The sequence below is a fragment of the Coturnix japonica genome, chromosome 3 (assembly GCF_001577835.2).
Source record: "Coturnix japonica isolate 7356 chromosome 3, Coturnix japonica 2.1, whole genome shotgun sequence".
Taxonomy (NCBI): domain Eukaryota; kingdom Metazoa; phylum Chordata; class Aves; order Galliformes; family Phasianidae; genus Coturnix; species Coturnix japonica.
Genome location: NC_029518.1, coordinates 55,811,970 through 55,884,058, shown reverse-complemented (window position 1 = coordinate 55,884,058; position 72,089 = coordinate 55,811,970). Strand labels below are relative to the sequence as shown.

Below are 72,089 nucleotides of genomic sequence, written 5' to 3'. Positions count from 1 at the left end.
TTGCTATAGCTTGAGTTATCACTGCACGGAACCCTCCCTGTGCCCTGGTTTCAGCTCAGACAGCATTAACAGTGCACTGATAATTGGTTGTTGCTGAACAATGAGTATGTACCCCAGGCTTGGCTGGGCTGCAGTTCTGTCTGGGGTGGGCTACTTGCAGCCTGCGAGTGCAGGCCAAAGGTTAGACATGTTGGGTCTAGAGTCTTATGTTTTTGTTGAGTGAATGTGTTGTTTGATCTTTTGGACTAGCTTTGTCTGTCTTTGGTATGAGTACTAGAAAGTAGAAAAAGGCTGAATCAAGCCAAGGTGTTTTTTCCTAGCTTTACCACTGGATAAGTCAGCAGTCCTCTGGTCTGCAGGTGGATTTGAATAGCAACTTTTATATTTCAGTTAGTATACTTCTGACCAGATTAATACAACTTCATGCAAGCCCTTATATAATGTGAGACATTACACTTGTGAGAAAAAGACCCATGAAGAAATAATCAAAAACTCAGTTACTGTAGAACAACAATTTTTTGCTGGCTCAAACAACCCTTCCATGGTTTCATGATCTCAGAGAATTCAAGTTCACTGTTGCTAACAGTAAATTTACCCTTATTTCTACATTAAATATTTTCTCAATAAAGGAGAATAAAAAACCTAGTGAGCAGTTTGAGTGTTACATTGCTTTCCCATAAATGTCTGTGGAACAATGACACATTATAAATATCACCTGATCTTTACACTTCATAGATGTAGAAAGTGAAAATCTTTATAACAGAAAAAAAAAAAATACAGTCACAGAAGCTGCCACTCTGCATTTTGAGTTTGCATAATGATGTAGGAAGCAGAAAGGGAAAAAAAATCAGAAAATATGCACTAGAAAAAACATATCAAGGGTTTACAAATAACAAGGGATTTGCAGGTAATTTTCTTGTCAAATTTTTGTACAGCTTTCTATTTAATATTTTGTAACATAGAGTTTCCCGGTGTTCAAGGATTAAAATGTGAGATACAAAACTTGGGGCAGGCCACTACAAATCAAACACATTAAAGTGGTTTTAAACCTTAAAGACTTTCTGCTGCATATATATTAAAATAAAGTGCAGTCAGTTTACATTAAGGTAACCCTGAAAAGCTTATTTTGTAGGAATAATATAACTGAAGTCATTTTCTGTTGCTTCACCTATGCTGTGTATTAAGCCTCTTTGAATGACAGTATTCTTAACTATAATTTCCTTTTCTTTTTTTTGCCTACATCTTTCAATGACCCTTTTCATGGGAACTCAGAGTCATTGTTTCCAGCTGGGATTGTTTAATGGAAAAGACTGGGATCACATAGAGCTATGGTAGAAATCAGGGCTTGCTATCTCTTTACCTTTCCCAGACTTTCAGCATGGAAATTTAGCTGATGGCCCAAACAAATTACAGCCATGATGCTTTTGGGAACTTATCCCAAAGATACTCCTACAGACTCTGGAGAGTGCACATGCAATGGGAGCATTAAAGATACGTTTTAGAGTGCAAATAGCAGGAGGTCAAATGGAGGCAGCCATCCACAAAGCAAGCAAACAACAGAATCAGCCTCTTCACAAAATCTACAGGACTTCAGCTGCAGAGAATATTGCACTTAACAAATTCAGTGGAACATCACACAAATGGCAGAGGAATGTGGAAATTTCAAGAAAGGAGTTTTGTTTTGTGGACTACTTTTTCTTTCACAATCTCCTTTTATAATTTTGTCCAGAAGGACATTCATTTATAATTTTATGCTTTTGTCCAGATGAAAGTTGTGAGGTAGAAGAAGATGAAAGGAGAAATCTATGTTACCCTGGAAGGTAACATATCCTCAGTTATCCTGTGCTTCTTTGTACTTCCTATGAGACCAGACAATCCTTCTTTATCAAAAAAGTGAGCAAGTAAAACAAAACTGAACATCTCAAAGGCTGTGAGAACTTCTTTACAATGTTTTTATGAGTTCAGTGTATTGAAGTACTCTTATTTTAGCATTCATCACAACAGATGTTATTATTAGACAATACTTATGTACATCCTTTTTTTGAAAGTTTAGCCATAATATTTAACTGTAACTATTTCCTGTAGTAATGAATTCCACAGATGAAGTCTACACCGTGCATTAGAGGCACATTTCCTTCACTTCTGTCTAAATATATCAGTCAGTAACGTAATTGACTTGTCCTAATCTTATGTCATTTCAGCTTCATGATACTCAAAAACATATAGATTTTGATGTCAACAAGCCCATCTTCACTCATCTCATTGAATTTTTTGTGGGCTTGGTGTTGTGTTTTTTTCTAGGGGAAGGGGGTGGGGGGGTTAACTGAAAAGAAATGCTTAGATGTATGAGAGGAAACAAATCAAAGTGGAATTACGAAATTCCAGGAAGTATATTTGGCAAGTGTTGCATATCTTTTGACAAAACAGGCCACATAGGAATGTAAACAACTGAGACAGAGAATAATTATTTGCTAATAAAAAAAAGTCTATGAACAAGTTCTTGTGATTCAAAAGTAAAAAACAACTTTTTTTTTTGGTCAGAATAAATAGATCCTTTTCAGCTGAATGAATTCAGGTTTAAAGATCCTGCACTTACACAGAAGAGTCACATCTGAGTTTCCTTTTGACAAGCTTTCATTGAGGAATAGATGTTCCTATTTTATTTTTTTTTTAATTGCTACATGATTACTTGTAAACATCTGGGTGACATGCCTTGTGTTCCTTTACCAGGGAAAAATTGGAAGCAATACATTGAATTAAATATCAACTGAAGTCTATTTCTACTGTGAATTTTGAGATTCCTGATGTTTTCTGATTTCCAAAGATACTCAACATCACCTCTGCATATCCTACTGCAAAACACATGTAAATGTAGGTTTTTAAAAGAGAAGAAAGGAAGTAAAGAAGGTTGTTTTAAATGTTTTTAAATGCTGTGAAACAGCAAAACTATGTAATATTTCAGTAATGAAAAGCAACACCAAATTTTCTCTTCAAATGCGGCCAAGAACATCCAGGACTAACAGTCATGGGACAAGAAGAAAAGCAAATGAGGGAGTTTTGTAGTTGAACATGCTGCTGGGATCAGGGAATCCGAATGCTCTGGATCATTTTTGGGCTCTATCCAGTGTCTGTCTGAACTACCTTAACAATGCAAAGAGCGAGGACCAGAGCCTACAGCTATTTATATTGATTTTATCTGTAGCATAACAAGTAGTAGCAGCAGCAGTACCACCACTTCTACTTTATTTTTGACCCTGCTTCTGTAAGAAGACGTATGCAAATGCTGAACCCACTCCAGTCTCAGATCTTCACCAGATTTTTGAATATTGTTTTCCTCTTCCTCCCTATTCCTTTGATTTCTGTCTTCTCCTATCATTCACCACCTCCTCTTCTCCTCTTGGTGATCTGGCTGTCAATTTGACCATTTCTCTATTTTCCTTTGATGTGATATCAAACATAAACTTCTTTTCTTTTCAAACCCCTTAATGTGTCTGTGTTGCTCTTTCTGCTTCATATACATTTGGGTTACTTGACTGGAGCTTACAGTTTCTCAACTCTGTGAAGAGGATATTCACATAAAAATATGGCAAGGTTTTTCCAGTTCTAGCCTAAACTTTCTTTTATATACAGAGTAATTGCATTTTTTTACATAAACAAGGGCTGCTCTGAAAGAAATGCCTCCTATTTTATTGTATTGGCCCACAAGACCAGAGGCAGATATTAGTGGTATGACAATACAGGTTGAACCTTCTCAACAATATTGTTATACTTTATTACCGTGTGACAGATGGCAGCAGAGGGGCTGTCTGACAAGATGGCATCTGTCATGGAAATGTGTATGAGGTAAAGGTATGAAATTTAATTCCTCCATATCGAAAAAATTGCACCCGTTGACACTGATATGTACCAAACAGTGAATCTGAGCACAGTGAGGTGATGGGTGGTGCGTTTCCAGAACAGTAACATCTGCAGTGATTCACCTCCACTAGTGTGGATTTTTACAAGCATGTTATGCAGGCTTTATATTTCTGTGGAAATAAGTAGGAAGCATTACTTTCAGAGCAACCTATATACATTGTAGATATGTAATCCTCATCTGTAAACAATTAAATAAGAATAAAATACGTATTCATTTATTTGCAGTAACTAATAATAAACATTTGTTTTTTGTGTCACAAATATTATCAAAATGAGGAAATGTTAGTTCTGGTGAAAGAACATATTTCTAAAAAACTCAAAAATATTTGTCCATTTGTCCATTCTGTCATCGTTTTTCACTTGTCAGTGGTTTAGAATCTGCTCTGCAGACATGCTTTTCCTAGAATTCCATACACTCGGGGAAGTCTTCATCTCACCTGGACATTGGTTTCAAGGTAAAGACAAGTATATGCTACTTGCACAGTTTGTTACACTTTTAAATCTCTTTCTGTTGATGTTCCTTTAATCCAAGAATCCTTAGCTACAGAACCTTAAGGCACTCTCTAGTCTCCAAAGAAACTATATGATAAAGCCCCTTACTCTGTTTAGATTAGTATGACTCACAGTTTTGGAAAAAAAAAAAAAAAAGAAAAAAGAAACAATTTGGGATTGCACAGTGGCCATATTAAAATGGTGAACAGGAATAACTGCTATTTCTGTAGTGCTGCTACTTTAAAACATTTTTATCCCTCATTTGTGGTAAGCTTCAAAAACTTGCAAAATAAATTTCCTATAAAGGACACGTGGAAATACAAAATCCCTCTTCAGGGATTTTTGTTGCTCTTTGTTGATTTTCTCTTGGCTCTTTTCCACTGAGGTTTTAAAACAGTTTTTGGACCTTGTATGCCCATATAAAGTGTCCGAATATTGGACTTAGAAGAATAATGGTTCAGTGGCAGATTCTGTCATAGTATTATCCCTCTAATTTCCCTAACAAGTTCAGCTTCACTAAAATAACAACAATCTATTTTTTCTAATTTGGCACAAGCCACTTCATGACTATAAACCAGTTACTGTACTGCTGTTCAAACTGAAATTGGATTAAAGAAGTGGTGTGGAGACATCAAAATAAATTAGAACAAATAAGAATTCCAGTAAAATAGCAGAACAAGAATGTTATGTCTTGCCTTAAGTGGATTAGTGGAAGATAAAAATATTATCATTAAAAAAAAGCTGATGCCGTGTGGAAAAGTTTGAAAAGCATTCTGTTTAGAAGCAGTTCTTCACAAACAACTCTTTTCCCCCACTCATTAGTGCGATCAGCACTTTTATGTATAGAGTTGTGGGGGGCCAAATACACAAATTCCAGTTATGGGTTCATTGAAGATGACAGTTTAAGTCTGTTTTTAAGCTATGCTAGGGTATCACTCCCAGCTGGACTGGATGTGACAGTGAACTATTTTCCTTCCAGTACTGGTCTTTCAGTGCTGTCTGTATGAATCATAAACTTAAATGTTTTCTTGGTTGTTGTGGCCCTAGAAGACAAAATGCATTTTTTAATATTCTTCTGAATTGGTTATATCTACTTTCTACTACCTCCATAGCACTAGTAATCACTTAAAGAATCAGTAAGGTTGGAAAAGACTTCTAAGATCACCCAGTTCAAACCCACCCTGTCTACTAACCATGTCCATCAATGATACATCTCCACAGTTCTTGAACACCTCCAGTGACACTCCTCCTGTGCAACCACTCTTACTGAGAATAAATTTTTCCTAATAGTCCTAATTAATAAAACAAATGCATATGAATGTATTATTTAACAGACAGCATTTTTGTGAAATGCCTATATGAAATGCCCAATGAAATTAACTGCAGATGTTGAGCCGAAGTGCACAATGTCCAGTACTGAGTACAAAACATACTTAACAAAATAAAGAAACCCAAGTGCATACTGTACTCCTGGGACAGTCACCTAATTTATACAATTGACAGTACAGCCACTCTGAATACAATAACATGTTAGGAAAATGTGGATACTTAATGACAAATGGGAACATACTGTAGGCAACTTGTATGTCAAGGGAATATAAAATTCACAGTGTACTGAAAACAGCACTGGGCTCAGTGTTTATAACAGAGATAAATTAGCACAGTATTCAAAGTTACCTGCTGTTCAGCTTTGATTTTTTATTTCTTGTTCTGTTCATTTCTCAGTATTTTCATTAAAACTGTAACCGTAATTGTAATATTCATTGTCAAAGAACTTTATACATCTTTTTTTTTTATTAAAGCCAAAACAATTAATTGTACACCCAATGTAAGAAAGATGATTATAAAATCATTCTACCAACAACAGCAACAAAAATAAACTGACTAGAACTGAGCTCAAAAACAAATAAGCTACTATCCACAAATATGAAGACCTTGTTAATATATGTAGTGTATGAAAATGAAGATATGAGTTAGCTGCATGAAAGCATTTGTATTAAAAACAGTAATTGGAAAATAGACAATTCAAAAACATGAATTCCATCTCCCACAAGCTCCATGGTAAAATTACAGGGAGGAGGCAGTGCAGAGAATCATAGTATCATAGTATCATAGTCTCGTGCGGGTTGGAAGGGACCTTAGAGATCATCGAGTCCAACCCCCCGGGATTCGAGCCTCCTGTGTAGCAGAGCGGCACTTCTACCACTTGCACCACAGGGGGGATTCGAACCCAGGGCCTCCGGTGTTGCAACGCGGCATTACTACCACTTGCGCCACCGGGGCACACTATGAATGAAGGAATGAGAAAAATAAATATATCACAATATTATGAAAATCAGACAGTTTTCAAATAATTATGTTCTAAAGACTGTGATAGCGTATGTAAGTCTCAGAAAAAAACGTACGTCTGTAGTATTATGAACATGACATCCTCAGTCACCAAAGTTTTTGCTCACAGACTAGTTCAGTCCCGCGTGGACAATACTGAAAATAAATCTCATATTTTTATCTGCAGAAGCAGACTAAAACAGGGAGAAGTTATGTGTGTTTTCTTCCTAACAGCCTTCAGCCCATCTCCACACAGCCACAGAGGAACCATATCTGTGGATCAACAAGTAGTCTTTGTACTCACTCAGCCTATGATTTTTCTACTGAGAAAGCCAACATAAATGCATTTCCAAGAGTCTCTAACCTTGGAAGGGACTTTTTGAAATAACAAGCCATTTCCCAGAGTTGCAGTGTAAGTTAGAAGGGAGGTAGAACACCCTTGGAGAGTCAGAGCTGTGAAAAATGTGCTGGAGTAGTACTTTGGCAATTTTTCCATACTGATGTGGCCAAATTAACTCACTGTTTACTGTGCTTTCTTTCAATACAGTGGCACTGTGCTTAATTTCAAACTGTTTCTTCTACTCTTACACATGCCTAGGAATTTCTTGAAGCACTGATGCACTGAAACAAGGAGTTCTACTGTTTATAATCTTGCAGGAATGCATTAAGCTTCTATAATGCGTCCCACTTGCAGCTTTGTTTCCAGTTTTTTTTCCTTTCACCTTACTTGTATGTCTCCCCAGCTGAGTGCACCCTTCATCCCTTGCCAGTGTCTCTGTGTTAAGAGAGTGTGCTCCCATGATCACTTGTTAGCACAGTGACCAAAAGCTAACCACTATCAAAAGCTTCACTTCAGCTTTGTACCTCAGCCCCTTCTACCTCTTCAGAACACAGAACACAGAATTTTTCATTTATAACCTGAAATGGTATCCCCATTTCCACAAAGTGAAATTTCAACAGAGAACATTGCGTATGCATTCAGTCTGCAGATGAGTGACTGAAAAAAAACAACGGACATCTTGAATATTCTGGCTTACACTAAAAAAAAAGACATAATGGAGATAGATTGATTAATTAGAGGTGAACTTCCATTTGTCATATATAGATATACAAGGTAATGTACATATAGATATGGTGGGTTATTTTCTTGCTTATTTTGGGAAAAGCCCCATTGTGCCAGATTTAGGAAGCCACGAGGAGCCAGGCTTACCCCTCCTTTCTCATCCCCTCTCTGCCTCCTCTTGATTTCATTTTGATTCATTACTGAAGTGTCAGGGTTAATAAATCTTCTCTTCAGTTCACATAGTTGTCCTGTTGTCGAGTATCCAGGAAGTAGCACAAAGTGTGATTTTGCCAAGTCACGGTATCCTCACATCGTGTGAGTGGAAGAGTTTCCTGGGGAGAAGGATAAGCAAAACTGCATTTCTAGATCTCCCAAACTTTAAGCTTAGCAACAGCTTTGTCCTAGAGAAAGTTATTCAGGTTTAGCTTTCCTAATGAATAATGCAGAGGGACTCGAAGTACCAGAACAATTTTCTTGCCATTTATGGATGCTAAGTTACCCAAAACAAAAAGTAAGATGCTAGTTTTGTAAACAGCTATTCTTCGGTAAACATTTGGAATACCTTCTTTTTCCCTCCATAGGAAATCTTCACTGTGGCTGTAAAAGTAAAGCAACTTTAGCAGAGAATTCTGTGGCAAACTTCTTCATAGAAAGACAGAAACATTTTGAGATGCAGTTTGAATTGGGAAATAGAAGAAGATCCTTGGATTTGACCTCCAGAGCAGTATTTTTCTAGCATCCACAATAATTTCATTCTCTACTTACAGCAATTTTGCTGATCAAGTGGAGACAATGCAGGGGAGGTTTTCAAATCACCGTATAAAGTTTGTTGGAATTAGCGAGACTGTTGTTATAAGGCCTTTCTTTAAACAGGTTGGGATTTTATTTTTGGAAGAAACTTCCCAAGGAGGTGTGTCTTGAAACTGAAATGCTTTCCTTACTGTTGTTGCTTTTGGTCTACATGGAAATTGGGCACAGACCAGCCAGCTTGGCAGTAGGAACATGCAGATAGAAATGGTGTGTCTCTGAGAAAAGACATGGTCACGCTTGCCTGAGGGAAACAAGGTCATTTCAAGATCATCTCAGAAAGAGATGACATCATGTAGGCCATGTTTTCTTGACCCAGGCCTCTATTTAGCTGAAGAGTATTTCTGATCATGGAGTAAAGCACACTGCAGGGGTGTCCCACAGCTTAGCATTCCCTGTTCCTAATCCTGAATCAAAAAGCTTACTTTAAGCAGCCCTCACACTAAAATTTCATGCACCACTTGCACAGTGTTGGCAGAGATGTACTAGATTTTAGCGAACAGCTGCCAGCATTCTAGTCTAGAAACATTCTGAGCCATGAGCTAACAGAATCACACTGTTGCCTGATTAGATAACTGCAGTTTCTTTTTTAACCTGGTTTTGACTATGCCATCAAATTACAGGAATGTGCTGATGGGACATTCAGTACACTGAAGTCGTATCCCGTGATACTCTTTAAGGAGAGCAGGTGAGATGCTAGATTAGCAGCACCCCAACATTGCTGTGGTTTATAACAAACCTTCTATCTGGCAAATGGTAGGATATTTAAAATGAATTCAGAATGTACGCTGTCAACAGTTTACAGGATGGTTCGGCCTAGTTCTATGACTGGTGGGGTGGAAGGATTTTGCAAAATCCACACTTCTGGAAAAGGGAAACAGGGGACCCCAGAATAATTCAAAACATCAGCAACAATCTGAGGAGAAATAACAATCTGAGGAGAAACAAACCAATTTACTAAATCTAAATACTAAATGGCATCAGAAGGCAAGATAACACACTCTAATACAATATAATTAGAATTGAAGCTAATTAATCCAATATAATGAAAGAAAGACTGTTCAAAAAGCTGAGGGCCTTACACTAATAATGAAGTGATGCGTGCAGTCAGGATGGGTAGCAGTGAGGAGAGGCGAAGGAGAAGAGAGACATCAGGTGACTTTGCCAGGAGTTCTGTCTCCTCTCTGACAAAAAAGCCTCCTGGGGAACGTAGTTCTTCTCTTCCAGACAGGTACCTGGAACTGGAGCATTAACACTTTAACTCCCAGTGCACTACATGATGTTATGATGCGGAATACCAGTAACCAAAAATCATAAAAACCATGACATTTCACTCCTTATTCTACATCACTACATCATGCTTAATATATGCAAACAAACCATAATTAACAAGGACTAAATACATGTACACCCAAACCTATATATATATATATATATATGTATATATATAGACACGTGGAATTAGTGACTGCACTCCCCCAACATCAAATTCCCTTGTGGTACACATCATGACATGTGCTAAGCTCTTTGAAAGCTATCAGCAATGGGCAACATGGCACATGTGCTTGACTGATCTTCATTGCTTTAAAACTTGTGACTTGAGCAGATAGATTTAATTCTGTTCTCGTGTTTGATTATCTGTGGATGGCTTTCTGTTCTCATGTTTGCTTTTTTTCAAGCTGGTCATTCAAGTCAGATGAGAACAAGACCCAGTAACATTCTCAATAAGTATTTATTAAAAGATTGTCACTTTGATGGTAGGTTCTCTATGCTTGAAGACTCAGTGTTGCAAAACCACCTAAAATAAGGTTCATCTCAAGACTCTGCAGTTTCTCTGGTTTCTCTCAGATGACTGAATTCTGCATGTATGCTCAGAGGAAGATCTGCATATCTTTATAGCCTGAAAATCCTGTCTTGATCTCATTTACATTACAGTTAATATAGAGTTCTTGAAGAAATGGGAATAGGATCTTTTTATTCATCCTGAAGAAAGAATGGAAAGATGTGGGAAGTATTTTCCTAATTATTCTCTTATAATTGGTGAACATAAACTTCCTTAAAGCAATCCAGCAAGAATTTCAAATTTCAATAATTCTGTTCTGGAGATACCTCAAAAGAAATTATCATGTTTAAATTATGTTGAATAACCTTTCCCATTAGTACAGACTCCAAAAATTGCATTAAAAAAAACCAAACTAACTAGTACTGAAAAATTCTGATTTGTTTTATACTTAGATTGCTTCTTTAAAGTAGAATACTGTTACAGTAACTATCTGATGTCTGCCATTGGAAAACTTCTACATACATAATTGCAACTGTCTTAGGAAAGAAAGTTCAGCATAGTTATTTGCATTTGTTGTAAATTTAGTTTAAATTTCTGATTTTACATTTTGTTTTGCTGTGATGATTTTGTTGTCATTGTGGTTATTGTAAATTGATAGTTTGTGTTTAAAAACCCTGGGTATATGCTTCTTCGAGTACTGAGACCATAAACTTCAAGATATAATAAATACCTGGGTGTATGATATGTAGTCTGGCAGTAGACAAGGTGGTAAAGCCATTGTTGTGCTTGGTGATTACTGAATCAAAAATTTACAGGGATTTTCTCTGGTTATGGCTGTGACTAATATCTAAACAAAAACTATCTGAGTAACTCAGCTTTAAAGACTGACCTATTGATACTGCAAACACTTCCTTTTCAGGCTGAAAGCATATGCACTGTGATGAGTACATATATATGTATATATATGTGTATGTGTGTGACAGAACAAACATTAATCAGAATTATTTAATATTAAAAAAGGGAAAAATGATGCCTTTAATGTGCTTCCTGGACAACTGTATCATAGAATCATAGATTCATAGAATGGCTTGGCTTGAAAAGGAACACAAAGATCTTGCAATTTCAAACCCCTGCTATGTGCAGGGTCACCAGCCACAAGACCAGGCTGCACAGAGACACATCCAGCCTGGCCCTGAATGCCTCCAGGAATGGGGCATATACAGTTTCCTTGGCCAGCCTGTTCCAGTGCTTCACCACCCTCTATGTGAAAAACTTCCTCCTAATATCTAACCTAAACCTCCCCTGTTTCAGTTTGAAACCATTCCCCCTTTTCCTATCACTATCCACCCCTGTAAATGCCCGTTCCCATTCCTGTTTACATGCTCCCTTTCCGTACTGGAAGCCACAATGAGGCCTCCCCATAGTCTTCTCCAAGCTAACCAAGCCCAGTTCCCTCAACCTTTCTTCATACCAGTTCCAGCCTTCTGATCATCTTAGTGGTCCTCCTCTGGACCCTCCCTAAGAGCTCCATGTCCTTCCTGTACTGGGGGCTCCAGGCCTGGATGCAGTGCTCCAGATGGGGCCTCACAAGAGATGAGTAGAGGGGTACAATCAGGTCCCTCTCCCAGCTGGCCACCCCTTTTTTAATGTAACCCAGAACACAGTTGGCCTTCTGGGCTACAAGTGCACACTGCTTGCTCATGTCCAGCTTCTTGTCTACCAGGAATTGGCTTCTTCAGTAATCAGATAAGATTATTATTATTGTCCCCAAATTATAACAATATACTCTTCATGATTTGAGGCAAGCTCATTTGAGACAGGATGATCTGTATCTTTCTGCAGAAAAGGTAGTAGTTCTCTCAGATGAAAAGATTGTTCTCATTTGGTTAAGTTATCCAAATAGAAAGATATAACCATGTACCAGAATCAAACAGTGTGTTAATAGAGACACAAGAAATGAAATCATACTTAAGTGTGTAGAGTAACTTGTCCTCCACAGCAGGGATGCTGGGAAACGTATTAAGCTTTCCTAGCTATTGAACTGCTGCAGTACTAGGAGTTATGTTGGAAGGCCTGGAAAGGGAAAAATTATTCTCCCTTAGAGTAGTCAAAATCAAAATGTCTGATAAACATTTATTGGTTCATACAGGGAGACTTGGAAAATGTGCTTACATGTGTAACAAATTAAACTTCAGTCAAATTTAGTTACCTCAGCTTTTCGAGTACTGTGTTCATCACTGGCGAGCTAAATGTAGGAGAAATTATATGACAGAAGTTTTTGTAGGGGGGTTTTGTTGGAGGCTTGGACTCTGCAACTCTTCAAGTGTACTCTGATCCAGTGCATTTGTTTGAAACACTGTTTATAGAAGAAGTATCTGGAAAATTCAGATAACCTGCATAATTCTGTTGCACTCCTTTTCTTCTGTTTGCAAAGTTGGCATTTATTTAGAATGGTCAGGTTACTCTAGTTTTAGTATTTACTTTCCCATGTTCATATTCTGTTGACTGTATTTTTTGTATTTTGCTTGCAACTTACGTTTCCAGGCTATGCTTATAATTAGCACAATTTTGAGAACAATCAAATAGATTTATACTGGAGCAAAAGGATGCGAGTTGGCTTCATAAAATGTAAATGTAGTGCTATTCCTTCATATTAGGATGAAGGTGATGTGCAAGACAAATCAAACTTCAGCCTGCACCATTCCACTAATCTCAGTGGAAAAGGCAGCTCTGGACAGTAAATAAGAAAGGGAAATCCTATTTGATTGACTATAGCAGTCAAAGAAAATCTCCCCAACAGAGAATATCATTCTTCTAGTCCTGAAAGAGTAAATAATTTTCCATATCAAAGATTTTCACTCTTCTAAAACTGCCAGAAGATGTGGCAGTTATTAATACTTAATGTTTTCTAGTTTATGTCACGTAGCACCAAGCACCAATCTTTCAAATTACTTCATGGACAATATTCATCAGATATAATTCCAGGCAAACTCATTACTTTGGCAAATTCTTCTGGCTTATGGTATGTAAGGAAGGTCTTGGATATATATATTTAAAAAGCAAAATCAAATTGCTGTTTTCATACGATTGAAATATATCTATTTTCTGAAGCTTGACCAAGGTACAGTAAAATGCTATCCATGAGAGTATCAAAATACTCAAATAAACAGAGAATTGGATGACTGGAAAAGCAAACAACTAAGTAGGCTTTATGGGCACGACCCTATTTTTTGGATATGAGTTACAGTTAAATAGATTATGGTGTGTAGTAGACTTGATTTGCAGATGTCTCCAGCATTGCTCAGACTTTGCCTTTTGGCTACTTTCCTACTGAGTGAACTTTTACTACAAATGTGCAGTGCTCAGCAGTGATGCTGTTGTTTTTCCATTTTCTCAACTACATGGATGAGGACTACATTTTTCTTGTAACTTCTGAGTGTATCAGCCTAAGCATCAGAGATGTATTATTTTTTCCTCTGATACCTGTAAAACAAGCTTCTCATGACTCATATACCAGGTTGTCATTTCAAGAAGCCTGCCTTTCCATCCTGTTTTTCTTCTCATAATAGGTTTACAGTGAATGAGTTCTGATGTGGACTCAATTTTTCAGAAACCTCAAGCTCTATTTTCCTCCTTTTGGAAATGAAGGCATGGGCATCTTTTGGCCTTTGTGGTTTCTAGAAATTATCTTTAGTTTTAGATGATTTTCTCTCTTTGGCATAAGCTTTATGAATGAAGCTCTTTCTCAGGACCATAAAAATCCAGATAGCCCAATAATATCAAATCAAAAGAAAAAGGAGGGTGGGGCTCAATTGTAGCTCATTGGTTTAGCCTTTCTAAGCAGGTGCATAGGAGGACGGTTGGACTAGATGATCTTGTAGGTCCTTTCCAGCCTTGTGATTCTGTGATTCTATGAACCAGTGATGGGGGTCTCATGAGGAAAGGCCATTCATCAAGCTCAGGAGCTACAGGCAGCGCCCAAACTCTCACTACCTGACAGAAAATGTAGAAAATCCCTTTCCAGGGGCTCCCAGGAGTGCTCAGAGGGGAACACTGAGGGAAGGTAGCCCCTTTTCTTAGCCAAATGCCATTCGTCCTGTGGGGCAAGAGCAGCTGCAGATGGTGCATGCTGCTGGGCTGAGCAAGCACTCATGCTGGTCGTGTCAGAGCTTGACTTGTGCACTTCCCATGGCTGTGCAATGCACTCATATCACAGACTTTCCAGGGAGTTCACACACCCATTAAGAGAAACTCCAGTGGGTTTCCTGCCCAAACTTGGCTTCAACTTTTCCTTGTACATTCTGTTTAGTTGTTTGTTGGCTCTTCTTGTGTAGAAATTATGCTTGTAGAAACTACACTAAAGTATCCGAGTCCCATGGTCATTAGAAGTAGTCACTGCAGGACAGATTTGCAGTTTTTTGTAATCCTATTGTTGAATTACTATTTCTTTAGTTTGGATTTTTTCAGTAGTAGTTTGGATTTTTTCAGTAATAACCTTTACTTTGAAACCTTTGCATGCCAGTGACACATACATAGCTGTAGTGTAACTTATCAAAAACTCCTAATACCCATTCTTATTCCTGTGGCTGTGATAGTTTTATTTTTTTTATTATTATTACATCTCTTTATCTGAACACATGGTTCTACTTAAAGGCTACTGAATTTGTAGACTAATAAAGACTATCAAAGAAAATGATTTTGGACAAAAAGACATTGGAGAGGATCCAGTAGAACATAATTCCAGGGGACAGTTATTTACAGTTAAGGTTCCATCTACCTCTCCCTTCTCATCTCAGACTCCTAGCTGAACCAGCTATACACATTGGGTTTGCTTCAGGCTGCTAGTCATTTATTATTACCACTTAGCCAACAATACTTGAACCATTTCCAAAAATCAGACTACTGGGAGAGAGATGCCTTGTTCCAGTCCTTGATGTTTTCACTGTGTAAACTTGTAACATCATGATTCAAAGCAGAAACTTGAACTAGTATGTGGCATGGTCCCTCTAATTGAGGTGATATAATTCCTGCCTTGGCAAAAATACACCTAACCTTGTTTGACTCATGACGCCATGTACAAAAATAAAACAAAACAAAAGAAACCAGTAATAACTAAAAAAAACACCTGAGCATTCTGTTGTTCAGGGAGGGTTGCTAGCTACCCTCATGCAGGGTGGGAACCATGCACCAGATTCTTGAACTTGCAGTTATTTTCTGCTGGCATCCAGCCTGAATCTAGGAGGAAGATGGCAGATTTAAAGTACTAAGATTGTTCATAATGACATAAAGGAGACGAGGAAAATGAGAATTAGCATACACAGTGGCAGTAAAACCAGAAAAATATATAAGGTAGTATGGAAGACAGGAATAGTAGTGGAGATGTGGAAACTAGCTAGACCATAGTCTGGATGAAGAATGAGTAAGAAAACTAAGACACCAGGAAAAGACGTAGAAGATTAACTTTGTATTAGAAATCTGGGAGGATTTTAAAAAATGATAAGCACTAAAGATTCCACATGAAAATTTGGTTAGTATATTTTAAATCATGCTTCAAAAGAAAAATGCATTAAGTAATGAGAATAAAATAAAACTGTGAGTAATCAGTACAAATAAGCAGATATACAAATGAAATGAGACAAACACTGAAATATTAATGCCCTCAAACCCACAAATCAAAGGACCTAATTAAAGGCATAGAAATCATGCTGTTAATTCTACCACTGACTCAACAGAAACTCAACTTTGAAAATTTTATTGTGTTTTTGTTATTAAGTGTTTGTTTGAAGAAATATGTGTGTGTATACATGTGTATGTAGTAGCTGCATAGAAGAGCTGGGAGTAAAGTTGTAAGACAGTTCATGAAGTCTCTCAGTTTAGGCACAGTTGTCCTCATTGCATGATCCGTATCAAGGCATAGCTTTTGCTTTCTCTGCAGTGAGGCAAAATTACTTATGATTCTCTTAGTAGAATCCTAAAAGCCATGAAAAACTTTACACTAGTATGGCCTGCTGTTGAATCAGAAACAAAATCTGTAGATGAGTTTCATGTCCCACCCTTTTCTTATCTTAATAGGTTTAGAATTTTTATATAAAATTCTAAGTATGATACGAACATCTTTCTTTAAGAAAATTGAATAGTTCTCCTAAACATCCATGGAAAACACTATTTTTCCTTGATTTATTTTATGCTTATTTTGTCCATGGAGTTGGATGAAAAGTAAAACTAATTAAAATAAACGTGTATCTAGAGTATCTTTTGACAGAAACCTGTGTCATTTCCCAATTTGTTCATTTCTCTTCTTTACTTCCCTTACTAAATATGTAAACAAGTGTTTTTGTGATATGAACAAAGCTCAGTTTCCTACAGATTTAAATCTCATGTTCAATCGCCACTTCAAATTAAAATTTTCAATTCTGATATAGAACAGCTTGTGTCTTCTATCTAAAAATTTAGCCCACATTGTAGGTTTTCCTTGAAAATGTTCAAAGAACTTGTAATATTTTGAGAAACTACTCTCTGGTGTAGTTACTTGGTACTGGATTATATGTTTTGAATTTGCTACGGGAAATTAAGCAGATTGACAGAGAGGTCCAAACATAACAAGATGAAACTAAGTTGAAAAAAATATGTCCTCCAGACTAGGCCTGACACCAGCCTATTTATGGTACCACCTTCAGAGAGCTGTGTGTACATACAAGACCCAGTCCAGAATGCTTTAAATTCAGATTGCAGAAGAAGAATCAAAAGTGGTTTCTGGAAGAGAAGTAAAATGACAAAGATAAAGGAGAAAAGCAGGCAACAAGGATGGGCCAGAAAGAAAAGAGAAACGGTAGTAGCAAGGCTGGATCTTGGAGTGGGATAGCTCTCTCTAAACTGGTTGCAGTCTTCTTATTTACACTGCTGTGTGTCCTTTGGGCCCCTCTGTGTTTCTAGAGGCCTCTCCTGAGCTAGCAGCAGTACTCTGCGTTCTGCTGCAATTGAGGGCTGCGGGATTTTGGAGCAGAGAAGCACCCTATGAAACCTCCATCAGTGCTCCGTATGAACACTCAGGAACCTGTCAGGGGTGTCAAGGAGCTGGATTTTACATCACCAGAGCCCTGCCTGATGTTGTTGCTCTTCATTAACAGCCTCCACAAAGGAACATGCTCTGCCAGTGATTAGACACATGCTCTGATAAAGCTGAGAAATAGGCTGTACACATTAAGTGTTTTATCTCATCCCTCAGCCATATCCCATGAAATGCTGAGTACAACACAAATGCATTCAAACAATTCACAGAAACCACATGAAACCACATTCCCTGCAAAATGCTCTGTTCTGACTTGTCTCCTGAGTAATGGACACTGTGCTTTAAGCAGATAATTAGTCAGCAGCTAGGTAGCACGCTGCTGACAAACTAGCTGATTAGGTATTAACAGTAGGCATAACTCAGTTAATCCACTAATTTTTATTTTACACACACTGCATAATACTGTCTTTAATAATCCTACTGTTTATTTCTTGGCAGCTGAAAATAAGTTGACTCCATGAGAATTATCTGTTTTAAGAGCTATGAAACTCAGTCACTGCAGACACACCAGGCATTTTATGCATTATACGAATGATTCACAGAATCACAGAATCACAGGATCACAGAATGGCCCAGGTTGGAAGGGATCTCAAGGATCATGAAGCTCCAACCCCCCTGCCTGGCAGGGCCACCAAACTTCCACATATACTAGATCAGGTTGCCCAGGGCCCCATCGAACCTGGCCTTGAACACCTCCATCCACAACATCCCTGGGCAGCCTGTTCCAGGACCTCACCACTCTCTTAGTAAAGAACTTCCCTCTAACATCTAACCTAAATATTCCCTCTTTCAACTTAAAACCATTTTCCCTAGTCCTACTATTATTGGCCCTTTCAAAGACTTTATTCCCCTCCTGATTATAGGTTCCCTTCAGGTACTGAAAGGCTGCAATGAGGTCACCCCACAGCCTTCTTTTCTCCAGGCTGAACAAGCCCAGCTTCTTCAGCCTGTCTTCACAGGGGAGGTGCTCCAGCCCCCTGATCATCTTCATGGCCCTCCTCTGGACCCTTTCCAACATCTCTCTGTCTTTCTTCTACTGAGGGCTCCATACCTGGACACAGTACTCCAGATGGGGCCTCACAAGAGCAGAGCAGAGAAGGACAATCACCTCCCTAAATCACTGGTCAAATCAAGCTTATGGAACATATTGAGCTTATAAAATAAAACACAAGATGACTTTTTACAAAGTCTGACACTGATAGGAGAGGGGACAATGGTTTTAAATTAAAAGAGGGAAGATTTAGGTGAGACATAAAGAGGAAATTCTTTACTCAGAGTGTGGTGAGGCACTGTAACAGATTGTCCAGAGAAATTGTGGAGGCCCTGTTCCTGGAAGTGGTCAACACCAGGCCCTGGGCATCCCAATCTAGTGGGAGCAACCCTGTCTGCAGAAGTGGGTAGGAACTAGACGATTCTTAAGGCCCTTCCAACTCAAGTGATTCTGTGATTCTTTGATTCTGTGAGGCCATGATCCTGAAGGTAATACCTCCTATTTTATCATGTTGGCCCATGACTTCAGAGGCAGATTGCTAACAGTATCACACTAAGACTTAAGCTTGCCTCCAATATTTAATTCAATTTTGTTGCCATGTGAAAGTGGCAGCAGAGGGGCAGGCTGACAAGATGGTGTGTGACATGGATGTGCATATGAAGCAAAGGTGTGGGATTTAATTCTCCCCTGAGGAAAAAATTGCACCCATTGATATTCGCTGATGCTTGCTTAACATTTGTGGAGACCAAACAGTGGATGTGAGCACTGTGAGGTAGTGGGTGGTACATTTCAGCATAGCAGCAGTGACATGAAACACAAGCCGTGTTCCAGATAGCCAAACACAGCTGTCTGTCTCACCCCTTTCCCTGGTTGCTTTCGCACAGCAAGACAGTCACTACAGCACAGCAAAGCAGAAAAACTTCAGTTGGTTCCTTAAGACATCATTTTCAGCTCCCAAAAATGTTGCTATTTCTAAAATTAACCTAGGATTGCTCCTAGGTTAATTATTGCATAATTTTATGGTTTCCATGTTTTTGCCAGAGGTTACCCTTTCTCTTTACCTTGTCAAATAATTCAAACCCTTGGCATGAGTAGTAGGCTGCATGTTGATAGGCATAGATAAGGTGAGTGGAGGCAGTTGGAAGCAAGTGAACTTACAGAGGAATATCTACAGCCTTACCTGACCCACTTTGCTAGGGGTAGTTCCCATGACTGACTAAAGGACTTATGCCCTGACCTGTTCTCTGGTCTTGCATGACCTCTCCCCTTCTTTTGCTGGATTTGCCTGGGCCATTCTCCACACTGTCAAAACACAAAATGAAGAATTTCTCCATCAGCTCATCAGTGCAAATCAAGGACTATGATATGACACTGAACAGGGAACTGTGTACTCAGCTGAATATCGGCTTCAGTGCACTGGAATCTATGGTGAATATTTTGGAATATCGCAAAGTTTTCGCCAAGTTGAAAGAAAGCCAGTTGCAAAGTTTTCCTACTGAGTCAATGTGAAATTAACTGAGAATTTTCTCTCTCAAATAGTGTCATTGTGCTCTTTATATCAATTGTAATTTCTATGAAAATAAATGGGAAGCATTACATTCAGAGTGACCTACGTATGATTCTATGATCGTTATTCTTTAGTTTCTCCACTGAGGAAAAATAATATGGAGACCATACTAATGGCTTTTTTGAAAATCCTAATGAAGGCTGTAGAAGCTGTAGGAAGCTGCTGAAGTCCAGATCTACAGGGTAGAAGTCTGCACATGAGGTAATTGTTTGGACTCCCTTTGTAGTCAATGAAAAGAAATAGGAAACTCCAGGAGATGATTTATCACACCCTAAAATAGTAATCTTAAATAGAGCAAATGAATCTCATCTTGGAAGTGTCTGTTGTCTGTAATGACTATAAAAGGAATCAAGGAAACCAGCTTTCAAGTAAATGTCAACACTGAAAACATTTGAAGTTCATTAAAATGAGTCCCTGTGAATTTGCTTCCTTCTTGAGAACCCTCACAGCAGGGACCTCAAGACACTGTTATTAGCCTCCAGCCCTTCCCTTTACAATGAGACTTTCAAATGAGAAGAGTCTCTAGCTCCTGCAAAAGAACAACCAGAAGACTGGAGGAAACTTGCAAATAGAGATGGTGACAGAAATATACCTGTACAGTACACTGGAAAATCTCTTTCAATCCCATTTCTATCTGTCTTTTCACTTAAGGCTCTTCTTGCAAACATTTTTTAAAAACAAACTTCAAAATCACTGACATGAAGCACTGTTATGGATCTTTAAAGCTCCATAGTCTGGATAACTGGCAAGGAACAATTACAAGGACAAGTGTATAACATATTTACTGTAGAAATGCCTAGGGGAAACCCTATAGTTCTGTTTTACTAAGTGCAATGCTATCAGCTAGAGACAGTCTATACCACAAAAGCTACAAAGGCAAGACAATTGAAGTATCATGTTTCATTCCTTAAAGATGGAGAATTGAGACACAAAGAGATTAAAGGGTAACTTTCCCAAATTACACAGAAAGTCTGTGGTAGAATCTTGGTTCCCTCAAAGTGTAGTCTATAACCACATGCTTCTGTTGGCTTGCAGTGGTATTGCTAATTCTGGGATATGTTCTTTTCAGACAGGGCTGCACTTACAGATAATATTTGATTTTCTCTTTCTGTAATTTGGCTGAATTTCTTGTAAGAAAAATGGTTTGCAGTGCACTATCAAACCCTATCATTCAGTCAATACTGATCTCTTATGGCCAGGAGGGCATATGATAATGACTTTCTAGAAGTTTCAGAAGAGTCCATTCCTCAGCAAAAGGCTGTAATGATAGCTTGAAAGCTATCAGGTTGATTGTATATATTTTTCACACGAAGCTAGAGGCTTAAGGTTAAATATCAGTAGGAGTAACTAACAGCTGCTGCTAAAATAAGAGTTCAGATTCCAAGAATGGAAAATTTACACTAGGTTTACTTAAAAATTCATGAAGTTTCTGAAATGATGAAAACCAAAAGTCATAAACAATAACTGTTGGTCTCTGAAGAAAAACACATGAGAATCTTTTCAAGAGAGGTGGAAAATTTTATTTCTAATAACATAAAAGAAAACATTTCAGTTGTCAATGAAAATGAGTGAAAGTTCAGGAGTAATTTTTTTGAGAAATGTGTAGTAATTACATGATGAAATGTTACTATACGGTAGTCATCACATGAATCACAGTAAACATCCATGTTCAGTAGTGAGAATTAATATTGCCTTTCAGATGGGAGTTAGATTAACTAGCTCCTTAGTTTTTATGTTTTTTGTTAGTTTGTTTTTAATTATTATTAAAATTTAACAAGGGAATCAGCAATTTTTCTCACATGCATCAATTTCTGAAAGCTATAGAGATTATGGTGGTTACCTGTTATTCATTCTGCAAGGTGAAACTTCCAGTCCTGAAAGCTTTTCATAAACATCAGTTCTTGTATTTGAATTCATCACAAGAACTTGGAAGGAAAGTATTGTTTCAGGACATACTTATGCAGTGGCCATAACACAGCTTTATGCATCTTCCTTTCAGTTCTCATACAATTTTTTTTAGTTTGTTTTTTTGTTTTTTTACTTTTTTAACATATAAAATAAGCAAAGTCTTTGTCACACAAGTAATGAAATATCCAAATTTCTGGATCTAACATTATATATAACAATGTGAAATCTGGAGATTAGATCAAGCAATGAATACCAAAAACAAAGTCAACACAGTTTCATTTCTTTCACCAGAAAAGAAAAATTAAATTGAAAGATAATGATTTAAGACTGCTGAAAGGCAGCAATTGGTTCTTCAGTTCACAGCTCATCTAATTTATTCACAGCTAATCTCTTTTTCTCAGTATGACAAGTTATATCTGAAATAATGTACTTAGCAGAATTCAAGCAAAACATAGACTTCCATTTGAGAATTGAGAACTTCTACAATTAGATAACACACTACAAGAAACAAAGATGGAAACAAAACATAGTATTCTGCAAATAGACCCATATTTCACTCTTTTCTTGAGAGGAGATTTTAGTAGATAATTTCCTAACTGCTTTTGTGAATTCATCAGGAATTAGATAAGGGTAAGCCTTCATAAGATGCACAGAAACAATACTGTTCATATGATCAGGCTCTGAGGTAAGATTTAGATAGGAACATTCTGATCTAGAAGTGATGGTGTATTCAGCCAGACTGCTTTGTTTGGAACAGCTTGTGTTGGAAAACAGCTGTTAAATCCCAGAGAGTCTGGGTGAATACTATCTGGGTGCCAGGGCTCAACAGTGCTTCCCCTGTGTTCAGTGTCAATTCAACTACATCCTCCTTGGGATCCAGTCAGTTTACTGCCTCAAGTAAATGGTTAAAAAAAAAAAAAAAAGTAATAAAATAAAATAAGAAACAAGGAAACAATGTTCTAGTTCCAGGACCACGGGAGGCTTTATATCCCTTAGCTAGCAACTGATCTGCCCTCAACTTACTAGTCCTATTAGGTTCTGTTCTTCTTTTAATTTCCACTTGTTTCTCAATCAGGTAAATACCTCATCTTATCTAGAGTCACTGGAATTATCTATCTTTTGGACTTTGCTGTAGAAGCAGTTAATAATCCTTTCTGTGATTAGTAAGTGCATTACACACTCTGCAAAGGCAGTAAAATTATTTCAAGGAAACTTCATGGAATTTCCATACATGGACATATATCATTTTCTGCTTCTAGTGTCATCAGTTTTTGCTGGTCTGAACTCCCCTTGTGATTAGCCACAGGCACTTCCAGTGTTCTGAGCTCTGGAAGCAAAAAATCAGGTGCTCCCCATACCTGGACACTTTATTCTTATTTTCACAGCAAACCTCTCCAAGGTTTTACACCCTGTTGTTCTGTTGTTTTGTTGTTTTACACCCTGTCCCATGCCAAGCTCTTGGAAGATGGAGTGCTCCACATGTTTTCCCCAATCATTTCTTCTTCCTGGACAGAGACCTTTGCCACACAAAAGCCTGGATCAGTCGCTGTTTCCCTTGTGCTTGTAGACAACTGAAGATGATGTCCTGGAAGGCCAAAGATGTAGGCTTTGTAATTACTGAAACACTGCCCCTTGGAAGGCAGACTACAGCATTGTTTACAGGTTTTTAGACTAGCACTTTCGTGCCCTTCTCCCATGCTCATTTCCTCCATGTTAAGAAGCATTTACAGAGTTACCGCATTGTCTTTTTGCAGATCCTAAAAGCACACTCTACAATTGCAGGCAGAGAAGTATTCCATATTCAACACAGACTCCAGGGAGCTCTGGTCTATTCAGTCCTGAATACAGGATACCACAAAACAACTTGAAATCCTTGGAATATTATTAAAAGTGTCCACACAAGAAAGTCCATCAAAACTATTCTGTCACAATGGATGGAACCAAACAAGAGCAGAGGAAATGCAGTGTCTGAGCTCCCTGTCATAGATATGGAGAGTGTTAGATGAGAATGTGACGGGAAGGACAATTCCCACATCAAAATCCCAAAGCTTGGATACTCCTTGCCATTTGTGGTTCTTAGTGGTTTAATAGAGAATATAGTACATATCCTGAACTTTGACTGATTTTAGCTTTGAGGACATGATTAAGACCCATGAGACAAAACCACCTAACTATCCTAAGAACTTCCCCCTGATCACTGGCATATTAGAAGGAAGTAAAACCTCTTATATTCAAGAAGCCATGTTTTGCATTGAAGAGAGAAGACATTCTTCCTTGTTCCTGCACTTACCTGGCAGATGCCCTGAAGAAGAGTTAGTTGAGTGAATATTGTGTAAACAATGTCAACAAACAGCAACCAAGATTCTTTCAGCCACTCTTGCAGATATTATCATGTTGAACAGCCGCGTCAGTCTACTCTGAGACCCTTCATATCCTGTCATAAAACCTCTTCTATAAATGCCTTATCCTCCATCTTGAAGTGATTTACCCTCATGTTAGAAAGCTATTCTTATATTTCCAACGGATATAAATCTTTCAGATGACTTGTTTCAGGTTGAAATTCTGTTCATTTTTTCTTTATATATTCTTAAATTAATCTGAATTGCAGCTGGAATGTAAGAAGAAAATGGTCATGTAAACCAAATTTTGCTGAGTTTCCAAAAGCCTCCAATCTGATTCAGTTTGAGAAATAGGGAATGTTTCATCCAGATTTTTCCTTTCTAATGAACAGTTGCTCACCTTTTTTGTTTTGGTTTGTTTTACAGAATCACAAAATCACAGAATTATCAAGGTTGGAAAAGACCTAGAAGATCATCTAGTTTTGGTTTGCTTTGTTTTGTTTTGGATTGGTTTGGTTTGGTTTGGCTTCATTTGGTTTGTTGTTTTTTTTGCTCAGCCCAAAGACTGGGAAAGAGAACAAATAAATTCAATAGCTACTTTTTTTTTTTTTTTCTTTTTTTTCTTTACCTTTTTTTATTTTCTCTCTATTATATCATGTCTGCCCTGACATGTTTGCTTCTTTAAGGGAAAGAAGATGAGTCATGTGGATGAAAGACTATAAGACAGGGAGGTGGCTGAGAACAGTAGACAAGGCATCAGATAAAATATAATGCACTTATTTTATTACTCTGAGCAAGTCATTTGGGAAGGGCACTGGATATTGAAGTGGAGCAAGGAATTATCTGAAATAACTCCACATACATTTAATTCATCTTCCCAGTGCCTGACAGCTATGCATAATTCTCAGCATAGGGACCATAGAAAGCCATTCCTATACTCTCTCTCCCCTACAGACTTTTGCCCGCTGAGTGTTGGTTTGATCCCTGGCTGGCATAACCATGCTGACAGAAGCACTCAATGCTCAGACAGTTATACCAGCAAACTGCATGTCTCTTTGTTTTGGGGAAGGGTGTGTTTCTATGGAAGAACAAAGCCAGGCAAACTGCACCCACATTAGGAATGTCTTGCTTGTAAGTCAGTGTATAAGAAAAGAAATCCAAGAATAAACTTGGCCTTAGATACCAGACCCTTGGGGAGAGGTGTGAAGAATCGAAATGGATATCCACCTAAGCCTGTGATAAGGATTGAAATTTCTGCCCGATCTGCAGATGATTAACATTTAATGCTTTATAACATTCTAGTTGTGTAGAATCCTTTAAATGGATTTTTGTATTTTCTTTTAAGCCTCCCACAACCACCATCACCAGAATGGTGGAAAAAACATTATTTTATTGAGAAATCTGCCCCTTCTTTGTTTCAGGAAAAGATAATTGAAGATTGAGGAGGCATCTGTGCATAAAAAATCTTATGCCTTCAAGTGGAAAAACAAAGAGATAAAATTAACTTTACTTGGGAATGCATAATTTCATTTCTGTAAATCTTATCACATTCTTCTTCCTTTGCTTTGTCCAGAAAGAAATGATGCCATTTCTATGTTGTCTTTTTTTTTTTTTTTTTAATTTTTATTTTTTTCAGGTAACTTGTAAAGAAATGTCCTTTCCAAGCTCACTAAAACATTTATCCTATCTTAGACACTACAAACAGATGGAGAAAATTCCAAACAACAAATATGCTTATAAAAATGCAAATAAATATTTGCTTTCATTCAGTTTTATAAAACTTGTATCCCCGTGCAATCTCTCTGTGGTTATAAGACAAAGGATTTTTAATAAGTGCTCTGTAATGACATGCTCCGTGTCTTATGAGGTGGTACGTACATCCAAATCCACCAAATGATTCAAAGACTGATTGTGATGCAACAATAATTATCCCATTGTTTATGGTCAGTAAATGAACTAGATTTACCTCACTGTATGAGATCTGATGCTTTAATGAAAACAGGTTACAAACAGTGCTGTGGGAATATTATTATTTACCCAAGATGGTAGAACAACCCTATGTCTCAGTTCTGTTTACATTCAGGTCATGCTGCTTTGGGATAGACCCCTACCCAAATAAAGTAAGTAGAAAGAAGGAAAAAAAATCTTTATACTTAAATAATTATAGTGTTTACAGAAATAGATCTTTCCATAAAAGGGGGAAAAGACAAATAACACTGTGTTTGTTCTACTTATAAGTGATGTTTCCCGCAAGAACTGAGATACTATGATTATCTTCTTGGTTCTGTTTGCATTACTGGCATTTGTACCGTCTCATGTTCTTTTTTCCCACAGTGACATCTGGCGCAGGGCAAAAGTGTTCTGGAGCACTAAAGTGTCCTAGCTCAAGCAACAGGATGGTTGACAAGAGAAGAAAGTAAGATTATGACAAAAGGATAAATGGGTTTGAAAATATTGTCAAGCATAAAAACTAAGACAGTGAAAAAGTAATAGTACTACACAGTATAGTTGTGCCTGCAAAAAGCTGAATAAACTGAAGTTCATACTGCAGCAAGAAGTCCTTTTGGTAGTATAGACAATTATCATGTTCACTATGTGGATATCAACAAAAGAGTTCCTCCAGCTATAAGGGGTGTCCTCTTGAAGGACACTTTTTGGCACAGTTATTTTATTACAGGATTCCCAACAAGCTCTTCTGAAGCACAGAGAAGCAGAACAGAACAGAAACTCAATTTCTTATAGATGAGTTTTCATAATGAAAGGATATTATGGGTTAGTAGGAAGCAAAGGAAGCAACTTACTGTGTATTAGTATTTACTAATACAGATTTAACATGGATAGAGGAATACCACGAGTATACATATAAATGTGCTGCTCTACCAGAGGTTGCTAAGATTTCTAAAATGCCTGTCAAGAAGCAGTGTTTGTTTGTTTGTTTTGAAAGCATGTACTTTGATTCTTGCCATTAAACCTGATGTAACCTCTCACAAAAAAAGGTATCCATCTACAGTAACAATATCTGCCTCATGACATAAACTTTTCCATACTTGTTTAGTGAAAAAAATAGTCAGGGCATTAACTCGCATAGTATCAGGAGTAAACTCAATTGAGTGGGAATGAACCATTAATAAACAAACCATTTGCCTATTTCTTACCTTATTTTGAAGACAAAAGCTAACAGACAATTTTAAATAAGACCAGCCAGTGTGGTTTTAAAAGACTGAATAGCTACAAGAACTGGAATTTAAACTGACCAAAAATATTTTTAATTTTGATTCACTTTTAATGTTCTATTTATTGTTTTACATTTTCCAGTGCAAAGTGCAAATAGTGCAATACTCAGAAAGAACCAAGTAACTTTTTCTAAATCACCTTAATGTTTACATTTTGAAGTCCCTTGACTGCTGTTGGAAATGCTGCTCACTGCTACTAAAAATCTTTGTCTCTAGAAGGCTTCACTTGGCCCATTTTCTGTTTTTAAGTCTGCTTTCTCTCTCTACTTTCTTTTCCAGTGCTATAGAATTCTCTAGGCCTGCCCAGGGACGTTTTGACATGTTCTCTCCCATGGGCAAGCTGAAATAAGGAACTGTTACTTCCAGTGCTGGTGCTACAGCATCTCTAGAGCAAACTAAAGCAGAAATACCAGGAATCACACTGGAAAACTTGTTTTTCAAAACAAAGCAGCTTAGTTTTAAAAACTCAAGGCATTGATGTATTCTGGTGCTCCTCTGACTCAAAGTCATTTTTATCCACTTACTAAGGTTTAAATTGCACCATTTGATACACATCATGAAGGACTAGTTAAATGGGAAGCTACTCAACACACATTAAGTTTGCAACCTTAATTTTAAAATAGACATATTCTAAAATTAAATCTGTGTCAGTGCAGAAACATGAGATCACTTCCCAGATTTCAGGTTTAATCTTTGGTTTCAGTATAAGTGCATAGATGTGCTATCAAAACAACACCAAGTCACAAAAAAAATACGCCTTTTACTAGAGAAAGAAGTTGAAGATGATAAAATCCAAAGGAAAAGAGTAGAAGCAAGTCCTGCTTTTACCAGAAAGTTTTGATGTTTTTGACAGGGAGTTTGTCTTCTTTGCAGACAAGTAGCTCTTTTTCTTTCAGGAAAACTCTTCCAGGATAATCTTCTACAAAGTCCAAACGCCCACTCCCTCACTATGATATAATGGCCATTGTGCCTTTTTGAAGTAAGTATAAAACAAAAACAAATAAAAAAATGTGTTTTAACTCTGGTACATCCATCAACCTTGCCTTCACTGAGTCTGATGCACAGCCTCCAAGGACTGCAGAAATCAAAGCAGAAAATATTCCACTATATCTTTTGATTTCTTTTATTTTTGGATTAGCATTTCTAAGAAAAATATTTTATCTGTTTGTCATACTTTCAGGTATGTGTTTCAACTGGAAAAATCCTGGCAGTGCCATAAAAAATCTTTGCTCTTCAGCACAGTGAACCAGAAGGCCTTTCTTCCACAGGAAACAAAGGCCTTGGGCAATCTCAAGCTTATGTTCTAGGCTTCTAGAAATCATTTTTGAAGATTTAATGGTTAATAAACAATAAACTTTAAGTTGTTCCAAAATGCTCTTTATCCATGTCATAAATCTGATCTGATAGCAGAGATCGGGAAGAATAGGCCCCAGGGGAAGTCAGCAAGCCCTAGTATCTTGTGCTAAACTACACAAGAGGGAACACGGCCTGTAAAGGGCTTGTTGACTGTTCATATAGGCAAACAGCAGCAACAACAACAAAACCTGCTAATGAGTTAAGTAGCATTTACACCCTGGATTAATTCCAGAGCACTGTGAAACTAACTCTGCCTTCTCTCACCTGCAGAACATGGAGTAGACAAGCCCAGCATTTAGAAGATACATGGAAAAAAATCTTTCATAAACATCCAAAATTTATCATCTGGATTAAAACTTCAATATTAATCCTTATTTTACTTGATTTTCAGAACATACGTAGGTAAAGAGTCAGACCTGCTAGGAGTATGTCTACAGTTGAATATATTCTGAACTGGTTTTCTGTATAGAATTGATGATCTGCTTTAACTCCCTTTATGGATATCCTTACAGTGACCTGGTAACCTTAGTACAAATCAATTTAGGAAGTGACTTAAGTTAAACTCAATGGAGGACTTTTTAATTCTCAGATCAAGTGCCCACATAGGAGTTTAAGTTCACCTTTTTACCATATTTTTAAAAGATTTTAAGCAAGTTTTTCCAAATACACCAATCTGGGCCGTAATTTGCAATATCAACATTTCTAGTAGGTGTTTTAAAAAATGTGTTGCATGCAATGAAAAAAAAAAAAAAAAAAGAAAAAGAAAACACCCATGAAACAGACAATAAAGTCTTCTGTTACACATATCGCTTAGGAAGATTATTAGTCTTTCATTAATCTTTACTTACTCAAAAGAAAGAATGTCACAGCTATGTCACTGCTCCAAATGTTTTTAATTAGTTAGGCCACATTAAGATTAAACCATTATGCAGTCAGAAGCCCTGTCCAAGACTATAGCTTCATAGTTGTTTTCACATGCAAACATAGACACTTATATGTGCAGGCACACACAGAGGTGGAGAGAGTCATTACTTGGGTGTCCCTGAACTTTCTTCACTGCTTTCAGTTTTTCTGTTTGTCCCAGGTCCTGTCAGAATTTTGTCAGTGGACATTTAAATTCATTTCCATGTTTGAAACTCAGACCCAAATCTTTATTTTGGCCAAATCCATCTCCAGCAGAGTTCTGCTTGCTAGGAAGAAATAGATTTTCAGTTTATTAATGTTTTGCAGAATGAAGATGAATCATTTTAAAAGTTTTACATGTTGTTTTGTTTTGTTTTTGTAAATTGAATGACCAGCTTTAAAAATAAACTAATTCTACTAATAAACGACTCTTGATACTTACGAACACTCATGTACACTTATTCACTGAAGAGCTGTTAAAAATTTCTCATGAAATATGGGCATCCACTGGAGAGCACTTACCTGGCAGAATACAAAAAAAAAAAAAAAAAAAAAAAAAAAAAAAAAAAAAAAAAAGAAATTAATCTAAACTCAGGACTAAAAAAAAAAAAAACTACAAAATTTATGTGTCAGTGCTGTGGATAATTTGCTGCCTTCTTAGTTTTCGTCAGGAAAGCAAACATATGGGGCACATTACAAAATTGTATGGGAACATGTGTTACTGCACTGAAACACTAAGATAAGCGACAGAGAAATCCATGATCCATGGGGTTGGAATATTTTGGGCCTCCCGGTGCTTTAGCACTTTTTCTTTTCTAGTGTAACAGAATGTTTTGAGTTAGATGGAAAATGCTGGATGCTTTGGCAGCAGTGTTATGGTGGTTTGATCAAACCCCTAGCTTGATCCTGACTGTACAGGTCTTCTTTGTACCACCAGAAAAGTAAAGAAAAACATATATCACAAGATTGTATTCTGAAAGTTTTATAGCTAAAGTTTATTTGCTTCAGAATAGAGTTATTTGAGGGATTAGGGAAATCTGTTGCTCAGTAGGGAGAATCCACATTTAAAAGAAAATTCTACATAAGTTTGATCATATTTGTAAGCAAATTTTAATATATAGTGGAATGTTGTTAAATATCCACCTACTGCTGTTACTGTTTACATGCGCCTAAAACAAAAGAGGATGAATTCTTATTCATCTGCTCAGTTTTACACTTAAAAGAAACAAAAAGCTGTGCAAACCTTTCTCCCCAACCAGGTGGGGAAGCCAGTGTTTAGATCTGAGTAGTAAAGGTCTTAAACATGAAGAATTTTGGTATGATTCTCCTAATTTAGAAATTCAATTGTTTTTTCAGATGCATAACAAAAAAATAGATTAATATCAAGGACAGTTTTATCAGATATTCTGTATGGAATTTCAACGTGATTTATAAGGTAATGGCCTGCAAAAAGAAGCTCTGAATATCCCAGATAAGATGGGGATGGACAAGTCCTCAGGTCAGTTGCTTCATTTCACCTCTTCCTTTTTATTTTCTTTTTTTTTTATTTTCTTTTATTTTTTTTTTTCTCGAGCTAGTCATGTACTGCATTGTGAGATCTTGTACAGGTAATCTACATATACTTATAAGTGTTTCTTTAGTCAATACCTGATAACAGAGAAAAGTGCACCATTTATCCAACACTGTGAAGACTATTTCGTTATCTCAGACTTTAAAATTGTATTGCTGCTTTCTGAAACAGTCTAGGGCTGAATTAAAACATCTGGTTAGACAGAAACTCAATGTGAACTGTACATTTAGATACCCTTCACTCTAGGATAGGGAAAGTTAGAGGAAATAACCTTGGTCTAATGAAGACATAGGGACAGAAGAAATCTAGGCCTGAAAAATGGGCAGACAAACTCCAAATTTTGAAGCATTTTGTAAACATTGACCTCACACTTCTCTATAGTACTCAATACTGGGAAAAAAAAAAAACCAACAACAACAACAAAAAAAACACTACTCAAAACTGTTTCACAGATCAAAGCCCCATATTCAGCTGTCCTACTGTTCTGATCAACCTGTTTCCCATCTGTTTAGGAAGTTCCCACTTCTTAATATATGTTTCCTGCACTGAGGAACTGGAAGGAAGCAGATGAGAAACGACAGATGTTGATTAGAGAAAAGATTGGAGACTGTAGTGTACAGTGGAAAAAGGAGCTCAAACTACTGTCAGAGACAGTACAGCTGCTGCTACTGTTGTTTAAATCTCCTGAAAACACCAGCATCTTCCATAACTGTTGTTTAGGGCTATCTGCCAATACAAAGAAGGTGAGAATACAGCATGTTCAGCAGTGGAATGGGTTCAGGCTGTTGGGGATCAGAAGCACGGCAGTTGAAGGAGAGAGACCGTGGAGATAACAGAGTTGATGGAAAAACAAAGGCATCTCTGGGGATCAAGTCAAACTACCTAAACATAGCCTTGAACTGTGTCTCTCTCAATCTTCACTACACATGGAGACTAAGAACTGAACTGAAACCCCAACAAAAAGTAGATACATGATGAATACCAATCCTTTGGGTGTGTAGGCCAGAGTAGTATTTAACTGGATGTTTAAATACAAATCATTTAACAGAATGATGCCATTCTGCTAATATTAATAATCCTACAATATTATAGTTATAATGCATTATTTAAAGGAGATCATTCTAGCAGTAAAAGGAGAAAAATGAAAAGAGTTATGATCCTAAAGCAGGAAAAAGACTTCTGTGCCCTTGAGTTTGCGAAGTGGCTTGGCATGATTAAGAAAAAACATTACTGGAACAGTATTCAAGAGCAGATCCAGTTCAGCAGCAGATAGTAGCTTAGCTTAAAGCCACTGGATTAAGACTGGATGGAAATTTAAACATGTATCTTGGTTTGAAATAAGATATGATTTAATAGCTCAGTGGAAACAGACATTGGCTGCTTTAAAGTTCTTTTTTTTACCCTTCTTTTTAAAAGTCTCACATGTCTCAGATAGACTATTATTACAATAACTACAGTGCCGGATGAAATAGCAACCTTTTGCCTAGTCATTACTTTCTTGGCTGTTTAGTTTCATACAGTAGATTATCACAACACAAAGACTACATGGCAGTTGAGTGATCTGCAATGATTTTCAAGTGAAGGGCAATTGTGTAGTGTATCAAAGGTTTCAATATTTCTTTCAAATTGTTATGCATATAAATATCGCCTACAAGTAGCAATTTTAATGCAAAAATTAATCCCCCTTCTTTATCTAAAAAGCTATTCCAAGTAAAAGGAAAGGAAAAAGGACATCTTTGTCAGCTGCCTAAGAAACAACGTTGTGAAATTTAATCCCTTCATGCATTAGGAAGTTTTCCTGAAGAAATACTCAGATCTGACAAAGAAATCAACTTTCCCATGTTCTGCATCTGAGTTAGCTGGAAGAAAAATAGAAAAGGTTGACAAATGATCAGAGAAGCAATTGGTAAAATATTGCTTGTTGCTGAACAGAAGCATTCTGTGCTAGATGGAGAAGGGGAATTGGTTTGTTTCTTCCCAGCTCCTCAGAACAGAAATAAAGTAAACATCTAACAGGTTTGGAAAAGCCAGGCATTTCAAACACTGAGTTGCTTCTATCTTTTCATGCTCTGAGTCACCATAACTGAGCCAGACTGACATTAGTCAAATAAAACTATTTTGGGGCATAGTATAAATGTGCTTCTTAGGACCAGTCCTTCTAATATCTTGGTCAGTTCTAGAGCATTTTACCCATCTACTGTTGAATCTCATTAAGTTCTTGGGACAAAGACTGTCCTCTTCTTACTAACAGCTATAATACCAAGCTGTGCAAGGTCCAGAACATGAATTGTTGATGGTCTAAATATGTATTTAAGTCTCTCTGTGGCTTTCAGAGCACTGTATAAACATAAATGAAGAGCAGTGATATCATTCCCTGTTCTGCATGGTTCATAAATATGGTTGGGAAAACAAAAGCAGCTCAAAGTTAATTATACTAAATAGTGAGAAGGAACAGATAAGAGGAGTCCTGTTCTCTAGCCAAAGTAAAGAAGGTTCAAAGATAGTATCATATGCTTTGTACTCACGTTTTTTAAAGCAATTTCTCTTGTACGTATTGCACGTCAATCACTGGCTACATGCAACATACCTTGAGACATACTTGTCTTGCCTAGATAAAAACTGTTCAGAAGGATTCATCTTACCCAGCTCCTATTACCAACATGCTCCTTATGTTCAGCATCTAAGCTAGTCATCTAGGCTCCTCAGTAATCAACCGAAAGAGATGGGTACCTACAGAGAGTGATTCACTGTAGACAAGGCAATTCATTCTCTGGATATGGTCGTCCCTCTACAGCAATTATTAGTTATCTAGTTCAACTCGCTGCATAACCATTAAATAACTAAAATTAAGTGAGATGAATCTCACACTGTGTTGCTGTCTAGACTAGACTAAATTTCTTTAGGACAGATTTGAGTAACAAATTGCCTCCTTTTTGCTGCGTTTGGCAACACTAGTGCAAACAAACTGAAACCAATCAAAAAGGAGACTGAGAGATAATGATTACAAAAATATATATTGGGACAGATTTTAACACTGACTGCAAATGGCATATAAACTCTTGATACTCTAGTTTAAGCAGCAATCACATCTTCAATTTGCATTGTAACAGATTCAATCTGTCAAATAAACAGTAACTCTAGGTATGTAAAGTAATTACCATTTAACATTTCTATGCTGAGCCAATCAAAACCTAAGAAGGATCAAAACAGAATTAACTCACTGAAGTACATTACACTCATATAAAGTTGGAGTTCCAGGTAAGTTCAATATTTTCCCTGAGTTTATTTCCCACATGAAGCAGGGAACAGCTTACCTTCAGATAGCTGAAGTACTTTCCTATGGTAATAGTCTTTTCACCTCAGCTTCAGCCACCTGCAAGAGAACAACTGAACTGCAATTAATTTGTCTGTAAAACTGAAATTCCTACTGTTTGTTTTGACAAATGACACCATACCTTGTCTTTTCAAGTAGCCTGGATCATGGAGTGATGGAATAGATAGGGGCAAGAATGATTCCCTAAGTGACAAACTAAACAAGGTTTTTCTTCTGAATCAAAAACAAACAAACAAACAAATAAATAAGTAATGCATGAAAAGAATAAGATTTAAAAAAAAAAAAAGAAAGAAAGAAAGAAAAGAAAAGAAAAAAAAAAAAAAGAAGACTTTTTTTGTGAAGATATACCTGTGCGTAACTTTGATACCTCTTTGTAGTGAAGTTTCATAAGCAATTCATAAAGCTTGGGCAGGGTAGGTTACAGATGTTATCATTCAGTGATCAAAAGTCCTTTGGATGTGTTTTATGGAGGATTTCCTGTTTCTACTGTTCAAAATGTGAAAGACCCCAGGCTGACTTCATATCACACTTATAAATAGTGCTGCTATTCAGGTAGGTTCAATACTTTACTGATTTCTCTGTTCTGTAGAATCATGGAATCATACAATCGCTCAGGTTAGAAAAGACCTTGAAGATCTTCAAGTCCAACTGCAGCCTAACCATATTACCCTAACTCTAACAACCATTTACTAAATCGTGTCCCTGAGCACCACATCCAAATGGTTTTTAAACACATTCAGGGATGGTGACTCAACAACCTCCCTGGAGAGCTTATTCCAGTACTTGTCAGTCAAAAAAAGCCCACAGCAGTTAGTTTTAAGCTAAAACTCAACTCACTATTCAAGGAATTTCCAAAAAGAAAATACTGTTCAGCTGCCTGGATAGAAAACTACTCTCTTTATGAAACAGATGAAAGTGACTTTTTGCAAGTCTGGGGATTTTTACACACTGCATCAGTTTAAGATCATACAGCCCCTAGCTGTTTGTTTGCTGCTGGGCCAGAGGTTCTCATCCTACTGACAAGAGAGAAATTAGGAAAAAAATATGAAGTTGCCTCAACTGCTTCAGCCAAAAAATAAATAATTAAATTTAAAGGGTATCATTTAATAGTTCCTGGCGTAAGCATAGGATGGACAGCTGGAGGCAGAAACATTATAAAAAACCTTCATAGCAAGGTTACTCAAGCTGATCTGTGTTTTCCAAGCAAAATAATTTCAGAACTTATTTTTATAAGTTCATTAAGAGCAGCACACGGATGGCAACATACATATTTAGAAGTAATATATGTCACTTACTTATGTCACTATATGTCACTTCCTACAGTCTTTCAATGAAAGATTTGAGTTAGTTTTTCCTTCCCTTTCCTTTGTGTCTTCACCATTTGTGTATGGATCATGTGGCAACCCATCTGAGTGAGAAAAGTAAGACTGGATAGCAGTGGGCAAGCTCAAATACTCTTTAATTGCAGTCCAGCCATTCTTTACATTTCCAGTCTACTCATTTTCACTTACAAGTAAGGTTTTGTTGTTTCATCCAAATTCCACTGAAAAATCAACAGATAAGCAGGGAAAGAGGACATACTGATAGGAAATATGACCTGACTGCAAACAATACACTCATCCCTGGAAATGAGAACAAAAATATTGAGAAAATTTGCACTGGAAACAAGACTGTGATGATGAATGGAGATATATAAATGTGAGGATTTATATCTGCTGAGAATATAGCTCATTTTGACATTTGTACAAATGGAAGTTTATGAGTAGACTCCTAGACTGGCATATGACCTTCTGCCAGCTGCAGACCTGCTGAGTGGGCAAACCTGCAGGTTCTATTCACTTCAAAGACTTTCACAAAAGCTATTCAGATAAACAGTTGCTACACATTCCTCAAGAATACCTAGGGCATTACTCACCAAGATACACCAGGGATGCTGGGCCATTAAGTCACAAGGAAAGCTACCTTCCTCCTCAGGGAGAAATGACTTTAGGATCTGTGCTTTGAGAAGAAAAAATCTTGCAGATGCTCCTCCTTAGGTGATGTAATTCTGCCCTGCCCCACATTTAGGGCTATGTTGTTATTGCAATAACTTATCCTTGATTGTCTTGGGTGAACTTGTCAGCACCAGCCTTTTTTTGCTTCTTGTGTATCTTGCAGATGCTCCCCTCCATCTGCAACATCACGAAAAAATTAGCAACAGGAACATGGATAGACATATGCTTAGAAGCTATTTCTATAGTTCCAGATACTTGCCCCTCATCTCAGCCTTTTGAACCTTCAATATTGAAGCCAGCTACACTGAATTCCTTGAAAAAAATACATATTGGAAAGATATCTGAATGCCAAAACATTCTTTTCCTCAGTCAGTTATTTTTGTTACTAGTGTCAGCATGAGTAGCTTCTGGTACAATCACACTCCTTTTAATTACTGAATCAGCCATATCCTTCCAAATTCATTCTAAATTGTCATCCTCCTTGTCAGAGACAAGAACGATTTCTTGAACACCAGAGCATTGATAATTACTGTTGCCAATGTTTTTCACAGCAGTATATTCGCTCTCTCTAAGAATAAAACTGTTGAAAATAGACTTAAGTCAGGGAGCAAGAATATAGTATTTTTTATATTATCTTCTCCCTAAGGAAAAAACTGTTCTAAGATACAGAAATTGGTGAACACATTTATTTCAGCAGTAGAAGTGTGGTTTTAATAAGATTCCCCCAAATAACTCTAGCAAAGGACTTAAAGAGGTCTCCGTTTTTATGAGTCTAAATTAATTGGCCAGTGTCGTGGCCAGGCTACAAAATTAAAATTAAGACGAAAATTCCACTGATTGCTCCCGTAAGCCTTACGGTCATAGGCAGTAAGGTCTAACAAACAGCACCTGATACTTGTAATATTGCAAGCATCCGCTTCAAACAGTTTTTAATTGGCATTTAAGCTTATTTTAATCACAAGCCAACACTTGGGATAAACAAACCAAAGAGAATGGGAAATTTAAATGCCAAAAACCAAGTAATGACCACAACTAATGTTTTTTCTGCTTGTTTCTGGAAAAAAAAAAACAAAAAACAAAACAAAACAAAACAAAACAAAACAACACATTTTCTAAAATCAGATGTTTTAAATATCTAAACAGCATCATTATTTTTAACTTTCTTTTGAGGTCTAAACATTTTCTAGTACTAGTAGGGAAACAGCTACTTGTTTTTGTTCTTGTTTGGTTTTGTCATGTTTTTTTACTTGCTTGCTTTGTTTCTTCATTATAACAACTATTGTCTTACTGTGTTAGCAAATTAGGGTTTTCTTTGGCTACCTTTGGTATGCTTTTCCTTCTTCTACAATTAATGAAATAATCTCTTTTTATATAATCAACAATATCCCAACACCAGCTGGACCAGACAAGACAATGTAGATGGGCACAAATGCTAGCAAGGTTGATGTTTCGTTCTGGAATATGCATGTGGCATCAGTTCCTTAGTTGGAGACTCACTACTTTGGATAAAATTCCACTGATTTACTGGACAAGACACACACATTTTTTTCATGTCCCTGTAAAACACAGACGTTGGTAATGAGCTATCTTATTGCACAGACAATGGCACAGAAAAAGAAATGCAAAAAAAATGACATTTGCTTGCCCACAGTCTTACCAAATACGTAAATTATAGCTTACTTAATCATAAGAGCCTGGATATATGTGTGGGTATTTCTTCTTTTGTCCCTGTTCTTGATGCTGTGTTTCTTTTTTGTTTTTTGTTTTATTTTTGGGGGCTTTTTTTTTTTTTTCACTTTTCATCTTCTATTAAAACACAACATAGGAAATTAGATTAAAAGAGGGGAAATTAGATTAAACAAAAGGAAATTAAATTAAGCAAAATTGTTACAAGGCCGTGAAAGCTTTGACTGAAACCAGCCTTTGGAAATGAATATCTTCAGACTTCTTTTGACATTGATAGCTCTCAACAGCCACCATGATGTTATGCAAGAGCAATTCAGACTGTGCTAACCAGAGGCCCTCTTGAATTCTGATTTGCCTTTCCATCCTGGATCTGAGTTCCCAGCTCAATGCAAATGAAAGTCTAGAAGGATTTCTTAGTCCTACTGAAGTTGGTTATTCTGATTGTGGCCTCAGAGAAAGTGACTATTTCACCATACTTAACAACATTTTTCTTCTTATCTCAAGTATAACATCAAGAATTTCAAATAGACAAGTAGAGATTCTGATGGCCCTCAGATGATTTAAGTTGGAAGTTGTGAGACAAAAGCCTGCTTTGGACATGTCTTATTTTTTATTTTCTTTCTCTAAGCACCTACTTCTGGCCATTCACTCTCCTAGGTATTTCCAGAAGATCCCTCCTGACATGAGTGTGAAAAGAACATCACAGAATGAATAATGGACACAGAATGGTGACATAAAATTTTCTCCATGGATGCTGCCAACTGCTGGTTTAGAGGAAAGGAAACACAAGAAAGGGAATGCAGGCCTGATGGTCATTAGAGGTCACTTTCTTCCCTTCACTTTACCCCAGCCTTCCCTGGCATACTTTCCCAACTGCTAAAAAACTTTTAAATGCTCTGCAGATGGAAAAGACTACTTACTTGTTTACTGTTTGTAAATGAGACCTTTTAAAAGGATTGGAAAAGACAATAAGAATTTGAAAAGATACCATCTGTTAAAAATCTTAGGACTGAAAGGCATTAATGTCATGAAATCTACTTCCTGCACAATAATATTGGTAGAAATTCGTAGAATGTCACAACAAAATTAGCTTCTTCACATAACTTGGTGAGAGTTGGATTTTTCTGACACATCCAGTTTAACTTAAACTCTCATGTACAAGAATAGCCTTGTAGTTTCTACTGTATGTAGATGTGGTAAAAAAAAAAATGAACTGTTGCAGTCAGAGAAGTAGGAAGTGTTTCTGTAACCATATCTGAAAAAAACAGAGATCTGATGTTGCCAGGAATATTGGGTTTACATCTCAGAATTCATTATATAGGAAGGAAGATATGAGAGAAGGAGGAAGAGAGGGAGGGAAGGAGAGGAGAAAGAATGGAAGGAAGAAAGTAGAAAGAAGGAAAAGTAAGGATGACCAATGAAAGAAAGAAAAGGAGAAATCTAAAAGAAAAAGAAAGAAAACATCAAGGTGTTATTAAAAACAGGCAGCTGTCCTTTTTCAGCTGTTTTTTTTTTTTTTTTTTTTTTTTTTTTAAGGAAACAGTATTTGACAGTTGTTTTCAAGGAAAAGACAGTAAACTTGTAGATTTCATTTAGGCACTTCATTTCAGTCTTATCCTCTTCCTTGAAGTTAGGTGAAGACACCTAACTTGTGCAGCTGAGTACAGTGAGATTTGGAAGCCTTTGACTTTAACTTCTCTCCATCTAACTAAGTTAAAGATTTTGTTAGTGTTGCATATAGTATTTCATAAAATATCTTTAAAACAGGTACGTTTGAACTTCTGTAAGTCAGATGCTCAAAAGCTTCCTGCTGGAAACGTCTTTAAAACTATATAAAAACTGCTGTGCACTTTCTGATCTGATATCCACCTGTTTCACTTTCCCGGAAGACGGGTTGTAGAAGGTTGATGTTCAGTTCTCGTAGTCGAGAGACTTAATATGATCACATAGTCCAATATGTAAAAAAATCATGAAATAGTATTGTTAGTCTCTTGCAACATAATGAATGTGGTAGTAATCAGAAGAATCCTCTAAACCTTACCTTTCAATTAAAGAAAGGGTAAAACAGAAAACAAAACACAAGAAGAAATCTGTTGAATAATACTGTTTTTCTCCAAATGATTTTTCCACATTTGCTGCCAGAGCAAACACATGGTGCATGTTAGTCTGTCGGCCCTACATTAATTCATCAGCTGTAGGAACTGCAGTGGTTCATTTGCCAAAACCTGTTGCAGTAAATCCCTCTGTTTTTAAATTGTAACTCTAAACATCCTTTTAGCCTTGCAAAAGATTTTGAATGCAACTTATATATATTGCACTTCTAAAAGTACATTCCACACACATATATCTTTAAATTTTTCCACTTTTGGTAAAAGTGATATAAGCAGCCCATCACTGGTTGCTTTCAATTCCTCCTCTATCTAGTTACAAAAAGAAGTCACTCTTATCTAAGAAACAGAAGGCTAGAATGTGCTAACTGGTTTGCTTTGCTTCCAACAGGGAGCTGTGCAAGCAGTCCAGGCAACAGCTGTGCCTTAGCATTATTGTTTTCTGGTCTTTCATTGGTTTTTATGGGAAAATAGACACCTTGTCAGGTTCCTAACATGCAAGTGGATTTTTAGTCATTCTTCCAACATACGTCAATTTTTTAAGAGTCTTCAATGACTTATTAAAACAAGTTTACTGCAAGGTGTATTCTTATTAATTAGTGATCTGTTTAATTTGATGGCTTTTTTATAAGCAAGCTTTCACTGTGGAAGAGCACTCCTTTCTGAAAGAATGGTCAGTTGCTGGAATGAGTTGGCCAAGGGGGTGGCTGAGCCAGCAGTGTGCTCTTGCAGCTCGGAAGGCAAATGGTATCCTGGCCTCCATCAGGAGAGGGGTGGCCAGTAGGGATAGGGAGGTGATTGTCCTTCTCTGCTCTGCTCTTGTGAGGCCCCATCTGGAGTGCTGTGTCCACGTATGGAGCCCTTAGTAGAAGAAAGACGGTGAGCTGTTGTAAGGATCCATAGGAGGGCCACAAGGATGATCAGGGGGCTGGAGTACCTCCTCCGTGAAGACAGGCTGAGGGAGCTGGGCTTGTTCAGTCTGGAGAAGAGAAGGCTGCAGGGTGACCTCATTGCAGCCTTTCAGTACCTGAAGGGAACCTATAATCAGGAGGGTTGTAAACTCTTTGAAAGGGCCAATAATAGTAGGACAAAGGGAAATGGTTTTAAGTTGAAAGAGGGAATATTTAGGTTAGATGTTAGGGGGAAGTTCTTTACTAAGAGAGTGGTGAGGTCCTGGAACAGGCTGCCCAGGGATGTTGTGGATGGAGGTGTTCAAGGCCAGGTTGGATGGGGCCCTGGGCAACCTGATCTAGTAAATATGGTTGTTTGGTGGCCCTGCCAGGCAGGGGGTTGGAGCTTCATGATCCTTGAGGTCCCTTCCAACCCGGAACATTCTGTGATTCTGTGATTCTGTGGTGGTTGAGTCACCATCCCTGGAAGTACTGAACAAACAATGATACAGTACTAAGGGACATGGTTTAGTGTGGAAATGTTGATGGTAGGTGGACAGATGGACTTGGAGGTGATATTGGTGGCCTTTTATGTCCTTGGTAATTCTATGATTCAGTGTTGCCCAACTCATATTTTCTGTACTAGGTAATGCTAAGGTGGGAACTCTCACTGTATTGCTCTAAAACACTCTATGGGAAGGTAAGGAGAGACTCACAAGTTTTATGATGATGTGAAAGTTTTCCTCTGTTCTGAAATATTACAAGAATGACTTGTGAAAAACAGTACAAGTAATCACAATTTTCTTCATTAGATTAGTACTTAGAACTGAAAAAATCTTAAATGCACCAAGTTTTTTCCAAACAAGTGTTTCCTTCTCATTTTTAATTTTTTTCTCTCTCTCATTCTCTCTCATTCTCTCTCTTTCTCTGAAGGAAAAGAGACATGCGCCTTGATCTACAGTCATGCTAAATGAACCTTCAGGGTTGAATAATCATTACTGCTTCAAAACCCTTGTACAATAAAGGCAAAAGGAAAGGAAGCGATTGAGGAATCCCATCGACCCCACTGTTTTAGATCATAGCAAATAATATACCTACGAAGAAAACAAGGTAATTTGCAGTGCCCCATAGAAAGATTATTCTCATTCAAGACAGTCAGCCAACACAATTCAGTGTTTCCTTATCCTAACCTTTCCAACTATTTCTTCTTCACTTTAGGAATTTATTTTCAGATAAAAAGATTCAGATAAATATATATGTACACTGATAAACATTTATTACTTTAGTAAAGCTGTTTAAAATGTCATTCAAATATTATTTTATCTCTGTTTATTGCACAAAAATTATTAGCCAAAATTTCTAAATCAGTTCTGCATGTAATTATTCAATTTTCTATTTTTATTTTCTTTTTCCAAAACAACAGATTATGTTAACTCACCATATTTTCCCCTAGAAATTTTTGGTCTCACATTGCTAACTCCATAAGTAAAAGAGCCTTTGTGGTTTAGAAGACTGACAATTTTTCCATAGTCTTCTGAGATAGAGGTAATCTCTCTTGGAACTCAGAAAAGAAGCCTGTATTAGACTATATTTTCCCTGATTTGTTTATCACTATGCCTGTGAATCTAGAATGAGAGAAAGGTGTTAAATACTGTTTCTGTCCAACTAAATCAATAATAACAAATAAACAGTCCTGGTTTCCTTTCATCCCCCAGTTTTAACAGGATTAGGCATGAGATATACACAGTGTTCTCAGACACTGAAAATGTGGTTCAGATGTTTGCTCTGGCAAGAATGAGGTTAGGTGTTTGCATTCATCCACTTATGTATGGCCAGTTGCCATTTATTCATGTATGTTTGCACTATAAATATTGATGCTTGAAAAATGACCAAAATCTTCTGGAGGCTAAAATCAGCTTTTATTCACCTGAGCTGGAACTTGCAACCTTGATTCCTATAAAGCTCAACATGTCTCAGAGAAACTCCCCTGCCTTCATCCAGACAATTATTTATCACAGGTGTTATTTTTCCCTGAAGTACCAGAGGTAATTCTATAATGATATATCATAATTTACAGTAAAAGAATGAGAAGAAAGAAGAACTTGCTTATTTTAATTCATCTGTTTCTACATTAGCTCCTCAATAAGACAGACCGTGCTGGAAGAAAAAAAGAGCTTCCTCCTTACATTTTAGGTTCTCTCTTTAAGTGTCACTATTTGGAAAGAAAAAACTGCCCAATTCCCACACTTCTATCCAATTCATCCTTGTACCTTCTCCCTGCAGCAGAATTTTGTCCGTCTGTTCCTGCAGAATAAGGAATTTTTTCTACATACTTGTCTTCAGTCCTGTTGTGTGGACTTCTCAGCTTTTCAGGTGACTCACAACCAAAAATGAAAACATCCTTTAAGAAATACAATTCTTGCATTTATTTAAATTTTTCTTTCAGTAAAAGATGGAATGAGTAAGAAAATATGAATATAATGAGAAACAAAGTGGTGCAATGTTAGGATATTTCAGTAGACACAGAACAAAAAATGTAGATTGGAAAGATGAGAATGAAACTGGACAAAGGCAATATCTGGAATTCTGGGTAATAAAATGGAGAGAATATTCAGTGCATCTCCAATTTTGGATGACATACACACACAGAGGGTAAAACCCTGGCTATATCTCAGCCAGTGGCATGACTCCCATTAACGTCAGTGGGTCATGATTTCATCTACAATGCATGAAAAGAGTCTGCCAGCTCTTCTGTGCTCCCGGGGAGAGAAGAGAAGCTGCACAACATTGTACCTACTGCCTCTAAGTGACGCTCAGCTCTGACATGTAAGATCTGTCCAACCTTTGAAATTTTTCTCAGGACACTGCATTTGTTTTCAATTCATGTGGAAATCTCTGCTGTTTTCCAGAGTTTCCAAAGCCTGTACTTGTCACAGGCTAACCACAGAAGAAGAGGGTTCCAGCACTTCCTGTGACATTTAGGAGGAGAGTTGGGTCAGCTCTGCATGGTTTTCAAAATCCCAGTCATCACATAAATGTTGTTTGTGGGAAAGAAAAGAAACACTTCAGTGCTGCAAGAACAACCAATTTTTCAGGAAGTTGCTCTGCTCTTTGTACCATGCCTAGACTGAGGGCAAGACAGAAAACTGTTAAATTACTGTCTCCATCACAGGCACTCAGAAACTTCACTAGCTCACAGATGAGAGCAAACCATGCCTCTGCTTCAGAAATGAAGCCAAACATTTCGTTCTGTCTTTAAAAAGAGAAAATCTGATTTCATAGTCCCTGTTTTACACTTTTATGTTTTCCTCCTGGAACTTACACTTCTCTGTGTATTCAGTAAGTTGCATAAGATCATTTTATTCTTTGCAGTTTGTGGTTTCCTTTTACTGTAGACAAATTAAACCTAATTTATTTTCATCTATAAGATGATAACATTTGTTTCAGGGATTGGAGGCTTTTCCTTCAGATCACAAATAGCAATATTAGTGAGCTGATTCTCTTTGGGGTAAGATCTTGTCCTGAGAATCCCTGGGGCTCCCCACTGATTATTGCAGTGCGCAGTGTACAAAACATGCTGCTGTGAGACCACTGGCAACGCAAACCAAAGGTACTTTGGGCTATATTCCACTGAAAAACATAAGGTTGAATGGTTCTGTGGTGCTTTGCATAGGTGAGGCTTTGACTCAAATGCAGCAGTTAATCTCCTTCCTTGAAAGAATGGAAGAAAGAAATTTTAAATATTAAACCACCTCACGTGAGATGAATCCTCCTACAGTTCACAGATTTTCATCATCCTTTAACTATTGTTTCTAGTTCAAAATGTCTCAAAAGCATACTGCAAACACATGTATCTACCAATCAGATATGACTCCTCATGGGACCACACGTTCTGCTCCAGAAGAGGTGTTATAATGCCTTTCAGCTAAATTTAACTGTTTCCTACTTAACAGCTTCAACAGTATCCTCATGACTTTCTGTTTTCAAGGAGTCACCTTTTTCTCCATGTAGCATTTTCAGTACACTATTACTGAAAATTGTGGTGTTTAAAAAATGCTTCAAAAGAGTCGTAGAACTTTTCTACAATGACTCCTGCATATGATTGTGGCAAAGAGTCCAATAATAGTAGCTTTGACATTCCTGTTCTGTGCTATTGGAAGAAGACAGGAGAAGAAAAATAACAAATAGGATTAACCCAGAAGAATATTTGCTTTTACACTGGGTGTGTCCAACCTTTTGCCTTGCCTGGGCCACAGTGTGTAAAGAGCAATTGTCTATACAATATATAATATATTATTACATATATATAAGTAACAAAACTTTTTAATATATATTTTAATTAAAAGATAAGAATGAGGACAACAAAAGTATAAAACTAGTGGATTGGACACAAATGAAAATTTAGATGGTGCTGGATAAAGGAAGTAATGTCTACTCTTTGAGAGGTATTATCTAGGACTGTCCTGCAGCTCTGGATCAAGGCTTCTTACAACTGCATGTTTTCAGATGAGAGCTGAAGGATGCCCACTTTTTCACTAGGAAAGAAGTAGAAACAGATATAATAGGCAGCTGCCAGTAGAGTCCAAAAGAGTCAAGCTTGTTGGTGCCTTTGTTGCCAAATGCAATGGGAAGGATAAATGTGGGAATTACTGGTTTGGATTTTAGTCCTGTGCTTATTTGTTGTATAAGGGAAGTAGAGGTCTCCCCAGCTGGGATCCCACTGGAGTCCTCCACCACCTTAAGGAATGACACTGTGATGGAGCCACAGCTCTACATGCATTCAGAGATAGGACTGCCTGCTCCTTTCCTTCCCTGCCCTATTAACAATAGCTAGCCATCTGCACATGAAAAGAAGCATGAGGACACCTCATGACCAGTGTGAAGGTTGAGGGCTCTTGACATGGGGTGAAAAGGTATGGGGTGAAAAGGTACAAAGGAGGCAATTAAGAACCACAAACTGCATCTGCTGCTGCCAGAGGAGAACTGGGGACTCAGTCTGGTGTCATCCACAAACTTGCTGAGGGTTCACTCAGTGCCATCATCTATGTCACTGATGAAGATGCTGAAGATCACCAGTCTCAAGACTGAACCCCGAGGGACACTGCTCATGAGCAGCCCCCACCCTGACACATAACCATTAATCACAACTATTTGGCTGCATCCAACCAGCCAGTTCCTAATCCACTGAACAGTCCTTCCTTCAAATCCATACCTCTCCAATTTAGAGAGAAGGATGTGATGAGGGACCATGTCAAAGGCTTTGCAGAAATCCAGGTAGATTACATCCATCATCCTTCCCCTGTCCACTAAAGCCATTACTCCAACATAGGATACATCAGGCAAGATCTGATGAATTCTTAGTGAAGCCATGCTGGCTGTCTCAAATCACCTCTTTATCTCATTTGTGCCTTAACATAGCTTTTAGGAGGATCTGCTCCACCATCTTCCCAGACACAGAGGTGAGGCTCACCAACCTGTGGTTCCCTGGATCTTCTCTTTCTTCCTTTCTTAAAAAGTGGGAGTAATGTTTCCCTTTTACCAATCACTGAGTACTTCACCAGAAAGCCGTGATTTTTCAAATATGATGGAGAGCAGCTAGGCAATCACACCAGCCATCTCTTTCAGAACCCTCGGATGGTTATCAGCCTGCCCCATTGACTTACTTATACACATTCAATTTCACGAGGAGAGCTCAGACTTGTTCCACTCTTACAGTGGGACAGAAACCACTCCCCACACCCTCACCTAGAGGCTCATGGTCCTGGCAGACATGGAAAGCCTCACCAGCTGTGAAGGCTGAGGCAAAGCACTCACTGAGTACCTCAGCTTTTCCAGTCTCTGAGGAAGCCAACTCCCCATTATCTTTCACCAGAGGGGGAACACTCTCCTTGGCCTGTTTCCTCCTGCCTATGTACCCCTTCTTGTTATCTTTCACATCACTCCCCAAGTTCAGCTCCATCTGAGCCTTGACTTTCCTATCTCTGCACACACAGACAACAGCCATGTATTCCTCCCGGACTACACAGCCCTGCTTCCACTTCCTGTACATTTCCCTCCTTTCCCTCAGTTTAAGCTGCAGGTCCTTGCAATGCCACGACAGTTGCCTGCCTTCCCTGCTCTTCTGCTGTAGGATGGAGAGCCATTGTGCTCTCAGAAGGGTGTCCTTAAAGAGCTGACAGCTCTGTTCTGTATCCATATTCATAAGGACAGTTTCCCAGTGGATCCCACTCAGCAGTTCCTTGAGCAGCTAGAAGTTTGCTCTCCTAAAGCACAGGGTCCTAGCTCTGCTTTTTGCCAGGCCCTCATTCTTCAAGATCACAAACTCAACCAAGGCATGGTTTCTACAGCCCAGGCTGCCTCCAATCTTAACAATCTTAACAATCTTAAAAATGCTCTCCTCTGCATTAGTGAGCACCAGGTCCAGGAAGACTTCACCTCAGGTTGGTCCATCTATTACCTGAACCAAGAAGCTGTCCTCAACAGACACCAGGAATTTCCTGGATTGTCTGCCACCCACCGTGACACTTCTCCAACAGATAATTCCAGACAGTAAAAACCTGTTCACCTTCACTTTCTTATTTCTATGTGTGTTAATTGCCCACAACTTTTATGAATCTGCTTGACTGTTGTTTTATGAATATGTCAAATGTCATTCTTATTTATAAATTCGAAGATGACTCTCCTCATAGGGCTCATTTTCCAAGCCCTTAACAAGCCTTGCTGCCCTTCTCTGGACCTGCTCCAGCACCTCCATGTCCTTTCTGTACTGAGGTGCCCAAAACCGAACACAGTACTCAAGGTGAGGCCTCACCAATACCGAGTACAGGGGCAGGATGACTTCCCTAGACCTGCTCACCACACCATTCCTGATACAAGCCAAGATGCCACTGGCCTTCTTGGCCACCTGGGCACATTGCTGGCTCATATTCAGCTGACTGTGAAGAGTGAAAATCAGCACACCAAGGTCCCATTCCATCAGGCAGCTTTCCAGCCACACCTCCCCAAGCTTAAAGGGTTGCCTGGGGATGTTGTGACCAAATTGTAGGACCTGACACTTGGCTCCATTGAAACTCATGTCATTAACCTTGGCCCACCAATCCAGTCTATCCAGATCCCTCTGTTGTACCCTTCTTCCCTCTGGTAGATCAACACTCCCTCCTAACTTGGTGTCATCTGCAAACTTACTGAGGGTGCACTCAATCTTATCATCAAGATCATCAGTGAAGATATTAATAGAAGTGGCCCCAGCACTGAGCCCTGGGGGACGTCACTCGTGACTGGCCGCCAACTGGATTCAACTCCATTGACCTCAACTCTTTGAGCCTGGCCATCCCGACAGTGTGTTTTTTGTTTGTTTGTTTGTTTTGTGCCCCTTATGAGAGCTTCCGGTTTTTTAATTGCTTTCAATAACACTTTTTATTAACAAGGATATGAGACCACCATTTCCTTTCATACACTAAACCCGAGAGAAATGGCCCATGTGTTTTTCACAGTACATTTATAGGACTTGATATAAAGAAGCTATACATAACATCAACAACAATAGCAGTATTAACAGTATTGAAATTAGTCAGAATGAACACAACTAATGTCAGAGCTCACTAAATACAATGAATATTTGTTATAGGAAACTCTGAGAAAAAGTGAAACAGATACACTCTTCTATTTGGTGCAGAGAAGCAACACACAATCTGTTCCCTTAATTCTTCTTTGTCTGCATATTTCTGAGAAAAATATTTAGTAAAACAAAATCCCTTTTTCAAAATCTGAAAGCTTGTTGTTGAAATCAACTGAATTTTGCATTTGGTTCTTGTCAGATGCAGAATTATGCATGGTCTTTTCTGCAAAATAAAAATTTTCCTGCCTTGCAAAATTAAACCTTTTCTTCTACAATAACAGACTAATTCCTTGTTATTGCTTTAAAAACTCATCTTTGGTTATCAGTCAGAGTAATCTCACTAAACTATAACATTTTGCTGCTAGATAGGCATAAGGCATTGCAGACCAAGATGGGTAATAAAACATTGCTGACCAAGTCCGGTGCATGTGTATTTCATGTGTAAAGTTCAGCTAAACAAGCACATATATCCAAGGAAAGTTTTCATTTCTCTCAAATATATTTGTTTAAGCCTCTGTGTTTTGAAGACCTGGTGGGCTACTTCTTTATCATGGACTAATATATTCTGTGGGCTAATAAAAATAGAACATTGGAGTCTAAAATTTAATTCAGTTAAGAAAGTTGTGCCTTAGCCCATGTGAGTTCTTCTTCTCTGACTTGGGCAGCAGCCCAAGAAGCTACTGCCAGGGTTCTACCCTCAGCAGAGCTCAGCAGAATCTATACTTTGATGTCCTTCATGGCCTGGGACTCATAAGCAAAGATGCTTCACAGCAAAGCACTGGATCTAAGAGAACAAAAATAATTTTAATGAGTGTTCTTACTAACATTACAAGGCCCTGCTTATTCTCCCTGTCAGAGGCTGATATTAGCTTAATTATGAGTAGCTGAATGGACAGACTCAGAGAGAAACAGTCACTGCCACAAAATCTATTGAAGGCCAGCAATGAGTGGAGTACTGTAGAGGTCAATAGTAGGTCCATTTTTACTTCAGATCTTCATTAGCAATCAGGACAATGGAAAAGTGTACACCCTCTGTAAATACACAGCCAACACAAAACAGGGAATTGGCTATCTCACCAGAAGACAGCAAAGTCCTGCAGAGGGACCTGGATGGGCTGAAGAGGTAGGCTGTGAACCCAAATTCGAGGAGAAGTACAGATTCTTGAACTTGGGGAGTAACAACTCCAGGAACTTGTACTTGTTGAGGGCCACCTACCTGGAAAATAACTCTGCAGAGTCTTTCCTAGGAGTCCATGTGGACACCAAGCTGAGCATCAGTCAGCAGTGTGTCCTTATTGCTAAGAATGCTAATGGTATTCTTGTCTGCATTAAGCAAAGTATCATCAGTAGGTCAAGAGAGGTGATCCTTCTCCTCTGTTTTGATGAGACTGCATGTGGAGTTCTGTTCTGAGGTCCCCAGTACAGGAGAGACCTGGACATACTGGAAAATGTTCAGCATGACTGTCAAGATGATCAAGCACTTCTATGAAAAGAGTCTGAGAATTGGGATTGTTCAGCCTGGAGGGGTTTCTGGGGGTATCTTATCAATGTCTATAAAATATCTTGAGACAGTGTGCAATTAAGATAGGGTCAAGCTCCTTTCATTGTCAGGACATGAGGCAGTGGGCAAAAACGGGAACACAAGACATTCAGTGTAAATACCAGAAACTACTTCTATATTGTGCAGATAATGGAACAGTGGCACAGGCTACCCAGGGAAGTTATGGAGTCATTTTCCTTTAACATCTTCAGAAGCCACCTGTACATGCTCCTGGGCAACCAGGTGTCCCTGCTTGAGCAGGAGGAATGGACCACAGGACCTTCAGAAGTCTCTTCCAATTTTAACCATTCTGTGAGTGGAACTACAGCTCAGGTGTGCAATGCCATGACCAGAACGTTCTCCTATTCTAAAGTTACTGTGCTTTCACAAGAATTATTTAACCTTAAGGTACAATGTCTTATTCTTGCACCCTGACCATTGCAGTACCATCTCCAAGGTGATAGCAATATCAAGTCTCCATCTCCAAAGGGATAAATCAACTATTTCATTTCCTGTAGGTGGCTGATTCAGGACAACAGATAATTATCCAACTAAAGCAAAGAGCACATTTCAGTTAAATAGCTTAAGCAGTTTACTGCCTGTAATGAAACTCACCTGTAGGGTATATCCATGGGGCACAACATAGTTCTGCCTGAGGTGCAATCCAATTTCTGAGGAGACCCTTAGTCTTTAACCTGGCACTGATAATGAGTGACAATGTACTATGTCCACGTACAGAGATATGTGATCACAATATGAACATACATTATATACACATATTATATATATAAAATATTCATAGAATCATAGAATCATAAGGTTGGAAGGGACCTACAAGATCATCTAGTCCAACTGTTTTCCCCTTACTGTAGCTACAGAAAACCACTAAACCATATCTCAGAGCTCCTCATCCAGATGCCTCTTGAACACTGCCAGGGACAGTAATTCTATCACCTCCCTGAGCAGCCATTCCAGTGCCTGACCACTCTCTGGAAGAAAAAGTTCTTTCTTATGTCTAGTCTAAACCTCTTCAGGCACAACTTGCGGCTATTTCCTCAGGTTCTGTTTGTTGCCTGGGAGAAAAGACCAAGTCCCTCCTCATCACAACATCCCTTCAGGAAGTTGTAGAGTGCGATGAGGTGTCCCCTGAGCCTTTTCTTCTCTAGGCTAAGCAATCCCAGCTCCCTGAGCCGCTCCTCATAAGACTTGTGCTCCAGACCCCTCATATACATATATACACATATTACACATACAAATATACATATTATATATATATATATTATAATTCATCATACATAATTTGATTATACTTTTTCTTTTTAATAACTAAGCATCAGATCATTATCTGTCATTCCCCTGAGGCTTTTTGTTGTCATCACATTTTCTTAGTCCTCCATTTGCAGGGCCTCCTCTCTCCCTTGACTTCAGGAGTTGGACGTATGCATCTCTTTCAACACGGGATATTCTGCTCTTCTATGATCCAGGTTCTTACATTTAACTATGTTTTTCATACCAAGCCCTGTGAGCCAGATGAGCCTGTGGAAAACACTATATCTAAAACCTATATCCACAGGCAAACAGAATATTTCACCATAAAATACACCACATATTTTTAAATGACCAGAGGATATATGTGGAGCGAGGTTGTTGTGGACAGAGATGGAGGGGATCGCTGTTCCTTGCTATTATTCATTTTCTACACCATCCTTTCTGTTTTTACAGGAAGAATCCTTGCCCAGCTTACTTACTTAGCAACACAAGAAATCTAACTAGCCTATGGCTATGCAGCTGATACATACATTAGAACAAAAGCCATAGCTCAGACTGTATGTACAAGGCCATCTTAAAATGTTTTGCTTGACCATTTAGCTAAGCTTAGGTGTGTCTTTCATAAGATCTTTTCATCTCCTCAAAATATCTGTTAGGTTACAAATGAAGAAGTGTTTATAACTCAAATGCCTGTGTCCGGACCTGATTTTACTTTGAAATTTTGAATTGGAATTAAAACCACTCCGAGTTCTGATTTCAGCTGATAAAATAAGGCTTTTACTTTTAGTTTTCATCTTAGATATTGAGGCTCAAACATGGATTCGAGGTGACTCATAGGACTGATCTTAAATAGCCAGCTAGAAAACTAGTTCAACCAAAAGAAAGTCCTGGAATACTAAGAAGGGAGGAATTGCTCAAGTCTTTCAGACAAAAACCTTGGAAACATCAACCAAGCACAAATTCCTTCCATGCCCTGAACTGGAATCTGAGAGCAGAAAAAAAAAAAAAAAAAAAAAAAAAAAGAGCATAATATTTCTGAGGTGAGCTCTCTGTTAAACATTTCCCAAACTTCTTTCCACTGGAAAAATTCTGCAGTAAGCAGAAGCAAGTGGATAAAAACAAATGGAATTTGATTAACCAAGTTCTTTAAGCATCTTTGGATATCCTAGCTGTGTCAAAAACAATTTTCACTACAAATATGGCCTAGAAAATAATTATAATGTATGTTTGCATGTGCAAAATGTAATGAAGTGGATCAGCATTAAGTGTATTACTTCCTTTTTGCTGATTAGATTTTTTCATAGTTAAAGGAAACAGATTTGGTGTGCTATGATACATAGCCTTCAACTAAATAAAATGCACTGCAATAACATTCAATAGGGTTTTTGCATGTGTGTTTAAGTAATAGAATTAACAGCTTGCTACATTATATAAAGCAATACCTTTAGAAAAAGAAATAACAGAAGATTCAGGTGTCAAACCCCCAAACCAGTAAATCTGAGGAAAAAATTGTTTAGATTGAAACAAAGAAGTCCCTCTAGAGCAGGCAGCAGCTAGAGAATTCCAGTATTTCATGTACAACCATAGTAATCATCTTTTGTACCATCAGTTTACACAAAATGACTTGTAATACCCAGGAATGGTAATTCCAAAACTTCCAGTTTTTCTGCTATTTACTTTGTTTGACTACCCGTAAAATGTGAATATTTTGAACTATAAAGTAGTAAGTGTATCCAGACGATTATTTATTAACAATATCCAGCTGAGGAGCACTTTGATGGCAGAAAGCAAACCTTTTTCAGTATACACATGGCCAGATCCTTTTCATATTAATAGAGTTTGACTGCACTTCTCTAAGGCTCCCCTACAGCGCAGCAGTAAAACACATTTTTCATTTAACAGCTGGACATGCCAACATGTCTTTAAGCATACTTCAACAAATTCACAACACACTGAGCATATATAATCTAAGTCAAGTAAGTCCAGCTCAAATGTAAAATGACAACCTTTTGTTGTGGTGGCACGTGAGGAACAGAGCTGGAGGAGAAACTCATTTCTCCATCAGCCTGTATTACTGGAGACTCCCAGAAACCCTGAATGTATGCTATCTTCTTCTGGGTATCACATAATTGCCATCCTCCCAAGGACTACAAACATCTTGGATGCACGCTAGCAACTTGCATCTTATTATTTCCCTGTAGTTTTCAGAACTTCTCCAGAAGAATACTGGGAGACAGTATTGAAGGCTTTGCTGAACGCTAGGTAGATTGCTGTTGGAAATGATATATCTGGTATCACTTGGGATCCAATTTACTGAACTGACTTCAGATACTACAGTGCCCACCAAGTGGCCAAGTGTCATTCAGATAGAATAAATAACCCGTATCCTGAATTCCCAGCCTGGTTATTAGTTCTTGATATTTCCTTGCACATACGTAAATTAAGACTCAGTACTGCCTACTTTGCAGTGCCATACTTCATTCACCAATTTGAGAGATTACAAAAGGGAAACAGGAATCAGAGCTACAAAGTGTATAGGTGCCTGGCACAATCAAAGGGCTGCTATCCTGCCATACAAGTAGTCCAACAGGGAATCCCACATTAATGTAGAAAGAAGTCCACTGCCTCCACATTCTTCTGATACATACACTGGTGAGAATAGCTACTGAATGGAAAGGATGCTTAAATATAGGCAAATTGACATTGTTCTTTATATCAGGATGAATTCTACCACCAGTTAACTAGCAGTGGTTTAGTCTCTGCCCAGACTGAGAAGTCATTTATCCTTAGTGTGAGGAAATATTCACTTTAAAAAATAATAATAATGGATTATGTTGCTCACTTGAAACTAGTGAATTAAATATTGTTATCAAGGTCAAGCAACACACGGCAGCCTCTATTCATACTAACAAAGCATCCTACCTCAAAAGCAAATCTAGTTTCAGTAAACAGAAATTCTACCTGATACTAGGATAGATGTAGCTTATGGGAGGTAGGATGAATCCTTTTATTGAACACGTACCAGTAGAAATCTTACTAAAACCTAGAAGTCTACTAAAACAGGATTTAGCCCAATGGATATTTAGTTTCAGAAATGCAAAGGAGCATCATTCAGGCATGGTTCAGTTTCTACAAGGTGGTCAAAAGATTTGATCAAAACCTCTTCACTGATGCTCAAGGCATTCGTAAAGACAGAAGAAACCTTTTTTTCAACTTGTACACAGCTACTAAGTTCAGCTAGAGAGAGAAAGATGTCCACTGGGAATCAGTAACTGCTCCCTAACTTCACTGTTGATGACTTCTTGGTATTTGAACCTCAAAAGTTTATTTGTGGTGCTGAGCTTAGAGAAATGTCTTTTCTTTATCTAAGGAATGCAACAGGCATCCCATTGCCTGTCTTTCTGCATACATGTATATACACCAAGCCCTACTCTCAGTTCTTCAGTCTTTCTACCCCCTGTATCTTGGGTCTTTTTCTACTCAGGCCATTCTATGATTCTATGATCTTTGTGCCTTTACCAGGGCACTGGACATCCCTAGGAAAACACAGATCCTATTAAATTAAACAAAACAAAACTCAACACATAAAAATCAACTACAAATGTTTGGGATAGCAAAACAAGTCAAATTGTGCCTATCTAATTTATTTTCCGTATTTTCAAATTGTGGTGAACATTTGCAGTTGATTTGCAATATTATGACTTCATTTACTGTATAGTTTTAATTGTTTGTCTTACATTTAACAATTGCTACACATTGTTGTCTCCAGCTGCTTATCCTTTTATCCAAATTCAGAGTCGACTTTGAAGACAGTCTCACTGCTTTAAGATACAGTTTATTATTATAGCTGCCATGGATATGCTTTGCTAATGTATGTCTTTTTAAAGGAGAGATCAAGATTTAGCAAAATATATGAGATAATTCCTGTCTTTGTTTAAACAGATCTAACCCCTCAAAGCATATTCCTATTACAAGTACACACATTTACACATTTTTATGTTTGACCTCAGCGTAACCGTATGGAGGAGTGCAGCCCTTCAGTCAGGTAATGAATGTAATACATGATAGAACACTGTAGTACAGTGTTTTTTCTGGCACGAGTTTGGGATGACTGCACTCATTAAGAGGGAGCTATTATTAAAGAACACACCCCCAGATTAGGTAGAAGAAACCAAAATAAGCAATCTAATTCATGCCTATGAAGATACTAAAGTTATTTTAAAGGTTAGAAATTTTATAAATATACATGCATATTCTTAATATATAAAACAAATATGAAGGTCATATAAAGAATATTCAAATGACAGATACATGCATGTAGGAGAGGATATATTTGTGTACAATATAAAGGCAATAGGAATCTTCTTGGACCTGGTCTTGTTTTGTGAACAACTACCACAACATGTTAAATTTCACTGTTACATTATCATTTTGATCCTGAACTTTATGCACTCCATGGCATCTCTCACATGACTAGTTCTGTTTTGCAGCAAATGGCAGGTTTGAAATAGCTGGAGTCAGATTTGCTTTTTAAGACTATAACACTTTCAGCGCCATTGATTAGAAACTGTTGCAATTGCTACTGTCTGCAAAAATTAACCCACTGTGTGATGTAAAACTATAGTATTCACTGATAAAAGTAAAGAAAAGCCAGAAAATACTCAAAGGCTATGTTTAGCAGAGTTCAAAAAATAAGCCAAACCATGATTTCTGCAACCAGTTTTCCATCAAGACAACATCTGTTCTCCAACTGCACACCAGTTGTGATATTTCAGACTCTGATAGAAAGAAGCCTAGCTGAACTATCTGCCACATCCTGACTGAGAATATCATAGGATGTTTGACAGAAGATGTGGGGAGGAAATCATGGCCACCTGCAGTTTGGGATTTGCAGACCTCTATTAACAGTGAGCTTCAGTGCAGCAATATAGAACAAATCCAGTGCCTGAAAACAGTGAGGCTCAATCACAGCCTTGGGTTCACACTTTAAACTATGTGGACTGCTCCAGAAGCAATGCCTCCTATTTTATTATGTTGGTCCATAACATCAAAAACAGATGTTGATAGTATGGCAGTAGAGGCTAAGCCTGCCCACAAATATTCTACTACATTTTGTTGCCATGTGATAGATAGCAGCAGAGGGGCAGTCTGAAGAAATGATGTCTGACTTGGAAGTGCAGATGAAGCAAACAAAGGTGTGTCACTGAATTCCTCCATGCAGAAAAAAACTGTGGTCACTAACATTCATTGAAGTTTGCTAAACATTTATGGAGACCAGTAGTAGATATGAGCTCAGCAAGGCAATGGATGGTGTGTTTCAGCAGTGGAGACAGTGATGTGGAAGGCGAGCCTAGGCAAAATTATATCCATCAGTTCATCCATGTAAATCAGAGGATTATGACCAGAGAACTGCGTATGGAGCAGATTGTTGGCTTCAGTACCTTGAAAAGGATGACAGCAATGTTTAAATATCATGAAGTTTTTGCAGTGAGTCTCACACATGCTCACACAGAAACAGAAAGAACACCACATGCAAGTTTTTTGGACTTACTGAAGCTGTACAAGACAGCAGGTGACAAGGTGCAGTGCCACCACTATGAGCCAGAGTCAAAACAGAAGTCCACGGAGAACTGACAAGTGAATTTCCTATTGAACAAAAACCTCCAGCCCTCCAGCAGATAAAATGATATGCACTGTCTTTGGGGGTAAGAAAGATGCGATCCTCCTAGACTTCCATTAATCTGGGATTTTATTCCCCCATCCCTAACTAGACATTCAGAGATGTGAGAGGAGTGAGAAATATCCCTTTCACCAAGGAACATCAGAAGGTACAGTAGTCGTCCCACATAAATTTTATAGGTAGCTCTTCCCTCCATCATTTAGACACATTTACTACCTTTGTAAATGAAAAATATTTTCTGCAAGTCATCATGTTCTAGGGTGCAGGGGGAGAACTGCTCGTCCATTCCTCAAAACTGAGAGGAAACAAGAAATATAAAATAAAATTGAATAAACAGTCCTTTCTTACAGATATCTTTCCTCTGCTCTACGGGGAATTGTTTTCTACTCCACTCTGAGGATCATAGAAGATCTAAAGGATAATTTAAAAGCAATTTCCTATTTTAAAAGACCAATAGCAATGAATAATCTTTCAGGTCTGTCTCCCTGTGATGTCAGTAGAGACAGCTTTCTTCTGTGTTTCAATTGTGTACCAAGATTAATACTGGCCCACTATTATAAAACATCTCCTAAGCAAATTAACATTCTGAATCTTGTTTTTCAGTACCCAGGATTCTGAATGTCAGCCGGCAAAGAAATGTAGAGTTTATCATCTGATAGTTTAATTAGCCTAGTTTTCTTTCTTCCATATATTCCAATGTGTACATCTACATTTAGCTGCACATTCCAGGCAGGCTTCTGGCCAAGAGATACTATACTTACTTTATCAGTCTGTGAAAATACGTGGGGTAGGTGAACAGGCTCAGCAGCACAATGGGAAATACTAAAGGAAGGTAAGAAAGACTTATGCAAGGTAGGAAAATGTAAACATAAAATATAGAAAACACAGAACTAGGGTAGGGGAGGAGGGGAGGAAAAAAAAGAGTCAGTGAGAAAAGGAGAGCTCTGTGTTGATCCCAAGTGTCTCAGATCTATGCAAGGAAATAGCTGGTCCACAGAATTCTCCATTCCTCCAATGAATCACAGATCATTGAGATATTTAAACTACATATTTTATATTACCATGAACTTTCAATTTCTTTGTACTCTCTCATTCTTGAAGATTAGGAAATTATTTCTGCTTTTAAAAATATTGGTTAGGTCGCATAGTTCTTGACATCACTGCTGATGTTTGAACATAATATAAGGTTTCTCAACTCCATAAACAAAAAGATAGAATAGGAAAAAAAAAAAGAAAGAACAGAAGGAAGAACTCCTTGGGGGCTTTGGGGGTTGCAAACATGATTAATGGCTTCTAAAAGTCTTTTGAATAATAGCTATTAAATGATGCCACATAAATTCATTTATACTCTTGGCAGGTAAGTGTTCCCAAAAGATTCCTGTTCAGTGCTCCTTCTTTACAGGACAGGAAGGTTCACAGAATAAAGAATATTAGCTCTAGAGTATGTAAATCACAAATCTGAAATGGAAAGAAGTACTTGTTTTGCAAAAAGACCTTGATCTCTGTAGACGATAACTGTATTTTAGTTCTAATAGCTCTTTCAGCTGAAAACAAACTGCGTAATGATGGACTATAAACCTCTGAGATTTACATGCTAATTCCTTTCCATTTATTTTCCATTTATTTATTTTCCAGTCACAGTGTCCTCCTGTGCTCAGTGCTGGAACCACTTCTGTTTAACATCTTCATTGATGAAGGGATTGAGTGCACTCTTGGTAAGTTTGCAGATGACACCAAAGTGGGAGGGGGTGTTGATCTGTCAGAGGGAAGAAAGGCACTACAAAGGGACCTGGATAGACTGGATCGATAGGCCAAGGTTAACGGCATGAGTTTCAATGGGGCCAAGTGTCAGGTCCTGCAATTTGGTCACAACAACCCCAGGCAACCCTTTAAGCTTGGGGAGGTGTGGCTGGAAAGCTGCCTGATGAAATGGGACCTTGGTGTGCTGATGGACAGTTGGCTGAATATGAGCCAGCAGTGTGCCCAGGTGGCCAAGAAGGCCAATGGCATCTTGGCTTGTATCAGGAATGGTGTGGTGAGCAGGATTAGGGAAGTCATCCTGCCCCTGTACTCGGCATTGGTGAGGCCTCACCTTGAGTACTGTGTTCTGTTTTGGGCACCTCAGTACAAAAAGGACATGGAGATGCTGGAGCAGGTCCAGAGAAGGGCAGTGAGGCTTGTGAAGGGCTTGGAAAACCAGCCCTATGAGGAAAGGCTGAGTTGAGCTGGGGCTGTTCAGTCTGGGGAAAAGGAGGCTGAGGGAAGACCTTATTGCTCTCTTTCAGTATCTGAAAGGTGCTTACAGTGAGAGCAGGGCAAGTCTCTTCTCACTGGTGACAGGTGACAGGATGAGGGTAAATGGCCTCAAACTGTGACAGGGTAAGTTTAGGTTGGATGTTAGGAAATGCTTCTTTAAAGAAAAGGTTGTTAAGCATTTGAATAGGCTCCCCAGGGAGGTGGTCGAATCACTGTCCCTGGATTTGTTTAAGATGTGGTGCTCAGAGATATGTTTTAGCAGAGGGTTGTTAGAGTTAGGGTAAAACGGTTAGGCTGTGGTTGAACTTGATGATCTTTGATGCCTTTTCCAGCCTGAGTGATTCTATGATTCTATTTTAACCACATGTTCACTGCGTTTGCTGAAGGAACTGGTTCCCAGCAGTAGTTTGTACCACTTTGTCATCCAAATAAGATAGGGAAATCATCACCTCCTGTGTCAACTGGGTTCATACTATGGGTGCTCAGGAGAAGCCTCATGACCATCAAGTCTGACCTCCTCTTTGGATGGGCCATAGCCATTCCTCCAGATCGTTTTATGAAGTGTGATTGACTTACAAATAACATTCAAGCATTGAACTGGAGTCAGGTGATGAGACTTCACTGTGCCAACACACCCACATTCTGCAGCAGCTGTTTCAGAAGACAAAGGGTATAGCCATAGGGCCATGAAAATAACTGTGTTGCAAGGATATATATATTACAACATGCATTACTCATTAAAGGAAAAAACTGAAGCCCTGTTAATGCTCAATATCAGTTCTCTTATAATTCTGCCTTAAAGAGCTTTGCAATTGCATACAAATATCTGCAAGACAATAAATAAATGAATAAAAATTGCAACAAATGAGAGAGTACCACAAAATACAAGTGATGTGACTAGATATACACTGAAATGAGTTATTTCCTAGTTTATATTTGGTATTAAGTTTATGGCACAACAGGTACATAACAGAGTTGAGAACATCTTGATGTACAAAATTTCAAGTGGCTTCACTGTTAGAATTAGTATTTTCCAGAGTCATCTGAAATATGGCCCACAGCAGTTTTCTTTTTAGTGGTTCAGTGTCATGCTGAAGGGGTAGGAATCCTTTTAAGATGTCTGCAAATGGATTTTCTTATGCAGCAGAAAATGCAAGATGAAGCAGGTAGGAAAAAAACATCCAGATATGGAAAATGCTGTTTAGTTGTCTTTTTTTTTTTTTTTAAATTATTTTGTCACAGGAATTCTTATTTTGCCTTTCCCCTGAAATGTAAACTTTTAAAATATTTCAAGAATTTCTTGACTGTATTTAAGTACAAGTGAATGAGCCAGATGCCTGAAGGAAAATGTTAAGTATTTAAATCTGTTTTATATTCTCTGCTCTGAGAGTCATTCTCTTCTCATGGCTCTTGCAAGGTACAGTAAGGGGAAAAGATAACTGTCCAGGGTTGAGTAACAGATTCAAAAGATTCAGAACTTCAATATCAGCCTTTGAACTGTAAAAGCAAGCATATTTTTAAGCATAACCAGTTATTCTGGCCTGAAAAAGAAGTACAAGATAGGAAATAAAACATATTTTTCAATCACAAAAAGACAAAAGTCCTACAATAAATAGCATAGACTTGACTTTTAAAATGTATTTATTTTATCAATATTAACGGGAGAAAGTATTGATTTCATGTGTAAGTAGTTTCATATCTGTGATTTTAAGGTGAAAATCAACTGTACAATTTGTAGAGACAGCAAACACAGGCAAATTTTCAGCATATGAAATCTGTCCCAAAGTTTTTCCGTGTCTTCCAACTTCATATTTTGGTCTATACAATATATTACTGTCATGGTTTTGTAATTTTGTAATTTTGCTATCAGTATTCCACATCATAACATCATGTAAAGCATGGATAATTTCACCGAATGTACAGTTCACAGAAGAAGACTACATATCTCAGATGGTCTAGTGGTTAGGATTTGGCGCTCTCACTGTCGCTGCCCGGGTTCGATTCCCGATCAGGAAATGTCATGGTCAGGGAACCATCCTCTGTGAAGTCCTCTGGGATATGTAGTCTTCTTCTGTGAACAGCACATTCGATGAAATTATCCATGCTTTACATGATGTTATGATGTGGAATACTGATAGCAAAATTACAAAATTACAAAACCCTGACAATTACCAACTCCTTCATACCTTATCATTTTGGCATCAGATTTACTTTTAACTCTAATAAAGTACAGTTTTGTCTCCCAGATACCTAAACTAGACTAAGGCAGGACATGCAAAATAGGTGTAGTAGCTACCACATTTCGAACTGGACACATTAATTTCAAACTACAGCTCTTAAATAAGAAATTAATTGGAAATAATCTATTAAAAATAAATTTGCATGGTTAAAATTTCAGCAGAATACTCTTAAAGCTGATAAATTTTCCATAGTTTTTTAGTGAAATGAAATCTGATTGGAAACTGATTATACATAACACGAAATTGTTATGTATTTCCTGCTAATTGGTGAAATCATCTCTCTTCTTGGGACATCTGTATACCAGGATTTGGCAAATTGATTTAATTTATTAATATTTATGTTTTATTACTTCAGATATTTTGACATTTTAATGACAACGTTGTAGTATCTGTTATTTTATAATGAAGTAATTTTTTTCTTTTCACAAGTTTCCTGGTTAAATTGAATTTGATGCCATTTCTGGCAACTCTGCTATGCTGTATAAATCTGGCCTTTAAGAACAACTACTCAATCCTGATTTTGATCTCAGAGAGAGTGTTTTTTTATTAGAGAGAGGAACAGCTTGTTACGCCTGTTTCAAGAAGAATAAAGATGTATCATAAAATGCAGTCTGCACCACTTCTGATGAAGTTTATGCCTGTTAATGATGTGATTTACCTGTTAATTGTTCTGTCTACAAGGTTGTTAGTGAGCAGTTCCTTCTAGGAAGCCTTGATAAAGCAAAGTGATTTATATTTGGACTTCTGCTATCAAGCTTTTGGACATTAAATGCTTGTAGGAAAATGACAAGGAAAAAATAGCAAAGCTGTGTTTATTCCATCTTTCTGAAGAGGATATTGTAAATCAGAGAGGGGAAGAAGATGGTAGGAGAGAGATCTATGAGGCAAGCAGGGGAGAGAAAGCTCTGGAAAGGTCTGCTAGCTCTGGAAAGAGAATGGAAATTCAGATCAACAAATACTAATATAATAATAGTGAGAAACATAGCAGTATGTTAAAATCACAGAATCATAGAATCATAGAATCACCAAGGTTGGAAAAGACCTAAAAGACCATCCAGTGCAACCGTTCACTTATTACCAATAGCTCCCACTAAACCAAAAATAACAGGTTTTACTCCCAAGAATGGGTTAAATTAAAGACCAGTTACCATTCAACCCACGTTAACCTCACAGAAATCTCTGAAATACATTTAACAGGACAATGTTTGTTTAATTCCTGTTTGTTGATTTCACATCTTCCCTCTTCAGCTCTTACTGCATTCTACTTTGGGGACATTGAATAATTCTTTCTGTTGTACAACTGGAGTAAAGACAGTCCTACAATAGGACATGGCTCAGCAGAAGACAGACAGCTTTCCTGTCTGTGAATTCCACAACTCATTTTTATTATACTGTGAAAAATAAGACTAAATATAGTCAGGATTAACTGAGAGAGGAACCAGCATTTCCAGTGTAGCTTCTTAAATCACAAAGAACCAGAGGGGAAAGCACCTTTAAATAAACAGGAGAGTTCTCACTTTCACTCACCTGATTTGTATTCTGTTTCTGAAAAATAATAATTACAGCAATAGTCATGATGCTAAATGTGATGCTCCTCCCAGGAAATATTGCAATGCATGGAGTCATATGGCAAGGAATCTCTTCATAAAATATTGGTTTTTACTTTTGGCAGTGTGATAGTTTTAAAACAATTTCAGAAGCAGCTACTTTGTTAACACAGATTATACTAAGTCTTCAGCCTGAACTTGTACTTTTTTATAATATACACTTGAGGAAAAGAAATAAAAAACTCAAGGCAACAGTATCAACACTGGCTTTATGGGCATGTACACAAAACCACATCAATATCTCTTCCTACCTTTGGCTCAGTCTACATTCTTGCTTCAGATTTATACAGCAGAACCTGCACAGACTCAGTATGTCTGCCTCACACATATCAGAAATGCATGTTTTGTATGGATCAAGTTCATGTTTATCTGGGATCTTCCAAAGTTTTAAGGCATATCTCACAACTGCCACTTTGTTATTGCTAAACCCTGGGATGAGTATACATTTAATTTTACTTGAGTTCTACCTTAACCACATTAACCATAAATTAAATAAGAATGGATAACAGAATTGCATGACTATCTCTAAATGGAAATTTGCTGTGAGATAAACAGTAGCATTTAAAAAAATGTGTTCACAATCATCAACATTATGAGCTATGTACCATGAACTCCAAGTACTGAACCGCACAGCATTAAAGTCAATGAAAGTATGATTTCTAAACCAAAAACACAATCTGAGTGGTTAATTGTGAGGTAAAGGAACAAGGAAGTGAAAGGTACCCTTCATAAGCAAAAATGTTAGTCTAAACAAATTTCCAGGTTCCAAAATGGCATAACTCAATTCTCCTGCCTAGATTTTCAGCAGTCTCAGCACAATACTCTCCTATATATCCATCCAAAAATAGGTTTAATTTTGCTCCAGATTTAAAAAAGGATCAAACTCAGCGAGACTTGAACTAGATGCAAAAAAAAAAAAAAAAAAAAAAAAGTTGTCTTGATCTTATTTTTACTTGTGCCTGTTGATTTCTGTTTTTGGGGAAAGAAATAAAGTATATTCTCAGTAGATAGATTATAGAATATATACATATATATATGTTTCTGAATTGAAAGTGCCTTGGAATACTAATAAAAAGAGAACCTCTAAAAGTCCAAATAATGTACTAAAGAACCTAAGTTAATATACTCCTATAAAAAGACCTAAACCATTTTTTTTGTTTGTTTGTATACATAGTCACTGTGCTCATCTGATGAACATGCGCACTGTTTAACCTGTCTTGAAAGCTCTGTGCTTCTACATGACTAGTTGTCCTACAGCTGATCTCATTTAACAAGCAACACCATAGGAAAGGTGAGAGAGACGTTCACAATAAATCTCACAGATAATCAATGAAAGTGACAGGAAAAGCTGATGGATGCTGTCCCACTGAAGAGAAAAACAGTAGTAGTACCAGATCACTTGAAGTTGTCAAGTGGTAAAGTTGCAGCTTTCATTCTTGAAAGGCAGGGAAAATCATACAGTAGCTGAAAGCTAAGCATCTTCCCTGATATTTTTGTCATTAAGGAGGACCTCTTCATCCACAGTGTTTTGTGCATGAATCATGTGAGATGACTAACTACCAGTGTCGTCAGACCTAATATGCTACTAAATTTGTTTTATTTTGCTTATTTCCGTTATGTCACTAGTAGAAGGTTTCATTTGGAAAGACTGAATGTATTCAGATTCTTACACAAACTAATAAAATCCTTTTCTGCTAATGAGTAGGGTGACAATCACAAAATAGGGGCAAATACATGCTACCTCAGAGGCTAAATATTCAAGACTGTAACCACTTTATATTGTTTACAGATTGCAAAATCACTGCAAATTGGCTTAAATTAACTATATTTCCATGAGCTTTTGTTCCAAATTAAATTTAGCATAGGAAGCACAAGATTCCACTTAGAGTTTTAAATGTTTCAGGAAACTTAGAGATATTAAACTGAGTATGATAGTTAAACTTCTTTAGCACTATTCATTTAACCATAGAAAGCTGAACATTCTGCTTGCATAGTCAGTGTAGATCAGACATTTTTTTTATAGAATGCATTATATTTTCCATTGAGTGAGTTTGTCTGCATGTGTTTATCTTTCTTTGCATGTTTATCTTCAAAGCATTTTCACATATCTGAAGATATATAGTGTTGCACACACTTTTATTACACAGAAACTTGGTTTGTATGCTACAGCTAGCTCAATGTACAGATCAAATTAACAGCTACTTCATTAAAATTCTGGTAAATATGTACCTGGAACAAATTAATGTTTACGATTCATACCTCTCAACATAGACAAAAAAAAATAAATAAATTTTTAAAAAAATTACATGCTGCAAATCACAGAATTTTAGAATCACCAAGGTTGGAAAAGGCCTCCCAGATCATCTAGTCCGACCATCCACCTACCAGCAATATTTCCCCACTAAACCATGTTCCTCAAATTTTTTTTAAATCACCTTCAAGCACAGAGACTCAGTCACCTCCCTGGGAGAGGCTGAGAAAACCTGAGGAGGTTGAGGACAAGTGGGACAGTATTCCTTCTTCACTGCCAAAATCATTAGTTAAATAGCAGCAGAATGCCTTGTAAAAAATCTTTTAAGGAGACTCTGGAGCCTACTGCTTTGAATTCTCACCCTGAATCCTGTATCTCCTTGCTCAGTTTTCATCATTAGTTTCTGGCTCTTTACACCCTTTACGCTATTTTCTGGCATGGCTCTACTGCCTCTTCCCAGTTCTGAGTTCCAGCTCTGCCTTCATGGTGCCTACTGATGCAAAAAGTCACTTTTAATATCGGTACAATGACACTTGTAGGAACAGTCTTCCTGGCACAAACTTCCTCTACTCTTACAAAGTCTTCATAATACTCACCTCAAATATCAATGGTTCTCCTTGCAGACCTTAGTACAGACATAGCACATGAAGTACATTTCAACAAAAAGGATGGATATTTATCGTATTAAAGGTGTTTTATAAAGTTCCAGTTCTAGATATGATGGGGCTTACTGTTTTTCCACTGGCCTTTTCAAACTTCAGCTATGTTTTTCCGTTGACGCAAATATTTATACTTTCTCAAATCCAAGATGAAATACCTTTTTTGGTCAGTGTTACTAACGTTTGATGGCACCGAGGGTGTCCACTGAACAAGCACATGCTGCCTTTAAAACAACAGTCTGTCTTATAAACCAACTGAGTCATCAACAGTATCTGCAAGCATTTCTTTCCTTGAAGATATAATTTAACCAGCATGACTCCCTAACCAGGAGAAACAAGAAATATTTTTCAAGTAACTCCCATTTTTGATTCCACAATGGCTGAATCTTACTGATAGAATAACGGAACAGATCAAAAAGATGCATTGCAGAGGACCGGGCTTTTGGGAGGCTCCTGCAAGAACACGCAAAACCACTGGCTGCGTTAGGCTATGACATGTTGGCCTTGAGCTGGGCCCTGTCCAAGCACACCTTGCCAGCTCTCCTGAGAGACTGCTGATCCATGCGGTCACTCCACCTTCAGGAAGCCTTTCCAAATAGGAATGTAGGTTTTTACCCTTAGAAAGTCAAGTTAGCAGAGCCTGTCAAATAAACAAATCTGCCTGCAGCCTCACGGTGCCAGCACTGCATTAAATGTTAGACATAACAACATTTTTCTTCTAGACAGCAAAATACGCTGTCCCTCACCAGCGCTCAGCACAACTGGCTGGGTTCCCCAGGGTGCTCCCACCCAGCTTGAGCTCCCAGCACACCGAGGAGGTCAGCATCCCACACTGCTGTGAGGGAGCATGGAGCCGTGGGCAGCTTCTGCAGCCCTGCACACTCCCCACTGCCTTCCTGGAGCACAGCCAGCCTCAGGCTGGGCTCTGGAGCTGAGACTGCCAGGCCACCCGCCTAGGTGAGCTATGGTCACAGATGTACACATACCTTAAGCCATTTCTTGCACCTACACCACAGGAAAATGAACAGAGTGGAAATGTTCTTGATTCTGTGAACTGCAGCAATGCTCTGAGCTGGAGTAGTTTGGTATCAGTCTTCTTGCTTTCTAGCTTGCAGCAACGATGTTTTAGACAGAATTTCACAGGGTATGATTTGCATGTTCCTCCCTTTCTGGGCACCAATGAGCATGTAGGATATTGCTTTAAAGTACATAGCAATGGTTATTAGGGTAATAAACTCTAAGAAGAGGCATGCTCTTCTCTCTGATTTATTCACTCAGACTGAGTTCTTTTCAGTGTCAGAAAATACGCTTCCTTCAATCTCTCAGCTCTCAGAGACTTGTCAGTATTTTTTTCTGTAATGAACAAAAAATAATAGGAATTTTCAAGCTCAGTTTTCACTTGAGTGTTATCTGCCTTAGCCAAATTGCAGCTTGGCAGGAATATGTGCCACCTTTATGGAGTAGGAGACAGAGCAAATAATGCTGACTCAATTGACTTAAGACCCTTGGCCCTTCTCATCAACATCTTATCTCAGAGGTCCCTGCTCTCCCCCAACACTTACTCTCCTTCCTCTCCTCTCCTCATGCCAGTTCAGCTCCCCTCACACAAATGTGGATGAGCTAATGAGAATTTTGTTGGCTCAGAAAAGCAAGCAGTGCTTCAGCTGCACTCAGAGGCACCTAGCTCAAGTCTCTACAGTCTTCTACTCAGACACAGGTAGTAATTTGTTCAGCTGATTCTCTGAAAGTGAGATGCCTCTAAAACTGCCAGCCCTTCTGTTCCATGCAACATTCCAGCTGAACTTTTACTATGCTTTTTGTCCAGGTTATTGTTTTAATTCTGGAATGAAAAGCTGGTTGGTCAGATCTTGTTTCTTCATTACTTTGTGCATTTTTTTATACTTCAAGATCTGTACAGTATGTTGGAGGGACACGCTGCATTCACGTTTTGTGTCCTTTCTGTACTTTCCTGAAATGAGCTTCTTGGCACGCAAAAGAAAAAGTCAAAGAAAAGTGTCTCATTGTTTGGAAAAAAAAAAAAAAATAAATGCATTTATTAAGTGAACTATTTATCCTTTTTTTCCCCTCTGAGTAAAGGTTACTTTTTTGGCCAAATATCATGTCATGCAAAAATAGGCATAGAAGCTAACTAACCTGCTTCTGAAATAGTACAGTGCATATTAGGGCATTGCTACTAGCCCTGCCCTGAGCATTCTAGTTCATGCAGTGTTTTATTGCTCTTATGAGTCCTCACTTTCACAAGAGAAAGTGATCGACCATTTCAATCCTTCTCATCTGCGATATGCCTTAGACTTTCCAGATCAAATCAGCAGCTTGCTGGTTTGTTTGCCACCACACTGGGTCTCAGATATTCCTAAGTTATCCATTGGATAATATTTCAGCAAACATGATGAACACAAGATTTGGATCTCTACTATCTCTTATGTCCGATCTTTCTCATTAAGGCATAACCAGGATCTCCTTTTCAAACTAATGCAGATTCTCAGTACATGAAATACATGTAGATGCCTGACCTGTCCATCCATTACTCTGCAGCTTACATTACAAGTAAGATGTCAGTTTCTGCTACTACATAAGTAGTGGGTTTAAGTTTTCAGTCAAACTGCTGTCATTAGATTTCGAACCACTTTGTCCAACTCTGCTATTTTGAAATTTTATGAGGTAGAAACCAGGTAGTTATTTTGGAAAAAAAAAAAAAAAAAATTAAAATGATATTTAATTTTCATACTTTTTTTCCCCACAATTAATTTTTCTGATTGCACTTACCTGCAAGCATGCCTATGAGTCTACATATTGTGTCTGCCATGTCAAATGCACTATGAACTAAAAAAATCATACAGTGCGTACAATCCAAGATGGTACAATCAGCTTTGTGTGATGAAACAAAATAGTATGGAACTACTACAAACATTTTTCCAGCTAACACAATAATTCTGTGCACACTTTTTTCCAAGAGAACAGACTTTTTAATGAGTTAATATGAGCCGTTTGACTCAACTTGGCCTGCATTTATTTTCAGTATTAACAGCGTTCTCAGTGTCACTGCTCACTGAAGTCAGTAGAAAATACCTCTGTACCTCAGATTTTTCTTTCTCCAAGTGGTCTCCATATTTTCTTCTGCTTTTTCTTTCTCTTTTTTTTTTTTTTTTTTTTTTTTTGCAACACATTATAAATCACTAGGTTGGCCTGCAAACATTTCTGCCTTCAGTTGATAATACCAGTGGAAAAATGCTGCCCAAGCTACTGCTGTTTCCATCTTCAACATTTTGTCTATTGGGTTTCATCTGAGCTGTAGCTATGGCACTTTGCTTGTTTGTCTTCCACCTGAGGATAGGCAAGAATTTATAATGCAATCTAGATCTGTTAGCTTCCTTGACTTTCTATTGAATATGGCTACATCTACCAAATCTTCCAAGATTCATTCAAAAAAAATGAAATCTCATACTGAATGCATTTATATTCAGAATAGCATTCTCCGTAGTCTTATATTTCAGCTTTGTTCTTTTCTTGGGAAATTCTGTCAGGAGTTAATTACCAAAAACCTGGTATTCCTTTTGTTGTTGTTGTTTGTTTGTTTGTTTGTTTTTGTTTTGTTTTTCTCTATAGTAGTTCAAAACCAAAATCCTATCATTTTACCCTCTTTTGTCCCCTTTCACTTTAACTGTGAAATAGCTCTGTCATCCTTAATTTAGAACTACATAAGTTATGTGATGGAACATCAGTACTCCAGATACCTCTGCAGAAAAAAATCGCTGTTATCTTTAAAATGTAAAAATATCCAGGCATTAGAAACAACTACTATCAGAAATAAACAATCTTTTGTCAGTGTGCTTTTTGTTTATGTGCACATGTAGCTCTCTGTCCAGACATCTTAAATGTTCTCCAGATACTCAACTGTATTTTGTTTTATTCTAGGGAAGGAGGATGCTGTTTTTCAACATGTCGGTGCATAGTGCTTCTATTTACAAAGAAAACCTCAAAAAATGTAACTTACTGTCTGAATTTACAGGACACCCAAAATAACAAGTCAAGGTGTAAATGGATTTTATTTATTTCTACCTGTGCTAACTCTGATGATAGTAAGGACATTTTAAATGTCAGTAATTCAATTGTTTATCAAACCATGTAAGAGATGCAGGGATAATTCATGCAGGAAAAACTATGTACAATTTTTGAATGATTATCCCTTGCAGTAGATCTTCAGTCATGTAATAATTAAGTGGTTGACAAGAAGTGCTGCAAAAGGGATCATTTTTTCCAGAACAAGGATACAAAACTAAGAAAGTTTGTCTCACAAGTTTTGCTTTTGTTCCTAATCTTTTTCAGTATTGTTAAGAAATGAGTAGCCAGAAATTTGCACCTTGAAACTGGTTTGCTTACAATGCTTGTAAAGAAGCATCACTGCCACTGGAGGAGATATTTTATTTATTTAATAATATCCCTGCTAAGACATTCCTGCATGAACATTTTTCCTGTGCTACTTTTCACCATTACATTGTATATGGGGTTGCTTAAGACCTCTGACAGTCTTGTCAAAATAAGTGGTTTAAAAAGCTTTTAAAACTTATCTATGTTACTGACCATCAAGCACAAATTGCTACTACTGGAAAGCATGAAAATCAAAACATTTTGCCTGAGATGAATACAAATCTGCTTGTACCATAATTTGTTGCCCCTTAGCTAGGTACATGCATTCAAGTAATCAAAAACTAGGAGACAGAAATGGAAACATCGAGCACCTCTTTGCTGCCCTAAATAATGGCATTTCTACTGAAACAGAAGAAGCCTGTAAGACTTAATGATAGGAGGACACATCTTCAAGAGCTTCAAATAACTCAGGAAAAATGAAGCATCACACCTCCAGAGGTTTCCAAATGTTTCCAAAGCATTCTTTACAATTCATCAGGAAGGCAAACCTCATATTTTTATGTTTAACCTTTGCAAAAGTGCCAAAGCTTTGTGCTAGAAGAACCCGTGGAACAAGGAACAAAATAGTATTTTAGTTATGACTAGTCACATTCTGTGGAATATACAGAAATGAAAGTAAGAAAGACGGGTGTGAAGCTTGGACAGTCCAATTCACCATTCTGAAAAAATAAACCCATGTAGCTGCCCTTTCAGTAAAGAGAGAACTATTTCTCTGTGGCAGATCACAGTTGATGACTGCTATTTATTTGTTGTGCACAGTTACGAGCGAATGTGATACCCCACAGACTTCTTTTCTGCAAAAACGAGGGGAAGTCTGCTGAACATTTTTAATATCTTATTATTAAAGTTAACTTTGCAAACATAGCATTTTATGTGCTAATGCCTGTGTGCCAGATGAATGATTACTGTAAATGTGTCAGTTAAAGAGTCCAGTGACAGCTCCATATGTGCTCTATAAAGAAATTAGTAAAGCTTGCCCTGATCAAAAACAGAGTGATTGACTCAATATTTCAGGAGCTCAGAAATATGAAGGCTGGACAGAGTTCTGAAATAGACTTAAGCAGATGACCTAATACCTTCTGTAATCCTCTCTGTACTGCATCAACATGCATGTCCTCCAGACCATTCTCTGTCCCTGAATGCACATGCTTACTTTGTACAAAATCAAATATTTGCTTTGT

At 37.8% G+C, this 72,089-nt stretch overlaps 1 long non-coding RNA gene across 3 annotated transcripts; it reads right to left on the bottom strand.

Annotated features, from left to right (window-relative positions):
* Window positions 1-21,515: 21,515 nt before the first annotated feature.
* On the bottom strand, window positions 21,516-67,564 carry LOC107311904. 3 transcript variants are annotated; one of them, XR_001554289.2, is made up of 6 exons: window positions 67,446-67,564; window positions 36,577-36,832; window positions 34,642-34,700; window positions 30,200-30,279; window positions 28,327-28,468; window positions 21,516-23,511 (listed from the first exon to the last, which is right to left on the bottom strand). It is a non-coding gene; the product is annotated as an uncharacterized LOC107311904 (long non-coding RNA). The 3 variants fall into 3 exon arrangements; XR_001554291.2 differs by lacking the exon at window positions 28,327-28,468; XR_004306750.1 differs by lacking the exon at window positions 30,200-30,279 and having other exon boundaries at window positions 28,327-30,044.
* Between the last annotated feature and the right edge of the window lie 4,525 nt (window positions 67,565-72,089).